The 67,695-nt window shown below is 43.4% G+C and overlaps 1 long non-coding RNA gene across 2 annotated transcripts; it reads right to left on the reverse strand.

Moving 5' to 3' along the window:
• Nucleotides 1-4,641: 4,641 nt before the first annotated feature.
• LOC118372131 (uncharacterized) lies at nt 4,642-34,571 on the reverse strand. 2 transcript variants are annotated; one of them, XR_008087532.1, is made up of 5 exons: nt 34,320-34,571; nt 23,010-23,078; nt 11,375-11,468; nt 7,738-7,854; nt 4,642-5,190 (listed from the first exon to the last, which is right to left on the reverse strand). It is a non-coding gene; the product is annotated as an uncharacterized LOC118372131 (long non-coding RNA). The 2 variants fall into 2 exon arrangements; XR_004823155.2 differs by having other exon boundaries at nt 4,645-5,185.
• Between the last annotated feature and the right edge of the window lie 33,124 nt (nt 34,572-67,695).

Consider the following 67,695-nt stretch of genomic DNA (forward strand, 5'->3'; position numbering starts at 1 on the left):
CGCACATGCTTTTTCAGTTCTGCCCACAAATCTTCTATGGGATTGAGGTCAGGGCTTGTGATGGCCACTCCAATACCTTGACTTTGTTGTCCTTAAGCCATTTTGCCACAACTTTGGAAGTATGCTTGGGGTCATTCTCCATTTGGAAGACCCATTTGCGACCAAGCTTTAACTTCCTGACTGATGTCTTGAGATGTTGCTTCAATATATCCACATAATTTTCCTTTCTCATGACGCCATCTATTTTGTGAAGTGCACCAGTCCCTCCTGCAGCAAAGCACCCCCAAAACATGATGCTGCCACCCTCGTGCTTCACGGTTGGGATGGTGTGTTTTGGCTTGCAAGCATCCCCCTTTTTTCTCCAAACATAACGATGGTCATTATGGCCAAACAGTTGTATTTTTGTTTCATCGGACCAGAGGACATTTCTCCACAAAGTACGATCTTTGTCCCCACGTGCAGTTGCAAACCGTAGTCTGGCTTTTTTATGGCGGTTTTGGAGCAGTGGCTTCTTCCTTTCTGAGTGGCCTTTCAGGTTATGTCGATATAGGACTCGTTTTACTGTGGATATAGATACTTTTGTACCCGTTTCCTCCAGCATCTTCACAAGGTCCTTTGCTGTTGTTCTGGGATTTATTTGCACTTTTCGCACCAAAGAATATTCATCTCAAGGAGACAGAACGTGTCTCCCTCCTGAGCGGTTTGACAGCTGCGTGGTCCCATGGTGTTTATACTTGCATACTATTGTTTGTACAGATGAACGTGGTACCTTCAGGCATTTGGAAATTGCTCCCAAGGAAGAACCAGACTTGTGGAGGTCTACAATTTTTTTCTGATGTCTTGGCTGATTTCTTTTGATTTCTCATGATGTCAAGCAAAGAGGCACAGAGTTTGAAGGTAGGCCTTGAAATACATCCACAGGTACACCTCCAATTGACTCAAATGATGTCAATTAGCCTATCAGAAGCTTCTAAAGCCATGATATTATTTTGGAATTTTCCAAGCTCTTCAAAGGCACCGTGAAATTAGTGCATGTAAACTTCTGACCCACTGGAATCGTGATACAGTGAATTATAAGTTAAATATTCTGTCTGTAAACAATTGTTGGAAAAATTACTTGTGTCATGCACAAAGTAGATGTCCTAACCGACTTGCCAAAGCTATAGCTTGTTAACAAGAAATGTGTGGAGTGGTTGAAAAACAAGTTTTAATGACTCCAACCTAAGTGTGTATGTAAACTTCCGACTTCAACTGTAGGTCTATGCATCACCAGCATATCTGTTGTTTATACAGCCGTGGCCCGGGTCTCCTGCACCAGTAAGCACTAAATATCTGGGTCTCTCCTGCACCAGTAAGCACTAAATATCTGGGTCTCTCCTGCACCAGTAAGTGCTACATTTCCGGGTCTCTCCTTCACTAGTAAGCTCTAAAAATCCAGGTCTGTCTTACACCAGTCAGAGCTAAATATCCGGGTCTCTCCTACACCAGTAAGCTCTAAATATCCGGGTCTCTCCTACACCAGTAAGCTCTAAATATCATATGTCTCTCTTACATGGGCAAGCGCTAAATATCTGGGTCTCTCCTACACCAGTAAGCATTAAATATCCGGGTCTCTCCTACACCAGTAAGCACTAAATATCCGGGTCTCTCCTACACCAGTAAGCACTAAATATCCGGGTCTCTCCTAAACCAGTAAGCACTAAATATCTGGGTCTCTCCTACACCAGTAAGCACTAAATATCTGGGTCTCTCCTACACCAGTAAGCACTAAATATCCGGGTCTCTCCTACACCAGTAAGCGCTAAATATCCGGGTCTCTCCTACACCAGTAAGTGCTAAATATCGAGGTCTCTCCTGCAGCAGTAAGCACTAAATATCCGGGTCTCTTTTACACCAGTAAGTGCTAAATATCCGGGTCTCTCCTACACCAGTAAGTGCTAAATATCCAGGTCTCTCCTGCAGCAGTAAGTGCTAAATATCTGGGTCTCCCCTACACCAGTAGGTGCTAAATATCCGGGTCTCTCCTGCAGCAGTAAGTGCTAAATATCTGGGTCTCTTTTACACCAGTGCACACTAAATACCCTCAATCACAAATGCTTTGAAGAGCCTATGAGGTTGCTTTTAAATGATGGTCTGCACCTACGCCACCCTTTCGCTCTCCACTCGCACAAATCTATTCGCCGGGCACACAATGCATTTCAAATCAAAGCAGCGTCACCATAACATGCCTTAGGAGACATTAAGCTATACTATGTTACTTTAATGTATGATACCATGGCCCCCGTATGCTTTTGATGTGCTAACTGTTTATAATACTTGATTCATTATAACAACCTGGCTGCTTCTACTGTTCCGTTCCTCCTTCCTTCCTTCCATCCCTCCTTCCTTCCATCCCTCCACCCCTCCCTGGGTCTTGTCTCTGGGTTGGACTGTCGGTGTGCTTGTGATTAAAGACAATGATACGGATGAAGAGTGCCAGGAGAACCTATCAGAGAGCACTGGGTGTAAGGTACTACTCTCCTATTGGCTGCTGTTGGAATCAGACACATCTTCATTCTTTTTCTATCCAGCCTGCTTTCACATCCAAGCCCCAGGGAAGTGTCAGAATTGTAGTCCTTGTCTTTTGTGTGTTTGTATGTGCACGTTCATTTCCGTGTGTGCACGTGCTTGTGTGTGTGCACGTGTGTGTGCGTGGGCACTTTAGTGTGAGTGGAGTGTGCAGGTGTGTATGTGTGCGGTAAACATCTTATAGACAGTGCTTAGATACTGAGAACACTAACCCTCCTCCAAGCCTGGCCCAGACACAGTGTTGGGAATGCTGGCAGATTTCAAGGTAATGTCTTCTTCCAGCTACTTCAGCAGGACATCATCTCATTATGAATGAAAGAGACTGGCTACACCACAGTAAGCTTTATGCATGGATTTGTAATGGTGCTCACATTTGTAACAATGATTTCTCACTGGCTTGCTCTAACTCTTATTTATTCCAGTCATGCATTTTATACAACACTCGAGTGAAATTCAGATTTAACACCGCACCAAAATAATACACTCAATGATCACACTTTAAAAAACGTGTTTGTTTTTTCCTCTTATTCATGTAGCGGCTGATGTTGTTATTACACCCCTGACAATGGTGAGGAATTCTGCTCTGTCTGTGTCTCCTGTTTGAATCTGGTTGGGTACCTAACACGGCTGTCAGTCACCACCACTCAGCATTCATTTTTCAGTGTGTTACCTTGCATTACTTTCTGTTATATTCAGCAATCACCCCGTTTAAATTAGAAACGTTTCCAATCAAAGAATCCATGCATCGACACTAGTTAAAAATACATATTTTAGGGCCTCCCGAGTGGCGCAGTGGTCTAAGGCACTGCATCGCAGTGCTAGCTGTGCCACTAGAGATTCTGGGTTCGAGTTCAGGCTTTGTTGTGACTGGGAGACCCATGGGGCATACAATTCGTTGTCCAGGTTATCAGGAGGGTTTGGCCGGAGGGGATGTCCTTGTCCCATCGTGCACTAGCGACTCCTATGGTGAGCAGGGCACAGTGCACGTTGTCACAGTCACCAACACATTGGTGCGGCTGGGTACCGGGTTAAGTGGGCATTGTGTCAAAGAAGCAGTGCGGCTTGGTTGGGTTGTGTTTTGGAGGACGCATGGCTCTCGACCTTCACCTCTCCCGAGTCCGTACTGGATAAACTGGGGTAAAATAATAAAATATAAATATATACATATATATATATATATATTTACCCTATTGCTGCCAATGTAAGGTCTTGATTCAATCCGTTTCGCCGAAGTTCAGCGTTATATTGTACAATGTGATGGTAATTTCCGATTGAGCTGACATATGCAAAGTTTACTGTGAATGCAGTCTCCACAAGCGCGGGAACATTGCATTTAAACTTAAATCACGCTATAGCTCTCAACTTCGGCGATACGGCTTGAATCAAGCCCTTAGTCCATCACCCGGTCAACAATGTTATAGCCGGTCAACAATGTTATAGTCCGTTAACACTGGGGCTCGGGCTAGCGGCGTGACTGGGACCAGTGTGGCCCAGATTCCTCTCCTCAACGTCCAGACTGTGGCAGCTCATTCCAAGCCCCACAAGGGGCACCTGGCTCCCCTCCCTCCCTTGGCTGGATCAATGACTAGGGCCATCCCAGCCCAGAGACCAGGGGTCAGCATCAAAAGCCCCCTGCCCACATCCCTGCCACCTGGTGCTCTCTTTCGGACGAGGGGGTACACTTCCACCCCTCCACCCTCTCTGAACAGGCCAGTCTGTGTGGACATGGAGCCCGAACAGGGCCGTCGTGTGATCTCCCGTGCCCCCCTCCCCAGCCACCCCCCACAGGGAGAGGGTGAGGGGTCAACCCCATCAGACCACCACACGACTCACAGAGCCATTTGATGAGGGGATCTGTTTATGATTTCTTTATGCAAGTTGAATCCTGATCCTGAGCCCTCCTCAACGTGGCAGTGATTGAGTGGTTGTTTGGAATGTGTTTGTGTCATCTGTGGTCAAAACCTTCATGTTGGAAAATGTTTGTTTTCAGGGATTGGTGGATGAGAAGTGGACCTGGTCATTGAAGGTTGGTAGCTGGCTGTTTTCCTCACTTCATTACTGGTTCAAATGAACACATCAACAACATACTGTTATTTATGATACCGTTTATTGGGTCGTCAATAAACGGAAGGGCAGATATGACACCATATTAACAGTTGTGATAATGAATCTGCCATGTTTCTGCCATAACACAATGCATGAGTTGGAATCACAACAGACTTTTGTTTTCACTAACTCATGCAGGATAATGTACGGTGTGCCACTACCACACAGTACCCAGGTACACCACAAGAAAATATTCAGCCATTCTTGAAGGACAATGGAAGTTAAATACATATGGGTCATTGTTATTAAAAGGAACACATTTTTTGACATGGATGCCTTCATTACAGTGTTAGACTTTACTGACTGACTTTACTGACTCTTGGAAGTGTTTTATGGTGATTAAACGTTGATACAACATGAAGACTCAGTTTCTCTGTCACAGATACTGTATATTGTACAGGATGTCAGTACATCAACTCCATGAATACATATTCATTTGTTTATTGAGCTCTTCTTCCATTTCTTCCCTCCATTCTTTCCTCCAGTGCGTTAGCAGATCCCAGTATGTCCCCTAGTCTTGTGAACAAGGGATGAAAAGGAGAGAAAAAAAAGGTCTGATGAGTTTGGCAAAGGGAGGACGGAGGGGGAGACAGATGGCATGAAGTCTGCATGGCTCTGGCCTGGCGCTGAGATCCTCCTCTCTCACATTCCAACAAATCCTAGCAGGAGGCTGGGGAGTCTGCCACGCCACTCAGTGGGTCCACGGGGTTCTCTCTGCATCTCTCTCCTCGCTCCCCTGCACCCCCCCGTAAGTCCCTGACCAAGGGTGTCAGCCCCGCAACACCATATAACCACACCTATAAATATATTAAAAGGCTACTCCAGGATTTTGCCAAAGAGGCCCTTTATCTACTTGCCCAGAGTCAGATGAATTAGTGGACACTATTTGTATGTCTCTGTGTCCAGTATGAAGGACGTTCGAGGTAGTTTTGTGAGCCAATGTTACCTAGCGTTAGCGCAATGACTGGAAATCTATGGTTATCTGCTAGCATAAAGCATCCCTTTAAGATGTGTAGAGTATATAGTATGATGGGATTTGTGTGTTTATTGGCCTGCTAGATAAGAGACACAGGAGGGTGGGAGATGGAGACTGAGGCGCTGATTGTTAGTATGGAATTGGGCAGAATCGGGCCAGGTGTGTGGGATAGAATTGGGAGTGGACCTATCCCTCCACTCTAGTGTCAGATCTCATTGAGTAAACATAGGACCAAAGCATGAAGGCAAAGACTGTAATCCATTTATATGTGAGGAAGAAAACAAAGGATATTTTCAATTAGTCTTGTCATCCCCAGCTCCCGATAAGGAGGAAACGCTAGCAAGTTGAGCCTGTCATAGGCCAGACATGCCCCGCTAAGATTGCCTCGTATCCTCCTCAGTCGGTCCGTCAGCGGGCCTAAGTGTAACTGCATAGTAATCACACACAGACAGTATGCCCTACCGCTGGCCCGCAGTGACCGCATGACATCTCTATGCATTTCCAATATGATAATCATGTTTATAATGTCATTTTTGGACTGTACTCTGTGCACTTTCAAGCTTTCTCTCTCTCTCTCTCTGCACTTTTCCTTCTGCTTGTCCTAATGAGTGGCTCTTATGAGAATAGGGCATACTTTGAAAAGGTCACAGGAGGTTTGAGTATCACATTGCTGTTAATGTTAATAAAAAGAGCAAACCGTGCCAAATCTATCTCTGAGCTTTTGTCCCTCTCCATATGGAATGTGATTTATCTGCAGTTGGTCATATGAATTGCTTTGCATCATTGTTAGGAAGCGTGTATCTCATTACGATACAAAGGCTGTTATTCATTTGTTGTTCTATGGTAATGTGGGATGTGCCTCAGAGGCTACTATGATGAAAGGTACAGTAGTGAACCATCTGGCTCGTACAGAGAACCGTAAAGTGTTTTTTATTCGGCTGTACTCATAGGGGAACCCTTTCATGGACCCTTTTTGGTTCCAGATAGAACCGCTTTGGGGTTCCATGTACAATACCAGTCAAAAGTTTGGACACACCTACTCATTCAAGGGTTTTTCTTTATTTAATGCTTTTCCAACAGTCTTGAAGGAGTTCTCACATATGCTGAGCACTTGTTGGCTGCTATTCCTTCACTCTGAGGTCCAACTCATCCCAAACCACAGAGGGTTCTACATGGAACCCAAAAGGGTTATACCTGGAACCAAAAAGGGTTATCCTATGAGGACAACTAAAGAGAGTTTCAATGCAAAATTGGCCATAAACTTGTCATAAACATTTGGTTTTTCACAAGATTCTTAACTGCCGTATAGCCTACTGATAAAATTCAACCACAAAGCCATAATAGCCATTATTATAGATGAATCTGACATTCACAAGTGGATCTGCACTGACTTTCCCTCCCTACAGCATAGAGACAGAGACAGAGTGGTTGGCTGTCCTTCCTCAGTGGCAGGGCAGAGTGACATTACCATCCCCAGGCCCGCTGGCACAGATATCACCTACAGGATGGGAGAGTGGCAGGGTCGATGGCCCCATGTTGGCTCCTGGCTCTGTCCAATTCTGTCCCCTTTGTCCCCCTTGCCCCCTCCATCCCCGCTCTCAGAAAGAAAAGGCAAGATGGTTTCCGCCAGTCTCGCAGTGCATTGATCAGAGGCCAGACCTCCATTAGCTAAAGGTCAGTTAAGGCCAGCGGATGGGGTCCTGGACGGGTCCTGTGTGCGTGTCCTTTGGGGGGACCCAGACCCACTCTCAGGCCCAGCCAGGGAACATGTCCTTGTCACCGGGTTCACAGTGCTCTGTGCCATGGTAGTGGGAGGATGTCCCCCCTCCCCTCCCTGGGCTTGGTCGATGCATCCAGCAGGCTGCCCCTTTCTACATCTACCTCCATTCTGTTTGATCTCAGCCACATTATACTACACCATTGTCCCTCTCCAAAAATCAAAGACTCATTCGTTCTAATTTTCTCCCTCCAATAGAATGCCACAGTAAATGAGGTGCCTAGTTCCGACTACAGATGATCACAGCGGCACAATTACATCAAATTGCCAGTCCAGACCTGTGGTTTCACATCACTGAATGGCAGTTTACCTTATAAGCCTGTGAATGAATGGGGGATAATTGTGGTGATAAACAGTGTGGAGGCTGAGTCTGCCGTCGGGTGGGATCCATTTCCTGTGTTGTCAGGGGCACCAGTGATGGAGAGGGCTGAGATGCACACACAGAGAAAGGCAGATGAGATTATTTGCATACATACACACACACACACACACCCTCACACAGTCACACACGGACACACACACACGCACACACGCACGCACACACACACACACACAGATGATGATTGTCTATAGCTTCTGTCAGGTTGTGTTTTTTTTCTCCAGCCATGGAGACCTCATCCTGGGAAATCGAGCAATTTCTGATTGAAAACAGTGGCGGTAATTAGAGCACTCACTATTTGTAACCACTTGGCATTACATTAGTATGCAAAGCTGGCAGTCAGCTAATCTGGGGGAAAACGTTTGTTTCCTTAATTGCCCTCTTAGGACAAAGGGAAAGGGAGGGGGGAGAGAATATAGTAGAATGTTAACTTGCTCCTGCTAGAAGGGAGCCTGGTGTGTTCAAGGGACGTGGCTGCCTCAACACAGGGGTCACACACACATAAACACTTGGACACACATGCTTATAGATTGATAACCAGTGGTTTGGAATATGAACTATACAATGTGACAATGGGGTCATCTTCCTATCTTGATCTTTGTATGAAGGCATATGAATCCACCTGTTCTGTGTCAGGCCAGTTGTTCCTGTCTATCCTATCTGCCTCCTCACCTTGGCTTCACTGACATTAGGATGACACTACCTCACTCACTACCTCAACCATAATGCTATCGTCGCAGCCTCCCGGGTGGCACAGTGGTCTAAGGCACAGAGATTCTGGGTTTGAGTCCAGGCTCTGTCGCTGCCGGCCGCGACCGGGAGGCCCATGGGGCACAATTGGCCTAGCGTCGTCCCTGTTAGGGAGGGTTTGTCCGGCAGGGATGTCCTTGTCCCATTGTGCACTAGCGACTCATGTGGCGGGCCTGGGCGCAGTGAACGCTGATCAGGTCGCCAGGTGTATGGTGTTTCCTCCGACACATTGGTGCAGCTGGCTTCCGAGTTGGATGGGCAGTGCGGCTTGGTTGGGTTGTGTTTTGGAGGACGCGTGGCTCTCGACCTTCGCCTCTCCCGAGTCCGTACGGGAGTTGCAGCGATGAGACAAGACTGTAACTACTACCAATTGTGGAGAAAGGGGGGTAATTGTTTTTTAAATGCTATGGTCTGCTCGCTTTCCCTTCTGCTCCAGCCTTTCTCTACTGCAACCAGGGTCCTCCTTCTGCCCAGATTACCTTTAGAGTCTCTCTCTCTCATCTTTAAAAGGTACATGCACCTGTACACTGTATTCTTGTTACATTCCACAGCCTATAAAACCAAAAATGTCACTCAAACAGAAGGAGGAACTAACAAAGAGTCACTGACAACAACCAAAACGAAACAGGTGGGGTTTTAGGAGTAGTTCTGAAAGACACTCATGGGGGTGTCCACTGAAAGTTGACTGGCAACAAGAACTGGGACCTAAAAAACACCCACCATGAGCACCCACTAAGAGGCAAACAAAAGATAAACCCACACCAAACTTAAAGACAGGAAGCATACCAAAAAGTGGAGCAAAACAAAAACAGGGAAGAACAGATAAAGGATTGTCTTTCTAGAAATCAAACAGGGAGAGCCAACTAAAGGTGTTGACCCTCCACATCTCTCAAGACAACTGGAGGATTGGGCCAGCCGCTCTTAAATATCACCTGTGCCAGTACAGATGGAAACCCCATTCCAACTAACGAGATGGACCAACCAGCACAGGTGGAACACATACTGACTAACGAGGTGCCACCAATTGGTGAACCCTATGTGCTAAAGTACTATTCGAGCTACAGTCCAATCTCAAAACATCAATGGAGGAAGAAAAACTGTAACAATTGTCAACAGGGAAGTACACTGTATGCTCTACCATCTCCTCTGTAACAATCTCTCTCACCCATTGGTTGACCTGACATTGGTATTGGTATTCTAAACGATATCATAGCCACCATCGATAAAAGACAATACTGTGCAGGCGTAATCATCGACCTGGCCAAGGCTTTCGACTCTGTCAATCACCACATTCTTATCGGCAGACTCAACAGCCTTGGTTTCTCAAATGACTGCCTCGCCTGGTTCGCCAACTAATTCTCAGATAGAGTTCAGCAGTCTCTATGGGGGTGCCACAAGATTCAATTCTCGGGCATACTATTTTCTCTGTATACATCAATGAAGTTGCTCTTGCTGCTGGTGATTCTCGGATACACCTCTACGCAGACGACACCATTCTGTATACTTCTGGCCCTTCTTTGGACACTGTGTTAACAAACCTCTGGACGAGATTCAATGCCATACAACAGTCCTTCCGTGGCCTCCAACTGCTCTTCAATGCAAGCAAAACTAAGTGCATGCTCTTCAACCGATCGCTGCCCATACCCACCCTTCTAGCATCACTACTCTGGACGGTTCTGACTTACAATATGTGGACAACTACAAATACCTAGGTGTCTGGTTAGACTGTAAACTCTCCTTCTAGACTCACACTAAGCAACTCCGATCCAAAATTAAATCTAGAATCAGCTTCCTATTTCACAACAAAGCATCCTTCACTCATGCTGCCAAACATACCCTCGTAAAACTGACTATCCTGCAGATCCTTGACTTCGGCGATGTCATTTACAAAATAGCCTCCAACACTCTACTCAGAAAATTGGATGTAGTCTATCACAGTGTCATCCGTTTTGTCACCAAAGCCCCATATACTACCCACCACTATGCTCACCAAAGCCCCATATACTACCCACCACTATGCTCTCGTTGGCTGGCCCTCGCTTCATATTCGTCGCCAAACCCACTGGCTCCAGGTCATCTATAAGTCTTTGCTAGGTAAAGCCCCGCCTTATCTCAGCTCACTGGTCACCATAGCAGCACCCACCCGTAGCACGTGTTCCAACAGGTATATTTCACTGGTCATCCCCAAAGCCATTCCTCCTTTGGCCGACTTTCCTTCCAGGTCTCTGCTGCCAATGACCGGAACAAATTGCAAAAATCACTGAAGCTGGAGACTCATATCTCCCTCACTAACTTTACGCATCAGCTGTCAGAGCAGCTTACCGATCATTGCACCTGCACATAGCCCATCTGTAAATAGCCCATCTAACTACCTCATCCCCATTATAATTTTTTTTGCTCCTTTGCACCCCAGTGTCTCTACTTGCACATTCATCTTCTGTACATCTATCACTCCAGTGTTTAATTGCTAAGTTGTAATTATTTTGCCACTATGGTCTATTTATTGCCTTAACTATCTTATCTTACTACGTTTGCACATACTGTATATAGACTTTTCTATTGTGTTATTGACTGTACGTTTCTTTATCCCATGTGTAACTGTGTTGTTGTATGTGTTGCACTGCTTTGCTTTATCTTGGCCAGGTCACAGTTGTAAATGAGACCTTGTTCTCAACTAGCCTACCTGGTTAAATAAAAAATAAAAAGTAAAAATGGATTGATTTTCTCTTCTATTTTATTATGCACTTTTCTTTTGCCCAGTACCACCATGACATATGATGTGCATTTCACAAAAAAAATGTTGACAATCTTTATATACCTTTAATATGGATGGAGAATGACTTTCTGTGGTTGCAGCGCTGGACGATCCACAGCCTGGCAAACTTCATGGTCAGATTTTCCGTTGGCTCTTCCTGCACACAAAGTCAAATACAGCCCAATTAACACCGTCTGCAGCCTGGACTAGACAAAACAATGACAGGATCATACAAGTACATCAGGTCACACTTTCAAAAGGAAAAAATATTGATAGATGTGGCTCTTGGTGCATCTTTTCTGGGTTTTATGGTGTATTTACCTTTTCAAATATGGTAAATTGATATTGGCAGTGAGTTGTATGAGTGAACCCCTAATGATGAACATGAGTCCATCCAGGATCCATTTTTAGACGATTCATTACGATTCACTGCACCATACATCACCGCAAAACATGTGTCTTGTTATTCAAATAGCAGCTCAAATCTACCATTGTCCTTAATTTGAGCAGTTTTGATGGTTTTATGACTGCAGCTGATTTAAATACATTGTTTTCAAGTTCAAGCTATGCCTGCATGGGGTCTGCTGACTGGAAGACTAACAGACACAGAGACAAAATAAAGGAATTACTCATAATAGGCTACTTTGTAAAATATGACGATATGCATCAACATAATTGAATTAACTGAAAATGTTTCATGAATATCAACACTGTGTTATGTTGGTCACCATATCAATGCATTCTGGTTTACGATTATACTATAGATCAATTTATAGATCAATATATTTTTACAAATCAGACCATAACAAAACACACATTCAAGCATAAAGGAGGGGTACCACATTATTTCAGTTGGATTGACAATTGACAGGTAAGAGACAGGTTTACAAAGAAGTACATTTTTCTAGCTACAGGCCTAAATTTGAACATTATATGGCCTTCAAATTGGACAGTCATGATCGGATTCGTTTTGCGCATTGGATTCCTGCATCGAACAACATGGCTGATAAATTACTTGGAAAATGAGCACATGCGTCTCTAGAAATGATTATTTTTGTCAAATCAATTAAAATTCGTTAAATAGATCAACTTTTGCACACCTGAAGTCAAGTTCTCAATACATCACAGGTGCGCAGGAGCGGAAAAAAAACTGATTTAAAGTGTAATTCGTTCCCATAGCCGGCAAAACAAACACCACATTACATTACATTACATTTAAGTCATTTAGCAGACGCTCTTATCCAGAGCTGTCAACTTTCGTCAAGGCAAGACTTTCTTCTGTAAAACTATTCTATTAACTTACAGCAAATTGTTTTCTACCTTTTCTATATTTTAATGTACCTATTCACGCTTCGATAACAATTTCAACCCACTATCCAAATTCAGACGATTTCACAATGAGACCTTTAGGATATTGCCTTTTGACTTTCAAATAGGCTTATTTGGATAAAAGTTACATTTTTTTACAGGGTCGTTTGTATTTTGACTTGACAAAAGGGGTGAACCACGAGTTTGACAAAAGATTGAATGACAGACAATCGTTTACTCCTTTACTTGTTTACTTTTTACATCAATGAGGGGGGAAGTTGGATGCGACAGGTGAAGAAAACGAGCTGTTGAGTTTATCCCTGTTTAAATCACTTGGTCTGCTATTTGTTTACATGGGCAATACCTATACAATGCCGAACAACCTATTTAGAATAGAATCTTCAACACATTAGAATACATATCTCTTTCAAGTAGACATTCTAGCTTATTTTGCCATCATATCATCTTGCTAGCCTATCCACACAAAATCGTGTCACGGTATTCTAAGTTGGTTTCAAATCATCCACGTAAAATGATAAGAAATGAACTAAATGAGTCATTTATTAGACATACTTTCACTAATTGTGATGTCCTATCACAAATGAATTTATCAGAGCCTTGCTGCGTTTCAATCATTTTCTGTCACAATCTTTTCAGACCTCTCTATAGAAGCAACTAGGCAACCGAAACACAGATGTTTCGGGAAAGTATAAAAAATTGTGATGATAAGAATGTGACGTTATATTAGACTACAGAAACATCGGGATTTGAGGATAAAAAGCGGTTATTTTCGCTCCAGATTTGGTCATTTAATACAAGGCGTGTGACAACCTGTGTACATTCATAGCAAACAAAAATGATGCTTTAGGTAAGGTTAGTGTCAGGTGCGAGAAAATGTACAACTAAAAAGCAAACTTTACTTTGTACAAGATCCCAATTTGAGAACACATTTCTGACACACTTACATCATTTATCCAGTCCCTAGTTTAATATTTGACTTGTTTTATTTATGAGTGGTAATTTCATGTCGTCTTTTCAAAAAGAATAAATATTACGCTTTTAACTCAATTTAGGCGCACATATTTTAGAAATGGCCTATAACGAAATAGAATAATCGGGACTCTGAAATTTGTATCGTTCACTTTTAGTGAGCCATCAATCAAACAAATACATGTTCGTCTTTAGGTTTAGGCTATGGCATAAACAAAATAAATAAGTTATTAGGCGTTACAATCTTTTAAAACGTTTCATATCTGACTGCAGACCATTTTTTCAATAATATGTCAACTAAAATAGGAAAACCCACATTTACAGTTTAGTCATTTAGCTGAAGCTCTTAACCAGAGTGACTTACAGGAGCAATTAGGGTTAAGGGCACGTCGATAGACTTTTCACCTAGTCGGCGCGCGCACACACACACACACACACACACACACACACACACACACACACACACACACACACACACACACACACACACACACACACACACACACACACACACACACACACACACACACACACACACACACACACACACACACACACACACACACACACACACACACTTAATCAGAGTCACCTGAGAAAACATTCACACTCATAAACCTCGAACCAATTTCGGGAAACAATTTGCCATCTTTAACTTATGGATTAGATCCTACTAGCCTATGTATTATTCGACCCCCCTTCTATTCAGTATTGACCCTGCTATTGCATTGGACACTAATAATACTTTTTCAACTGTTGTTTCCTTGCTCAATATAATTATACACACTGCTCCTATGCTCTAATACCCTACATAATATTATTGTGAACAATTCAACTAATTGAAATTGAAATGATAGAAAATAAGGTAAAGTCCTTTCCGGGGCCAAACCAGGAAATTACCTTGACATAAGGTAATTTCAATTTCTCGGTACAAAACCAAATGTATGCAGTGTTTCATACCGTTCTACTTTGACGAAGTTTCAAAGGTGAAATCAGAAGTCACGTTTGTATCCACATCACAATCATATTTTTCCAAACACCGAAAACAACTGATATATATTCAACAATGACAGGTAGGCCTACTTTCTGACGACCTATTTCCGGTTGAAATGTTAGTTATTTAAATAGTGAATGGATGTAACACTTCCTTAACTTTGTCAGTGAGAGTTAAGGCCAAATGTCTTTGGAGGAGGCTTGAATCAGTCAGTCCCTGTGTGTACACTGAGGTCCAGTGTTCTGGCAACAAAGGGGGGGCTAATCCACGTAATTTACACAATGCATAGGGCCGTGTTTACATGGGATAGAGGAGGGCCTCATCTTTTTTTTTCACCGGACATAAATGCCAGAGTTGAAAAGGGACCTTTTCTGGACGATATGCGGAGAACATTTCAGGAGCTTTGAATCAATCCCATTGTAACTTTATTTTGGTATATTCTAAAGTGTCCTAAACAGTTTCACCCCCGAAGGACGAGCCATGTCCACCAAAACACACCTGTGAATGCAGTCAGCAAGCAAGGCTAGGCTATGGCCTATTTTACGGTGTCAATTAATAATTTAAGAGAATAACACCATTTTCCAACTTCGAGATAAATAGACAGACTATTTCGTAATATGCTACTATGAAGAAGAGATATTTTGCATATTTTAATTGTGAATAAAATAGGCTTTAAATTGTGTGCAGTACAATCATCAAAACATCAATATCTGATTTCTGAAGTGTGTGACAAATGTTGGCTACTGTAAATTAGCAGCATATTCCAATTTGTCACAGAACACTTTTGTGGGATAAATTGTCGTATCTAATTAAAATCACGCAAACATAACAATCTGAAATATTTGAGGTTTCGTTTAGTCTACAAGTTGCGTTCAGTTGGGGTTTAGCCTAGGCCAACGCCTACATGATTTCCACAGCCCTTACTGGCCTTTGTAATGGGTCAGCAATTATTTCAATCTGGAATTTGGTATGATAAACCATAACCGCAATGCTTTTTTGTTTTGTTTTCATAGTTCAGCTTTTAATTTTCTTGAATTAAGAAAAGGCTGTCCGTCTTAGAAATCATTACACTATATGAAATTAGCCATCGGACTATTGGCTATTAAACATTATGGGTCTGCAAAATTGCCAATATAGGAAATCCAATAACAAAATAAAATAACAAATAGGAGTTAGTCCTTAAATAGCCAATTATAACAAATGTTGAATTGGATGGAAAACAATGGGTCATACGAGGAACATTTGTTCATGTTCTATCAAGACAATATTTAGCTATCTCAAAATATGGCATTATTTTATTAGGCCTATAATGTCTCAACAGGTTAAAAAGGCACAATGTCTGCTCCAATCAAATGCAGAACTTTATGACACCTGCAAGACGTCACTGTATGATTATCTAAATGTAAACACAATTCACCTCAAATGTCTTTCTTCCATAGCCCACTGATGGCAGACATTACAGTATACTCTTAAAAAGGTTCTGGATAGAACCAAAAAGCTTCTATTGGTTGCTTCATGTGGCACCCCTATAGGTTCTATATAGAACCGTTTTGTAGGGTTATTTCATCAGAACCCCGGGGGTTCTTCTTCAATGAACCAACAATGGCTGAGGTTCTATATGGGATCCATTGGGGTTCTGTATGGGAAAAAAATGTATGTTCTATTTAGAACCTTAAGGGGTTCCACAGATGAAGCAAGCTTTTTGCTTCTATCCGGAATCTTTTTTTCTAAGAGGATATAACATGGCCAATCGAAACTGTGACCTTTAACTGAATGTGTTCCTTGAACAGTGTAAATATTGATAGTTGCATATAACCCGCCATGTGAGGGTAGACCCCAATTGGAGCACATCTGGTGCATGGCTCTGTCTTTCTCTAAGTTTACCCTACACATGTGATATCATATCCGTTTTTGTATGACTCACAATTTGGGTTACAAAGGTAAAACCGCTTGCTGTTACATGATATTAAAGCATGTCGTTTCTACAAACGGATTCATTGCTTCATTATTTAACAGAAATATCTCCCTCCCCCTAAAAGGCAACAACAATTTAACAGTTATTTAGCCTAAATGAAAACGTGACAATGTTACATAGCCTGAACTGGCGAAGGACTGACATTGGAAGGAATGTGAAATATATTGCAAACTATTTAACCATTGCAAAAACCCGGCCCTCTCCAGTTTGAAATAATACCACACCAAACAAATATTTCACCTACAATCACGTATGGACAAAACTGTCCGCAATCCTTTATTTAGCCTACAATCAATCATTCGTTTAATTATTTTTTATAAATAAGAGAAATTCCCTAGTTTGACTCACAGCCATTTTTAAATACACTTCCCATTTCAGATGTCAGTCTTTGGGGTTCCCTTAATAACGTATTTCACGAAGGGTGGATGATTATTTTGGCACTGTCAGGTAAATTCATACGGTACATTGGAGAATTCTTCTTTAATTGCCACTAATCCCGAGTGTCACGTGGCGCTCAGGTTGCATCTCAGGTGAACCGGCGCGAGGGACGTGTTCCCGCCTTTACAGGCATAAAACACGATTACCAGATCATTATTAATCAAGCCTTTTCTTCGTGAAATTGTACATTCCAGTTAAGATGCACGTTGTCTAATGAGGGGAGGAGTAAATGGCAAATTGTGACGTTCGTGTAAATGAAATAGTTCAACTACTATCCCATATTTCTTTCAATTTCAATGAATCAATCAACAGTATTATGGATTTTTTTCTCTCTTCATGGATTCTCTAATTATATCCTTGTGACATGGGAACAGATGAGCTTGATTCACTTTCAGAGTTTGGAATAGCATGACCTCTGTTATTTTGAGTTTGACATCTTTGTTTTTATTAGAAGGTGGCACTTTTGGTGCATAACAATTAGTGATTACATCATTAACTATTCATTTATGACAGATTTGAGATTTGCTTGGAAAAATAATTATGTTCGTGTTAATGTTGCTCTCTGAGTTTGGATGTGGTGGATGTTGCCACAGAGCATTGATTAAACAGAATGTTAAGCTTAGACTGTAGCCTAATGATAAACAACCGTTTCTTCAGTAGTTGCAACAGAATATTGCAATGTGCTTGGCACCCCCTGAATTTACTTTCTAAGCATCCTTCATTTGTAGTTGGTAGGAAATGAAAGAGTCAATCTCTGCTCTGGCAGTTCCTGTGTCACTCTCTGCATGAGAGGCCGGGAGAGAACTGTTGAAGCAGATAGCATGCTCAAACCGGATCTCTGGAGACCCTGACATCAAAGAGGACTAAACCTCACATGGAGAGCACTTTAAGCCAGGCACGACTGTGACAACAGAACAACCCAATATGTGAATGTCACTTTTGTCAAAACCGAACACTGACACAAAAGACTAGAACTATTTCATTGCAGAAGGTTGAGGAACAAAAACACAGAGATCTATACTCACAGTCCTACTTCCTTGGGACCTCGGAGATTGATTAAGTTGCTAGAGGAGATGGGTAACTGACAAGTATTTGTCAAAATCATGTTGGTGAGAGTGGCTAGTGTCGAGTTTGTTTCTACTCCAGAAGCATCCAAATTGACATGGCATAGATATAGTCTGAAAGTGTAACGTCTTCTACAGACCCATCAACTGACAAGGACACAGCTTGATCTTGAAACTGATAAATTCTCAAGCCAACGGCAAGATTTTGCTCTGATAGCAACACTTTATTTTGTAAAAACTCTAAATTGTCAAGTTGTTCTTTGCATAGCAAGTCCCCTTTCCCATCTGAATCCTGATGGGTTGAGAGGGGCAACTAAATCTACGCTAAAACATAGTGTTCTATCTAATCCTGGGTTTAAACTCTGAAGTAAGTCTTGACCTTTCCCAATCTTCAGTTGGGAGCAGTCAAGGAAGTGGCTCTAAACTCAAACCTGGTTTCTCTAGTCCTAATATGCCGTTTCAACAGGTCTAATACTTGAGCTTGTATTCTGACACTATTTCCAAGATGAAATCTGATACCCAAAAAGCCCTTTCCTCTTCAAAGTAGTCTCCTGTTGTGCTTTGTGACCACAATAGTATCAGTCTCGTATGTTCAAAGCCCCATCCTTGTGTTAGCTTTCAGTTGCTGTCTACACATCTCTCTTGAAAATACATTTGAGACTTTGAAGGCTGGCCTGAAAACACTAGTGAAAATTACAAGAAATGTACAAACTTTCAATGAATATCACAGTTGATTAACATTCCAGCTGTGTAGGCTACACATCAAAACCAACGTTTAGATTCAAATTTAGAGTAAAACAGTCCAAAAAAAAAACTCATGTCAATTGATTTGGGGGGTGATCTTTGCAAGTTCCCTCAGTATAGTAGTATTGATTAAATACTTTTGAACTATTAATAATTTAAAGCTATAAACCAGAGCGCTTTAAGGCCACAGTAACCAGCATGCACTATAATCTCTGCATCAGAGGAATTATCCATTGAAATGCAGATGTTTTATTGAGCAAAGTGATGGATATACCATCAGATGTTAGGCTTTTACTTTTTTTTTATTTGCATCAATATAATCACGTGATTCATCTTGTTACATAACGACACAACGGATTAATATGAAGTATAAGGCTATTTGGTGTCTGGATAAATGAAAAGCCCACCAAATTCCTGGCAGAGAGATCTGACCTAGACAAAAGCAAGCAGAAAAGCTGCAGATCAACGGATACCAAGTGATTGGGAACGTTCGACTGACAATGATCAGATGAAAAGAGCGGCGATCTCAATAAACTTGTCATTCAGCCTTTCAAGGTTCAATCATATCTGAGGTGTTTTGCATAACTATGAGGTCCACATTTCTAATCCTCAAAGGGTCTCGGTGCTACTTGGCTTTGCACTGTAGTCATTCAAGGTCACAACCCGGCAGGAAATATGGGCTGCCATAGCAACACAAAGATGGCTTCTGAAGGCTTAGCATAATTCTTCCCTAATAGAAAAATAACAGCGCCAAATCCCGTCCTTAGTGAACTGGCTTATTTGATGGAGGCAGACTCCCACCTGTGAAGCACATAGTCACCACACTAATGTGCTAGACCACTAGGAGATGAAAAAAGGTCCATCTTTGAAAAGGGGGTGGGGAATGTGAGTTCTCGGACCAAGCCAAATTCTTTCTCTTCTCTTCTGATGAAAACAACCCACAGTATGTCTCAAACTAGCTTGAGCTCTTTGAGAGCAGAAAATATGAGCTGCCAAATGAATTGTAGTCTCTAAATAATACTCATCTTTGAAGAGCTTATGAGTCTCTCTTTCTGTGAAAACCAGTGGAGAGAAAATACTCTGCTCACATTGGCAGCAAACCTCAAGAGATGTTTTATTTTCATTTGTAGAATGATTGAACACAGCCAAACATCACATGAAACTACATTAAAAGATGAGCAATGTTTGAAAACTTTTCTCACAAATATATTTATGATATTCTGAGAGTTTTAGTTGTATTCTCTAGAAGGAGGATGTACGTGGTCATGGACTACCATGGGTCCCTATAGATTCTTATGTCTTCACTCAGAATCCCGGCGAGCTCATTAAACACACTGAAACAAACAGAATAGACTATAACCTTAAGAAAGCAGGAGACCGACCAACCAGAGCAAGGAATGAGCCTTTGCACTCTAGTTGCGATGAAAGGGAGCTGTGGTGTGCTTAAGGGATGTTTTTTGTATGCATGCTTGTGCACCTGTGTCACAGTGTGTGTGTGTGTGTGGTAGGGAGGAGAGGAAGAGTGTACTGTGGAATAGACTGTCAGGTCATCCAGTCGTGTGATCTCTATCTGCCTTGTAACCCCCCTTGGGAGAGGATAAATTACCGCCACACTTTAGAGTGCGAGGCGTGTATGAGCCACTACAGCAGTGCAGACTGCTTTTAGGATCACCCATGAGTAACAGAGCTCCAGCAATGTTGCAGCCACAGTGATCGAGCCAAAAAAGGCTTTATGAAATCGTTACTGTCAAGAATGGGGTATGATCATCAAATCCTAGCAGCTGAACATGATTTCCTATAAGGGTCCTATAGTATGGTGCTGTTTTCTGTCTGTGTAATACAGATGCTTACAGATAGGGGATGTCGTAGTTGGATACGTGACTCATTCTGCTAGTGCTTGGCTTCCTGAGTCAGCCATTTTTAGTCTCAAAGGATTTCTGTATGTTCGCTGTAATCTCCAGATGGAGCCCTTCTTTTCACTGTCTCTGGCGTAGTCACTCTACTATCTCACTGTCTGTCTGTCTGTGGCGTATGCCTGCTGCTTGTCTTATTACGGGGTGTTTTAAGGATATTTCAGCCTGCCAGGACAAAGAAACCCGCCACCTCATTCCCCGGCTATGGATAATCTTCTTTCATTGTGAGGGATGCTTTTCTATTTGACGGTGCTCAATAGTATCTCAGGTCGACATAGTGACACCACAGAATCTGAGGGAGATAATCATTATATTGTTATGTGCTTTCAGCCTCCTCGCGAGAAATAGCCGGAATGCTTCTGGGCTTGCTGTTGCCTAATGCTTCTATCAATAACAGAATCACTGAATGCTCAAGCACTTTCAAATTGTGATATCTTCATTGCAGACGAAGAGAGTTATCAAATGTTTCTACCCTTTTCTTAATCTAACATCAGCATTTCTGGTTACGATGAGCCTATTAGTAGTCTTTGTTAAGCAAAGGAGCATGCAGCCTTCATTGCTCTTCTATCGATACATCTTTCAGCTGTTGGGCACATATGCAAAATGTACACGTTCATAATCATTTTCTCTAAATCTGTCTTTTATAATTTGTGTTATGGATTCTTTGTGCATCATGGGCATACAGTGCATTACCATTAAAAACAATGTAGATGCTCTTTTCTCTGCTACCAGGGTTTCCACCATTGTTGCCCATAGATCCCTCTTCATGAACCCCTGTCTGCATTCTTGACGCTCACCCCTTATTGTGGGTTGATTTGGCTTGGTGTCTTCACGTTGAATGGGCAGTGACAGTCACAGCGGCCATATATAAGGAGTCCCCCTGGTCTGTACAGTAGGCGTTCAATGACCGTCCGACAGCAGTATAATTAAATCAGCACTGTATGCACGATTGACCAACGAGAGGCCAGACTCCCCCGCTGTTCCCTGAAGGGAATCCCAACGAATCTCTCCCAAAACCTCCCTTTTCAGTCTTACACCGGGCACCTTTCCACTTCAAAGCACTGTACCTCTTAAGGAATCACGTCTCCTGGAAAGAATGGCCTCGGCTGAGATACAGACACCGCTGGTCTAATTTGCCTTGCCTGCACATCCCTCCCCCTGGGACCGGGTCATATCCGAGACTGAAGCGGCTATCTGATGAGATCACACGGAGAGGGTGCAGGAACGTAAAGACGAGGAGTTACTGCATATCCTACCAGGAGCCTCCAATGGGTTCTATTAAAACGCGTTCAATATGCAGGTCAGGGCTTTCAAATTACTGGGCACCCTCTAACCCCGGCAAACTAAAAGGGTATTGGTGCTCAATGATGGGAATCTGGACCCCATTAATATAATGAGTCCAGGGTATTAGTATTCCAAAGCCAACTGTGAAGTCTCTCTCTTTTAAAAAAAATCTCTGGTAGAGATTTTAAGGAGTGATCTGCCAACTTGGGAGTGACAAAGGAGAGCAGGGAGAGAGAGAGGTGCTTGCTTCTAATCTGAGATCAATTTCCAGCTGTCAGTTCTCAAAGGGCAATTTCCAACAGTTAGGAACTCTGTCAGAGCGTAAAACACAGACAAGCAACGCAGAGTGGAACATTTACTGTCATCAGAAGAAAGCTCTCCCTGCTTTTGACCTTTTCTTCAGACCTGTTAATGTTTCCAAAGAGTGATAAAGAGAACAACTAGAAGAATATAGTGGGTGATGGGAGACATATTTGCATAATTTTACCCTGGCTCTGGTTACTGAGCTAGAGTTGTGAGCGTCCACTATTTTGTTTCTCGCTAAACAAAACAAAGCGGGATTATGTTAGGGAGCAACTCGTCTCAGCAACATCGTGTAGCTAAGCAGTCCGCCTTTTGACAGAGTAAAATCTAAGTGAGAGCGGGTTAGACAGCTAAGTCCAGCATGGCTGGTAGGCTGACGTGTGTCTGACAGTCACCTGTAAGACATTAGGGAGACAGTGGAGTGGTGGAGTGTGCCGGGTCCTTCAACCAGGAAGCAGCAGCTGCTGGAGCTAATTAAAGGCATAGTAACACAGCCCTGCTCAGACCCACTTCAAACACTCCTCTGCATGCAAGCCTGGAGAACCATCTCTGGGGTGTCGGGGCCTGTCAGGGCACCTCTGTGACCTGCTGCAGCTGCATGCTGAGCCCCGGGTCTGACCTGAGGACCGGGGGGTGAGCCCGTGAGGGACAGGGGCACTGTGGGGTGCACCTGGGCCAGACTTACCTGTGCCTGGGTGTCTGCACAGCGGAGCGTGGTATGTGGCTGTGTGGGCGTCGGTAAGGGGAGTCCAACCTGCACAACAAAGAGAGAGAGGGGGCTTAGGTGAAAGGTCAGGAGGAGAAGGGAGGCTTAGGAAGAACAGACATCAGGCACATTAACTAAACATGATCAGACGGACACATGTGCTGGAACAGAGGCAGAAACAGATGCCCTTTAGATGTTCTGAAGAAACGTAAACCTAAACATGTCGTCTTTGTAAGGATTTCGCTTAATGTAAGCCTTGCCTTAATTAATCTACATCTACAATGACAACGTTCAGCCTTTATCGGGTGACGCAAGATCATTTTATAAGGATGCCGGATGCCCAAATCAAAGATGGCAGTACAGTATTCCTATCCTTCCAGTCAGAACTACTGACGAATGTTGCCTTGAAAAGTAAGTTGGGATTGAACACAGAAATCTGAAGCCCTGACAGACAAACCCATTGAGGTAAAGTAACCTATAATATTTTTGGAGGCACGTGCTCAATCTGAATCTGTCTATCAATCACTCAATACTGTAGGTTATTATCGAGAGAAGCGCATTGCAGTGAAGATACGTACCAAAGGCAGAATAATTTGGACACCTCACGCAACCTCTTGACTTCAACTCCTAGAGATGTCAAATCAAGTTGTTCTTTTAATCCCTGATTCAGTGTTTCCTTGCAGCACACATCCTTTCTTTTTTGATGTCTCTTGCTACGCATGTGCATAATGAGCTTTAAGAATCATACTGTTACACCTATTACACTCCTATTACACTAGAACCATATTTTGGAATAACAGTGGCTTGATTGTGTTCGCATCAGATTATTATCAGTTATTTTTCAGTTATTTAACTGATTATCAGTTATTTAACATTTTCCAGTTGAGAACCGTTATAACAAACCGATACTTTAGTCAAAACAAAATCTTTCTGAGAAGCTATAACAATGAATACACTTTCTCTGTCAATGCTTTTTTATTATACGTGAACATTACCATATCGCCTAAACTTTGTGGTGTAAGAAGATGTGACTGCCGGATGGAGGTGAAGGTTGACATGGGTTTGTAATAGAAAACTAGGCTAGGCGTAGCATGGCAGAATGGCGTGGGTGGCATCTCTCAGCTTTCTCTCTAGCCTCTGTGAAGTGGACGCCTCTGGGTCCTGTACAAGGCCAGGGCGACCCCCCTGCTGTGTCCTACGGGCAGGTGTCTGCATCATGGAGACACGATGTCTCTCCCTGGGGTTTCCCACACGCCACTGCACAGCCACTCGTGGGCCACCGGAAACAGGCCTCCGCCTTCACCAGCCGCACGGCAACCAAATCAAACCCCCACAGGCAGAGACACGCAGGGAGGACTGTCCATCTATCCACATGTCATTCAGATGCAAGACTGACATTCACCAAGATGCCTCTATCTTGGGAGGGGATCACACAACATGGCTCCTACTGTAGGTACACACACAGACCGTTCCTTTTCACCAGAGTAGAAGAGAAAATGACAACCAGGATAATTAAATCCAACCTATGTGGTGTGGTGGATGTTCTTGTGTGCTGCCACATGCTGGAAGGCCTACACCAACATGGTAGAAAACACTGGGTTTCAGGCCCTAATAGTATTCTGCCACCCTGGGCAGCCAGGTTTCTCTTGGGTAAAATAGAGTGAAGGAAACTTTCCGCTTCACGTCTTTATGGCTTCATGCTCCGAGCGCCTGGCTGTGTGGGATCGTGTGCTGTGCTCTTTCAGCTGGCTGTCGTGTGGTCTCAATCTCTTTACACAATTCACTGCCAGCCTCCTCTCCTTTCTACCAGGCCTCCCAACACCGTGTAATCAGCAGATGTCTTTATAGAGGAGCCCACTGCCATGTGCTGTACACCTGCCTTGCCAATTTCATTTAGGTGACCCCCCTCACACATTTCAGGCCCAGCAGCCATGTTGATTTGGTTGTTAATGTGCCCTGAAGTCACAAAATACTTCTTTCCTCAGCACCGTCGAGCCACAGTATCAAAGGATATAGCTAGTCCTGAGTGAGCCTAGGTGACCACGATGCTATCATCCACTACTGCTTCGATGGACAATACCTCATTCAAGAGTGTCCTTTAACCTTGAAAAGACAAACCAATAAGAATGGAGTTCTTTTTTTCATTACTCATGCTTGTGGTGCTGTGATCTATCTCAGTTCATAATCGATGCCGCAACACAGCTAAATGAAAAGAGAGGTTATCTGATGTTAACAGGACAACACAAATCATTTCTGCTTAGGTAATTGAGACACTTTTACCAAAACAAGGACACTGTGTTATATAAAACACATCAAACGCAGTTCTGATATTTTAAAGGTAAAAAAATCTACCCCGGTATTTTTCGAAATGATAAATTAATAAACACAGACCAATTAAAAAAACATATAATTATGTCCGAAGTGTCTTCATTATCCTCTGCCAAAATAATTTGATGACACCAATTTCAAATGAACTCATTTAGTTGCCTCGTCAAACAAGGCGAAGTCACAACCGGCGACTGCGGAAACACGTACATTGACAGTTTATTACATAGTAAACTCACGTTGTTATTTTCCTTTTAAATGATACGTACACACTATGCGAATCATATACTCTGCTCATGTAATGAAGGATGGTTCTGAAGGATGGTTCTGCTCTTGTCTTGCTTGTCTCTGTGAGGTCTGGCTTTGACCACCTGGGCACCATCAGGGCACCACCTGGGCACCATCAGGGCACCACCTGGGCACCATCAGGGCATCCACATGGCATGTGTTCTGTCTGCCACCGTCATCTGTATATCTGGGTGAAAGTGGGAAAGTGTCAGGCCTGCTGGTGTTGGGTAGTATGAAATGAGCTGTCAAATGATCGATATTCAAAGTCTGTTTGGTAAACTGGGTCATTCAATTTAAGGAAAAGGGATGCCTCAAAGGATACAGTAATCGGGAAAATATTGTAAGTAAAGTTATCATTATGAATTGGAATACTGTTATTCACATGGTTATTCAGTGTCTAATTATACTGAACAAAAATATAAACACAACATGTATAGATAGTGTTGGTCTCATGTTTCATGAGCTGAAATAAAAGATCTCTCAAAATGTTCCATGAGCACAAAAAGCTTATTTCTCTCATTTCTCCTTTGCCAAGATAATCCATCCACCTGACAGGTGTGGCATATCGAGAAGCTGATTAAACAGCATGATCATTACACAGTGCTGGGGACAATAAAAGGCCACTCTAAAATGTGCAGTTTTGTCACACAAAACAATGCCACAGATGTCTCAAGTTTTGAGGCATTGTGCAATTTGCATGCTGACGGCAGGAATGTCCACCATAGCTGTTGCCAGAGAATTACATTTTTATTTCTCTATCATAAGCCGCCTCCAACTCTGTTTTAGAGAATTTGGCAGTGTGTCCAATCGTCCTCACACCTTCAGACCACGCGTGACCATGCCAGCTCAGGATCTCTACACCCGGCTTCTTCACATGCGGGATCGTCTGAGACCAGCCACTCGGACAGCTGACAAAACTGAGGAGTGATTCTGTCTGTTATAAAGCCCTTTTGTCAGGAATAACTAATTCTGATTGGCTGACTTCCAAGTGGGTGTGATTCTCTTACATTTATGTAGACAGTCTCATCCAGAGTGACTTACAGTAGTGAGTGCATACATTTTGATTTGTTTGTTTGTACTATTTGTTTGTACTAGTCCCCCGTGGGAATCTAACCCACAACCTTGGCGTTACAAGTTGCAGAGGCCATGCTCCAACTGAACCACATGGGACCTGTAACTCAGTAAAATCCTTGAAATGTATATTTTTTGTTAGTATAATTATGTTTGACACCAATTATAATATTTCTGCAGCACCTAAACTTTTTGACAATCTTGTTAACTTGAAAATATATATTATTTCAATTCATAGTAATGATCAAAAGCGAGGTGAGTGTGTCTGTGGTTGTGTGAACATGTTCAGGAAGTAAACGTCTCTGGCCCTGTCGACAGATTGAGTTTTAATAACGTTATGTGGGTTCACAATTGTGACTCACGCTCTCGCTCCACATGCGGATTAAGGAAAAATTGGTCACTCCACTTTGTCTCAAGTTATTATATCCCCCTAAGCCTAACCTCGGCTTCACTTAGCCAAACAAGCTTCAAAACCTTGTGTGTTTCTATCGTCAAACCCTCGGGCACTGAATACCCAGAGTTCTTAGTACAAATATAGAGGGAAAAAAACCCGTTAGAATTGAAATGACCTGAAAGAGCATACCAGATTCTGCTCAGGAGACTCTGCACAGATAGTTCCTCGTGGAAATATCAAAACAAACATAAAATACATAAACGCAATCCAAGGATTACAACGACGTTAGGGAAGCAGCCTAAACATTTGCATTGCAAACTGGATATCTGGTTGGTTGCAGCGATCTAAACTCATTCTACTGAAAAGAGATGTAACTAGTCATGCCTGGTGTGTTTTAACTAGCACAACAACACCTTGGTTATCACATGTTGCTTCGTCTTGTGTTGCACAACCTGAATAGCTGTGTGCTTCCTGTCTAGGCTACAGAGCTTCCAAACACACGCCCAGACTGTCATCCAACATTCTGGCTATGACTGGGATGGTGGGTGAAGGTCAAAGCGGATGTTGCGCCAGCTTGTGGGTAAGAGGGGTGCATGGGGTATCTCTTTAATATAGATGCTCCAGGCTCCCAAAAGCTCATCCAATAGTACTGCTGCATTAACTTGCACAACCATATCTAACCATCCCCCCACACTTCCACACCCATCAGCCATGTTTGTTTTTGCTCGTGTTGCGTTATCAAAAGGCTAACTGCTTTACAGCGCCTCCTGCTGCTCCTCGGGAGGAGACTTTCCCGCCTGGAAATAGGAATCCAGCCATCAGATTAAAAGGTAATCACAATAGTCTGTCCCGGCATGTTTCACATTTGACGTTTTCTTACTGAGCAAAATAGGCCGTGGTATGGTGTTCCCATTATGTCGCCAAGGCCGTCTTTTGAAAGTACAGTTGACATGGTTGGTCAGTGTCAGCCAAAATAGCATTTTTATTTTATTTCCTACTCAGCAGTGAAATGAGTGCAAGGTACGAGTTAGAATGCACACACTTCCATTATCCAAGACTGATCAGGGCTGACATTTTAGTAAGTGAGCATGATTTTACATGATTTCAGGGCAGAATAGAGCACTCTGCAATCATTAATTAGTTATGAGAGGAGTATAGTTGTGATAGTGGGCCGACTGAATGCCTGACCAGAATAGGGTCCTTCAGAGCGCTGAGTTTGTGTTCCTCATTCTCCGGGTCAGGCTGTGTCTGCCCCGAGCTGTCTATCAACGTGAACCCCAGAGCTGGGTCTGAGAAGGGGCACAGGGGAGGGGGTAGGGGGACTACTGGGGCAACCGCTGCCGGGCGGTGCCCATGCCAGCCGTGCGTAAAGACTAATAAAGACGGCACACTGGCAGGACCCCGTCACCCCGGCAACGAGATGTCACCATAAACAAGCTGCAGGCCGTTGGCAGGCCACTTCCTGGTTACATAATGGCAACATCTTTTTTTTCGAATGGAAGATTACAGGCCCCTGCTCGGGGACATGGGCAAATTAAAATGGCAGTCGAAAATCGTGACGTTATATAACCCTTCTTTTGTCATCCTATAACGAAGATTGGCAATACCATGCACTCCCTGCGTCTTCCCTCTACACTCGGTCTGACGTCACCTGCCGTCATCACTACTCCCCGCTTCACACAATCGATGGCGCTATTAACCCTGCAGCACAGGTGTAAAGACGGTTTACATTGATCCAAACAGTTCCATGTTCGTTGAAACATAGCCCTTACAGTACTCCAAGGTTATTGAATAGCCTGGCTTTGTCAGCTGTACCTGTACCTGCCCCTTCCCATTCTCCGCTGAGGTGTGGAAGTGGAACCATGTAAACAGGTCACCAGTCACGTGTGGCCCCGACAAATATACACAATGACATGAAACAGACACTAAGACAAATCCTGAAGTATAGTGAAGGCTACTGTCGGGCCATATGCTAATGGTGTTAAAATGGCCGAACAAAGAACACACAGGCGCCTTTTTCACCTATACGTTTACTGTGGGAGAAAAACACACGAACAACAGAATGGGAAGACGCCAGTGCGTGCTGTGCGTTATCAAAATGATAACTACTAATACGTCATGCCACTCCCACAACGCCTATGCTCAGTTAATTAGAAGTCTGTCAAATATTTGTGTTTGAATCAGGCCATATGAACTGTATTGTACAAGACAGTCCGACAGAGGTGTCCTTCTGTTCCCGCCACCATTTTAGCTCCATGTGTCTCCTGTTACATTGAGGCGCACTATGACACAGAGAAAATGACCTCAGTAAGTATGCACTTAATACAGTTATTAATATGTCGATTGGTTAAAACAGGCAAAAGACTGTCGATCATCTTTTCGCTGGGTATATCAAATGTTAAACCCATTTTGCACTAGCGCACATTTAAAACCAAATTGAATACGTAGGAACTGCAAAATACCTCATTGAAACATGTTTTTATTTCATTTTCTTGCCGCTCCTGCTAATTCACCAGAGATGTTGGGTTTTGAAAGAAATACCTTGAATTATTTTTTACTGGCAACCATATTGTATAGCGTAATAAATATTCTGAAAATGATTGCTTTAAGTTTGATTTGTGAAACATACCATATTTGATTACTACCTGCGACCACATTGTTGCGTTTTGTGTTTATTACACGACTTGGATTTTTACAGAGCACCAAAAATAAATATTTGTAAATATGTTGTTTTTGGTTTGTATCACGACATGATTTCCATTGATTGTTGTATTGATGTTTTATCATTGATATACTAATTGTCTAAATAGGTATATTTTAATTTTGATGATTAAATGCATTTAGTCTCTATTTGATTCACCCCATTGTGGAATGTGGAATGTTATCAGATCACTGTACAATCAAGAGGTGTTATTTTCACAAATTGAATCGCACACAAATAACAAACATTCTCACACAAATAATTACCAAGGGGCTTTAAATATATATGCACTGAACTTAATATATCTTACTAATAAAATCTCGCTAAGAAAAATAATTTCCTTGTCTCAACTCAAATTATAATAAAATAAATAAGCATATCGTCTTCAAGTGGGTCGAAGTCTCTGCTGAAAATGATGAACTGTATACAGAGCACATACATATGATACGACCTCTCAGGAAAATGCATAACTAATTCAGATCATTAGTTTATAATTATCAAGTTCACCAAAATGATTCAAAGTAATATTGAAGGCGCATATCATAATTAAATGGATCACTGCGTCCCCCACAAATATTTTTTTACATGAATTTATAGTTCATTGTACTTTAAACTTTTTTTCTATTAAGATTCATTTAATCACTTACATGAATACTAATACAATGGGTATGTATGATACACATGCATACACCAGTTTGGAGTAAATGTATATATATTGATTTATGTGAAATCAATTTAATAATACTATCCTTGAAAATAACAATGTTACGTAAGTTTAGATAAACATGTTGTACACCTGGACACTTCCCCAGCAGACACAATAGCTTCAAGCGTCACTATCGTGGCTGCTGCTTAGGGTTGAAAAGAGAAAAACACGCAGCCGTTGCTCGCCACTCTAACAGTCTGTAAAAGGTCCCCAGTATGAATTGAATTAGTGTGAGCAATGAGCCTGCGTTTAAACTAATTATTGCACAAAATGCTAGAAGCTGAAGAAACAGAACAGAAAGATCCCTAACCAACACGCAGATAAACTCCTGTGACCTTGCTGTCAAAGAGAGCCCTAATGAGTTTTCATGAGACAACCAACACACAGACAGACACACTTTGCAATTTCTTTGCAACTCATTAGCCTTTGGTTAAGGTACACGCAAATATGTTTTTTAAAGGATTGAATGAAACAAAATGGTCCCTAATGAACATGTTTTGTGATAGTAAAGCTGGCTCCACTGTAGAATAGGATCTTTAATACCTATGTATTTGCATGGCAGTTAGGCAGGTGCAGTGAAACACTTGCCTATTGTACATGGTTGAAAAGTAAGCCGACAGTAAAGATATCCTATGAAATAGGCCTATTACTATGAGCATTGGCCGCTATTAGAAAACGTTTGTTATTCTTAACATGCATAGATTCTGGTTGTTGAGAGCTTTCCCCACGTTGCACAACACATGCAGATGCAAAGGCCAACGCTGCCTGGCATTGTTTGAAAGTTTTATAGCCCATGTCAGACAATTTGTTTCTGAAAGACTGAAACGACAATAGAAGCAATTATTACAGACTTTGCGTTTGTTTGTCAGCGTTTTGTTTGGGCATCTGTGAGCTTTCTTTGAATCCTTTCCATTGTTTTCAGTTTGTAAATGTTTAAGCGAGGTATCAAAAGAATGAGAAATTCATTAGCAGTTTCAAGTTGGGATCTAATTGGGAGAAGTTTCTTTTATTTTCCAGTGAGGCGCGTTATTTCTTCAAGGGAAATGGTTATGAATGGAGTCATCATCGAATAATATTTAATGATATGTGAGAATCAACTAAGACAGAGACTTGATCAAAACTGTCAGCCAAGTCAGATGTTTCTCTCTGTGAGATTGGAAATGTGAAACATCCCAGAGTTTTGTGAAATGAAAGCACACCATCTGTCTTTCATATGTTCATCTGTAGAGGGGACATAAAACTCTGTCATCAGACCCCCCCCCCATCACAACCCCTCCAAATAACAATGACACATCTTCATTTCTTTTTCAATCTTTTGTCATTCTCTGTTTAAACTTTTAATAAAGCTCACCCTTACGTTCAACCAGACACTTAACGTACTAAACAATACAAAGGGGTTTTATATAGGCCTGTGCTATTCCAATGATACCGGAACAATATTGTATATTGTATATTGGAATATAATATTGTCAGGAAAATTAGGTGTTGTATGTGTTTAGTCTTATACTCGAACATGGTGATATACACAACATTAATATCCTATGTCTTAAAGTAAAACCTAGCACTTAGCATCCCGTTTTTGGCGGCTCGGATGATGAATGTTGCCTTCTCTTTCAGTATTATATTTTATGCCATTCACATGTTTTCTTAATACTCTTCATAGCCTACTGTACCGTGTGCACACCATAGAGGAAACCACAAATCCTCACTATTGTGAGTTTCCGTCTCCTTAGTAGCTATAGCCTCTCTGAATCTAAAAGGAGTTGGTTTGAAGCTGGTGGGAGAGAAAGTTTGCTAACTTATTCTTTTCATTCTCAATTGCAAAGAAAAACGTCTCTCACATGATTTCCCAAAGTTAACCCATCTCGTGGGGAGAAAAAAGGGTAAAGCATTTGGAAAGCTTTTCTTGTTTCATACTATGAAAGCTTTCAAGTGCAAAGGCTCAAATAGACTTTCATATGAAGCTGTCATATTTTACAAATAAATAGGATTTAATAAAAGGAGAGACTTTTTGGCAGAGTTGTATAGAACCTCCATATTCCTGTTGCCCAAGTAAAGATACTACGCTACATATTCTTGCTAGCATACATTGGCAACTGACTTAGAGATATCAGTATTCATATTAGCATTTGCTGAAGATGTATTCCAGTCAACCTCTAGCAGGCTTTTTCACCATCCACATTTATCGTGAAATGTTGAAATTATTATTCATTTTAAGACTTAAGTGTGAATATAAAAATATTGTTTGAGATCGCAATCAACTGAAATGGGATTCCGGAAATGTTCAGTCTGCCCTTAACAACATAAGTATCACTGTCGCAAAGAGATACTCTAATGGAGATTGTTGCTTGTGAAGAACATTGTTACGTCAGCAAATCATTTTAGTGAGGACTAACTGAGCAAGTTACCTAAACTGTGGGTGGGGAATATGTGAAAAAACAAACGGGCTCAGCTTTTGGTAAAACAATTGTGGAAAACACAAGATCCAAATATCTACAATTGAATACCTTCTCAGACTTGCAGTCCCTAACAGTCTACTATTACACAGAGAATGGGGAAACAACATTCAGTGTATTTCCGCTCCATCTTCTTCCTGCTCTTTTAGCTGCTTACCACCATGGCAGCCATTTTGTAGAAAATGCAACTGTATACGTTCGGCTGTATATGGTCCTCCCTCTCTCCCTTTAAATAATGATCATGTATGTATTTGCTATTACAAATATAGTTGAAGTATTTCTCGTGTAGCGTGTTTTTTAGGCTTTCCTCCCAATGTAAGGTATGAGGAGTGGGTAGTGTATGTGCACAATGGCGTACGTGCCTCCCTGCAACGTTTCCATTTCCTGCTTAGAATGTTCCAGACGGTATTGAGTAATAGTCTGCCACATGTCACACACGGGATGATCTCGTACGGAGTCTGACTCTACCACCCACTTCCCCCACCGCCCCACCCTGACAACATACACACCAAACCACGGGATGTATAGACCAAGCTGTCCAGAGGTGACCTTGGGTTTGTTTACTTCAATGGAGATCAACTGAGCTGTGAAAGACTGGACCGAAGCTCTTCCCTAGCAGCTCATTTTCCAGTAGTGACTAGTTAGTAGTAGTTTTCTAGGTAAGTAGGACAGTTGGTGGTACCCAAATAGTTTTCCCTCAGTCAGCTACTCCAAACAGAGATACTGTAGCTATGGACAGATGTGTTTGAATTAACATAATTCTTTGGTAAATTAAAGGCTCCCAGCCCTTTGAAAATGCGCAATTTACATATACATGATCAATTAGTTATAGGTCTTCCAATTAGCTCCTCTTTTTCAACATACCCAGAATATTTAGCTGGAAATCAATACATTTTTAATACACTTTTTTTCCCCCATGGTAACAGTAGGACCGAGGTATCATAAGATCATATCTGTTATCTATTTCGTGTCTATTTTGTAAAGTCAACTCTGAAATAGAATTCTGCTTCTGGATAAAGTAGGTAAAAAATGAGAATACATTCATGATTAAATATGTCTGCCTTGATAATGAACATGCTAGCTGTCAATGTATTGCGCAATCAGGACACGCCACCAATGCTACAAGCAGGACAGCCAACCGGCAGCTGACGTCTTCACACCCATCTAGCCATCTGAACCATCCAATGAAGCCGGGTTGTCACTAAGTAATATGGATGTTGCGGCCCTACCTCTGTCCATAGCAGCCTAGCCCAGTCCAGTCCTATGGCCCTAGTCAGAATACAACAAGTCCTCAAAGGTTCACTGTCCCCAGACCTGCATAAACACACACCCAGAAATAGTCCCTCACCTTGGTGCTGCTGCCATCCACACTGCGGCTATCGGCGCCAGACCGGGCCGTTGTCGGTAATGTCCAGAGTGTCCGAGTTGTGTGAGACCAGGATAAGGTGGGTGTGCCAGACTAGAGGCCCAGTACTGGGTATTAGGTGCTTAGAGAGAGTCCACCATTGCTCCCCTGACCACCTCCCTAACCACTAAGAAAGCCCAAATCCCTTTCAGGTCGAGAGTCTGACGCCCGACTGCCCCATAAATCTGAGCAGGCACCGGCAGAGAACGCCATGGGAGTGACGGCCGGGGCGGCTCTCTGGTGAGGTTTTTGGGGAAGGATTATGGATTGAGACGTACAGCTGGGAGGCTGAGGTTACACTTTTCATTCCCACTTCGAGGGGGTCTCGGCTGCCTGGAATCCAGTCAGATTTGTGGAGACTTCTTTTTTTCTCCCCGAAAAATGCTCTAAATTCCACATTGGACAAGTCTAAGTTTATCTGATGATAATTGTTTCTGATATAGAACACTTTGGAATATAATTTGGCCAAATGTGATTGGAAGTACCAGCAACTTTTTCCCCCCATTTTTTTTTTTTACTGAAGTATGAGAAGAAAGAATGGGTACTGTGAAAGTCCTTATTCACCAAAAGACCAGAGTCAAGAGAGAGCAGTATGCCCCCTTCTGGCTCTTTTCTTCTCTCTTTTCTTCTCTCTTTTCTTCTCTTTTCCCCGGCGTCTGGAGATGTGAGGAAAGGTCTTTTGATCTGCTCTGACAGAGCCTGGGCCGCGTGAAGAGAAGCTAGCAGGACTATGCCAACCCATGCAAGGGGGAAAAATGTCCCTAATAAGAGAGTAATAAGCTAACGAGTGCTGGGTATCCGTCTGATAAACACTCTGGGCTACTGTTTGTGCCAGCACACTTTGTGCCCTTTGACATGTTTCCCCACTCTGACAGACTTTGGATTCTCTGCCAGGACAGTGGGTTTCACCTGCCAGGACAGTGGGTTTCACCTGCCAGGACAGTGGGTTTCACCTGCCAGGACAGTGGGTTTCACCTGCCAGGACAGTGGGTTTCACCTGCCAGGACAGTGGGTTTCACCTGCCAGGACAGTGGGTTTCACCTGCCAGGGCAGTGGGTTTCACCTGCCAGGGCAGTGGGTTTCACCTGCCAGGACAGTGGGTTTCACCTTCCAGTGGGTTTCACCTGCCAGGACAGTGGGTTTCACCTGCCAGGACAGTGGGTTTCACCTGCCAGGACAGTGGGTTTCACCTGCCAGGACAGTGGGTTTCACCTGGCCCTGTCCAATATGTTCTGCTGCTCACCGTAATGGTGCAGTAGGACCGAATCCAAGGACTTCAGTGACACTGTGCAAATCCTCACTTGATAGAGGACGAGTTCGACGTGTCTTTTGTCCGACTTTTCTCATACTACACATGGATGAGCAGAGGAAGTGGAAGGGTTTTCTGTACAATGTGATTGTGTCCCACCTATAGCCCACACAGACTGACCATTCCCACTACGACTGACTGGTCCCATTGTGAGAGTAGTCTTTAGGCTGGTCAGATATTTCAAAGGACTCCACATGGTGGCTTTAACTGCAGCTCTATAGGTACATGGATGTACCTCTGAGAGCTCCTCAGTGTTGAATCCCATTTCACCCCAAATATACACATCAGCCCAGGATGGGGGGCTGGAGGACAGCAGCAGAGCAGCAGCAACGTTTTGGCTGGCTGGTGTCACCCTCTCTCTTACTCCACGGTTTTCCCCAGGAGCTCTCCCCAAACACAGCCAAGCCCACAGGCCTGAACAGGTGCTCTCCTGGAGGAAGGCGGCTGGGGCTCGGGCCAGGGCTGGGGCTCGGGCCAGGGCTGGGGCTCGGGCCAGGGCTAGGACTGGCAGTGCTGGTGAGGCCTGGGCTTCCGGGCAAGGCAGGCTTGGGCTATGATGCGGTGCGATGATGAGTCCCAGGCTCATGATTGTAATTACGGCGGGTAGAAGCCGATTAGGTAGCGCTGAGCGGCCCAGCAAGGGGGATGGGCCCACGCTCAGCAGGGAGGGGAGTCCTGCCACGGGAGGGACCAATCAAGTGTGAAGCAGAGTGCAGACCCTGGGCCCCGATTCAGTGGGAAAAGGCTTGGCCACTGGTTCAGAGCGCCGCAACTTTCACGGATTAGTAGAGACACTATTCTGGAGTCTGAAAGGGGAACACAGCACGGAGTAGGCATCAATGCACACACACGCACACGCACACGCACACGCACACGCACATACGGCTGGGAGGAGGGCTGCAGCCGTCGCCATTTCACTATGGCAACGGCATATCTCACATTCGAGCCCAAATGAAGATACCTTGGGCTGGAATTGGGATATTTATGCCCCCAGTTTAATAGAACTGTTTTAGTAGCTCCTCTCCCTCTCTGGGAGGAGGTGTTTCCCCTTCATTGAGTAAATTAGTTCCATTTGGAGATGTGAGAGGAGGATCCGACAAGCATCATTGGTGAATTACTGGATACCTACGCTCTGAATTACTCATTTAATTGCGCAGTGCTGGTTATTTCATCAGAATTGAACATTTTGGAAAAGCTTCATTACTTCCTTTGGTGTGTTGTAATGTTCAATTGAGCCGAATGACTCACATCATTTTCACGGGGGAGAATGTTTAGGTAGGAAAAGAATTTTAGGTGTAGTTGACTAAATTAGGCACTGTTCCTAACTGTTCAATGATGCCGACAGTTAGGATCTGTAGACATGCTGTGTCCCAATGAGACAGATACTCTGTTCCTTACTGTTAAATAATTATATTTAGGAGGGCATTTTCCTTTCTCTGTGTGTAACAATTGATGATGGTGAGAGGGAGCGTTCAGACAAATAGCTTTTCACCGAAATACTATAATCATGGACACGCGTCTATCGTTCTAAATCTGAATCGTTTTTATCTCTTTTTGTTTGACAGACAATTCAACATTTTGTTGTTTCATTTAAAGAGCAAGTTAAATGGATATTGGTTTGAAATAGTCCACTTTTAGGGCCTGACATTTTTGTGCTCCATGAAATATACAAAAATAGTATGAAACTACACATCATGGGTTACTAAGTAAATTGTAAATACTGCTTCATAGAGCATGCTACCATGCTCTAAATGCGCATTTATCCTTACCTAGTTTCCCGTAGCGTGCTACTGCGAACATATTTAAATACGATATCATTTACATATGATCACGTGCAGATACTTCATAACCAGACTGTTTTTGATGCTGCTTTTCTTTGTTCAGAGGCACCATCCTCTAAGCTACATATGTTTTGTTTTTTATGAATGTTTAACACTGAGTATAACTCATTTTGGACAGAAAATAAAGAAGTAAACGATGACGTTAGTGTCTTTTCGGGGGGGGGGGCGTGGAGGCTCAGGTTCTATTCAGTTTAATGGCGTCTCCTCGCTTGACAGCCTGGGTGTGTGATTTAGCGTTCTTTGAGATGAGGAGAGTATGTCTGCATCCAGGGGCCTCCCCTCTCTATGGGTCCTATCATCCAGGGGCCTCCCCTCTCTATGGGTCCTATCATCCAGTGGGTCTCTCTCTCTCTCTCTCTCTCTCTCTCTCTCTCTCTCTCTCTCTCTCTCTCTCTCTCTCTCTCTCTCAATCTCTCTCTCTCTCTCTCTCTCTCTCTCTCTCTCTCTCTCTCTCTCTCTCTCTCTCTCTCTCTCTCTCTCTCTCCCCCTCTCTCTCTCTCTCTCTCTCTCTCTCTCTCTCTCTCTCTCTCTCTCTCTCTCTCTCTCTCTCTCTCTCTCTCTCTCTCTCTCTCTCTCTCTCTCTCTCTCTCTCTCTCTCTCTCTCTCTCTCTCTCTCTTCTCTCTCTCTCTCTCTCTCTCTCTCTCTCTCTGCGCATCACTCATCATGTTTGGATTTTGAAGTCACAGTTTTCTCTTTACTTATCTCTGTGGTTCTTTGATGCACTTACGTACTGTGAATAGTTCCTTTAATGCCGGGATCCTGCCTCACTATCCCCTCTCTGGCAGCGTAGGAACAGTGTCTCTCTTGCCTTTGAAACGACGTCCATAAATTACAAGTTGTCTAGTGTCATTTCCCTTGTTTATTGCCATTTTGGGCTCCTTCTCCCCTATGTTGCTCTCTTGTGTTTCACGTTTAATTGCACCAATAATGTTGGCAGGCCTCGCCAGCACGGCACATGCAGTTGCTGGGAAGGGGGTACGGAAACTATTAACATATTTTCCAGGCTTTGCGAGTTTTATGTGTGTAATTTGTGTGGATATATCCCACTGTGTTACCACCACCAACCAGAAGAACAGAATGAGATTGTGCTGTGGCCTGTGACACAGTAGTGATAGAGAGACAGAAAGAGAGAGAGAGAGAGAGAGAGAGAGAGAGAGAGAGAGAGAGAGAGAGAGAGAGAGAGAGAGAGAGAGAGAGAGAGAGAGAGAGAGAGAGAGAGAGAGAGAGAGAGAGAGAGAGAGAGAGAGAGAGAGAGAGAGAGAGAATGCGTGAGGGAGAGTGAATCTGTACAGGAGATCAGCCCTAAGTGTTCCTAAAGAGCCTGTGTTTTTCTCCCTCCTACACAAACAGCTTCATTTATTGCATGTCTGCTGAAGTCAACAGCCTATTATAAACCCACAATCATTTCCTACATGCTTCATATATGACCACAGATGGAGAGACGGGAAAAACGGATCTTCTAGGCTGGTAAAGGGAATGTGCATTAGATCCTTAACACATAAGCATACTAAGTGAGCACATTTGAATACTATCTTTATATCGAACTGCCTCTTTTACCACTTGAATAGATGTATGCATGGGTACAGATGTAGGATCTTCATCTGACCCAGTTTGCTACAGCAGGGAAATAACACTGCAGAAACAGGATGTGTGAATGATTATGTGGGTTATAATTAATGGACATATTTTGTAGGGGAAAATCAAGTCGGACATTTTTTAAATGGAAATTACAAACTTCAGAAGCCTTTTTAAACATCAAATGCATTACAAGTTTTACATTTCCTACATTGTACAAATGTCCTCCTGCAACAGGGTGGTCCAATTAAGATCCTTCATCTGTAAGAAAACGAGGTAAGCAAATTGTAATATCTTTATTTTCAAAGTACACAACCCTGGACAGGACACTAGTCTATCACAGGGCCTTACCCCGAATCTGTCTCCTTAATGCTGAGGGACAAGCTGAGATGTACCAGGTCCCATTTTAAAGTCTCAACCTTCCAATCTCAGGGCGGACACCCTAACCACAAGGCTGAGTGTTTTATGTTTCTACTCTCATTAGGATCGGCTCTGTTAGAAGTCCTTGATAGTACATAGAAAACGTCTATCACCCTGCACTCCCTATAAAGGCTGGGCACGACCTCCAACTCCCTCCACCTCACCTGCAAGACCGGTTTGTTCTCAGCAGAAGCCATGTGCAGTGATGAGCCCGGCCGTGCGCGCTGAGGAGAATCGTGGGAGGTAAGAAATGAGAGGGATTTGAGTCTGAGACTGTCCTCTGCTGAGTCTACTCCCTCTGGGCCACAGAGGTCCAGCTAGAGGGGGAAGAGAGAGGGTGTTGACCTCTACCTGTGACCTCATAGCTACCTATTAGGGGTTGTGGTGTGTATGTATGCCCACCTGTGTTTATGTGTGACATCTTCGGTGGGTCTGATTCGTCGGGCCTTGAGCTTCAGTAGCACCAGGAGGATGTAAAATATGGAGCCCCCCCCGCCGCATCGATTCTGATGTGGAGTGTGTGTGTGGGGGTGGGGGCAGGAGGGGCGCATGGGAAGTGAGGGTCCCAGAGAGCCGATCAATCCCACAGCTGCAGGTGGCCAGGCTGGAGAACAGCCCCTCGGCACTTTTGAACCTGGCCTGACTACCAAACACACAGTAGCATCCACACAGAGAAGCACACAAATCAGCAAACGCACACACACGCACACACACGCACACACACACACATACACGCACACACACACACATACACACACACGGCTCATCACACTGCACACACCACACCACATAGGGAGGGACAACACAGTCCAGCAGTCATCAGATGAGACAGATCTAGTGTGTTGAGCAAATAGTTTGGGATAAGAGGAGTTATTTGACTCAATAGTTCATCATATTTACTACATTTGATTCCAATCGATGGATTTGTCACACACAGTCTATTGAAAATACCCATTCACAAAACAAATGATAGTCTTCCTTCCCAGGGCCCTATATGAATCGTCTTTATTCTGTCACCAGCTAGGAGCCCATCCCGATTATCTTTAAAATGAATGTTATCTGTGGCATACCATGACCATACGAAGACGAGGGATTTTTGTTGAGAACCGCCTAACATGTCATTTGGTTGCATCAGGAAACCGAGTTCCTGCAACTCTTTATTACCTCTCTGGAGACGTTTCCTCGCAGATCATCTCGTCAGTCCTGGCAACATACAGTAGAGCACAGAACATGCATGGCAAACGGCAGTTTGATCAGATGTGTCACATAAATAATACACGGAACGACATCATTACCACAGCTTCCACCCGCCCCCACGTGTTTATCACGGATGAGCTGATGACTTAATGAGTCATCAAGTTGTGCACAGAGAGAGCCACTCAGTCCCTGAGACTCCTTATTCGTAAAGAAATAGGTTAAGCCTCGCTGTTTAAAATGGTCCTAAAATCCTTTCATGCTTGTTAGACAAAAGGATCTTTCTCCGGAAACATGGTTTTTAGTTTGTTGTGGCAGAAACAACATTGAAATGTTTTGGGGTACAAATGTTTTTCTTCTCGTTTTCCCAATGTTTGATTTCGGCTGTGCCAGCCGAGGTTTGGCAGGTACACAGACCTATCAGGTTACCGGAAAATGATAGAATGATTGTTTAGAAGGTCTCGTGGGATTAGAACTGTCTGGACACGCTGCTGTTCAGTCAATAGTGGATCAATACTACTTCCATATCAACTACACCCAGCCTCACTCCCCCCACTACCTCGAGCACCAAACAACAGGACATTTTTAGGACAAATGATTGAAAAGTGCCTCGGGCTTAGAAGAGGATCTGGTGCTGGTAGCATGGGGGAAATGAAATAGGTCACCAGTTGCTTAACGACTTATGATCATGTACTGTACATGCGGTATAATATCATTCAAAAAATGTGTTGCTGGAACTGTGGGGAAAGAAGTGTTTATGGCTGGTGATACTGGTCTTAATTCAGACGTATTGCCATAGGGTCTCTTTGCTATATACAGTATTACTGACTTAATTCAAGGGCTCTATTTCTGGGCCCATGGACTTAAGACCAGGAGTGGAGCTGAGGTCTGGACAACAGCAGGGGGACATTTTGACTGCTGCTCCAAAATGAAACAAGCAGGCTTTATTTGCCCTTTCCCACTGAGACGCTGGGAAATTATTATCCACAAAGTGCAGAAATAAAGAATTGATTTTCCAGCCGTGATGAATTCAGCATGTTACAGCTGAGGCCACCACTCTGACGAGGGACCTGAGCTGGGAGAGGAGAGGAAGGGGAAATTGGATTCTGCCAGAAACCCTGACCACTCACTGGATACTTGATGAAAGCCATATCTTCCAAAATTGATATTAAGGGCTCCCGAAGTGGGTAGGAAGATTGCGGAGCGATATGATAAACTAGCTTGAAATGACTTGGTGCTGCGACTGCATCTGGTCCGATAAGCAGCTTCATGCTACCTTTCCCCTGCTTTAGATGCATTTAAAGCAGCAAACCGAGGAACAACCCAGAGAGTGGGATATCAGGATGTTGATAATGGAGACTCTGTTAAATCTCAAAGACTTGCTGTGTCTTCCATGCTCTGTAAACACGTCCCCTCAGCAAAGCTTTGTCTCAATGAGCTCATGTCAAGAGGCTGTCGCTCTTACCCCACTGCCACGCTATCCAAACAAGTTTGTGTCTGATTACCACATTGTTTCAAAAGGACCTCAGTCAGGACACAACTAGAAAAAGCAGGAGGCAGAGTGTCTTGGACACGCATGCCCCCTTAGACCAAGTTCTTTCACTCTCAAGCTAAACGTTTAGCCACCCCGGCTAATTAACAGCAGTTAAAGAGGTCACATCAAAGGGAGGCTGAGTTTGGACACTCTCTCTCCGCCCCTTCAGGTCCTAGAGGTCACCCCTCTTGCAGGGAGAAGTTAGGGGGTCCCGGCCCCAGACCTCTGGGCCCTAACCTCTACCAGAGCAGTTCAAAGCCCACCAGCAGAGGGATGCGCTGCCCCCCCCCAAAAAAAAATAAAACCCAGGAAGACATCAAAGAGACAGTTGGAAAAAGACAGAAGGAGAAGTAAAAAATAAAGGCCTCTCAATTCAAAAGCAATGCACATTCTAGAAGACAAATAAAATGAATCTGTGTGAGTTGTCATACGTCTAAAGGGCCTTTGATGTGCCGTAGTCTCCTCCGGGCACTTGAGGAGAATTATGTGATTAAACAGACCTGAGCATTCTAGACACAAGCGGAGTGTGGAGAAGAAAGCCCCCTAATGAAGTGGCTGGTGGGTCCTTCAGCCCTGGCTGGGGCCGCCATGCAGCCTGTTCACAATCTGTCTAATGACGAAGCCCTAGGAGCGGCGGTTGGGTGTTCCGGGGCCTGCTATGGGCTGCCGAGCTCAGAGCACCAGCGCTTCCCAATGAAACCACAAAGGGAGATCACAGGAGCTTAGCACTCATCAAGCCCAATAAACCTGTCTGGAGTCAGGATGGAGACACTCCGCCAAGGGGCCCCCGCACACTCCCTCACTATGGCTTCAGGCTGACATGCCCTTATCACCCTCTCAACAACATCTCCTCACCTCTTTCTGTGGTTCTAGCAACATTGTAGGCTAATATCGCAGGCTTTTTCCCTCTCTTGGTGGCTGGTGTTGTGTATTGTGTAGTATGGGCAGTATATGTGTTGATGTGCATACACTGGGTTGTTTACATGCCTCCATTTTAAACGGGGGCTACACCCCCTGTCCTGTGCCGCCGCCCGGAGTCCTCTGCCAAACTTATGCAAATTAGGCCGGCCACAATTGTGCCCACAGCTGCACACAGCCGGCCAAAGACGGAGGGGCGCGGCGACCGCCCCTTTTATCTGTAACCCCTGATCCCCTCTCAGCGACACGTCATGTTCGCCCCCAACACTGGCCCTGAAAGAGAAATGCCCCCCCCCCACCCCCAACTGCTCTGCTCTATACACACACAGACAGATGAGACTGTGGCCTTGGCTGTAGCTTTAGACAGAAGGGGCATAATCTGCTGCTGCTCTGCTTTCTCCAAACAGACTCACTCACGTACCTCCACCCACTCTACGGCCCTTCTGTAGAGGCAAAGAGGAAGAGGAAAGGTGCATGTAATCCTTTAGGTTAATATGAGGGAGAGAGAAATAGAGGGAGGAATGGAGGGAGAGAGAGAGAGAAAGTGAGAGAGAGATAGAGAGAGAGCGAGCGAGAGAGAGAGAAAGAGAGAGAGGAAGAAAGAGAGAGAGCGAGAGAGAAAGAGAGAGAGAGTGAATGAGAGAGAGGGAGAGAGAGAGAGACAGAGAGAGAGAGAGAGAGAAAGAGACAGAGACAGAGACAGAGACAGAGACAGAGACAGAGACAGAGACAGAGACAGAGACAGAGACAGAGACAGAGACAGAGACAGAGACAGAGACAGAGACAGAGAGACAGAGACAGAGACAGAGACAGAGAGACAGAGAGAGCTGAAGAACCTGATTGCTTTAATCAGCTCCCTCTTTCAATAAAGCGGCTCTCCGGCCGTGTGATTATGACTCGCGACCCGGCTCTCCTCGCCCTCTGCATTGTTCTCACATGAAAATCAATTCCCTTGAAGACCCTCCTTAATCCTGTCTTTCGCGTCAACAATGGTCACTTGTGCACAGCTCTGATGGACTAAGAGCCGGGATGATGCGGCTGTCTGCTCTCATTCCAGCCCCATTCAGGTAATGGCGGCCCAGATCACTTTGTAGTGCCAAGTGCAGGAGTCGACAGGAAGACATTTGCGATCATAATTTCCTGTGCAGCGTTGGCCGGGCCAGTCACCCCAACCCAGAATTAGGCCCGACAACCACAGAGGTTACAGATCAAGCTGTAACAATACACTGTCCCTTTGAACGGGTCTCAGCCTCTGTCCCCATTGAGCCCAGATAGACCGAATATACAGGACCATGATCACACTAATAACTATCACCTCACCAACCAACAGTCTCATGGACCCCTGGACCAGGGCTTTCTCTACTGTTATGTCTCATATGTGCCTGCAGGGACAAAGGTCTTTCTCTACTGTTATGTCTCATACAGTACGTCCCTGCAGGCACACAGGGCTTTCTCTACTGTTATGTTTCATATGTGCCTGCAGGGACAAAGGTCTTTCTCTACTATTATTTCTCATACAGTACGTCCCTGCAGGCACACAGGGCTTTCTCTACTGTTATGTCTCATATGTGCCTGCAGGGACACAGGGCTTCCTCTACTGTTATGTCTCATACGTGCCTGCAGGGACAAAGGTCTTTCTCTACTGTTATGTCTCATACAGTACGTTCCTGCAGGCACACAGGGCTTTTTCTACTGTTATGTCTCATACGTGCCTGCAGGGACACAGGACTTTCTCCACAGTTATGTCTCATATGTGCCTGCAGGGACACAGGGCTTTCTCTACTGTTATATCTCATACAGTACGTCCCTGCAGGCACACAGGGCTTTCTCTACTGTTATGTCTCATTCAGTACGTCCCTGCAGGCACACAGGGCTTTTTCTACTGTTATGTCTCATACGTGCCTGCAGGGACACAGGACTTTCTCTACAGTTATGTCTCATATGTGCCTGCAGGGACACAGGGCTTTCTCTACTGTTATGTCTCATATGTGCCTGCAGGGACACAGGGCTTTCTCTACTGTTATATCTCATGCAGTACGTCCCTGCAGGCACACAGGGCTTTCTCTACTGTTATGTCTCATACGTGCCTGCAGGGACAAAGGTCTTTCTCTACTGTTATGTCTCATACAGTACGTCCCTGCAGGCACACAGGGCTTTCTCTACTGTTATGTCTCATACAGTACGTCCCTGCAGGCACACAGGGCTTTCTCTACTGTTATGTCTCATACAGTACGTTCCTGCAGGCACACAGGGCTTTTTCTACTGTTATGTCTCATACGTGCCTGCAGGGACACAGGACTTTCTCCACAGTTATGTCTCATATGTGCCTGCAGGGACACAGGGCTTTCTCTACTGTTATGTCTCATATGTGCCTGCAGGGACACAGGGCTTTCTCTACTGTTATATCTCATACAGTACGTCCCTGCAGGCACACAGGGCTTTCTCTACTGTTATGTCTCATACAGTACGTCCCTGCAGGCACACAGGGCTTTTTCTACTGTTATGTCTCATACGTGCCTGCAGGGACACATGGACTTTCTCTACAGTTATGTCTCATATGTGCCTGCAGGGACACAGGGCTTTCTCTACTGTTATGTCTCATATGTGCCTGCAGGGACACAGGGCTTTCTCTACTGTTATATCTCATGCAGTACGTCCCTGCAGGCACACAGGGCTTTCTCTACTGTTATGTCTCATACGTCCCTGCAGGGATACAGGACTTTCTCTACTGTTATATCTCATGCAGTACGTCCCTGCAGGCACACAGGGCTTTCTCTACTGTTATGTCTCATACGTCCCTGCAGGCACACAGGGTTTTCTCTACTGTTATGTCTCATACGTGCCTGCAGGGACACAGGGCTTTCTCTACTGTTATGTCTCATATGTGCCTGCAGGGACACAGGGCTTCCTCTACTGTTATGTCTCATACGTGCCTGCAGGGACAAAGGTCTTTCTCTACTGTTATGTCTCATACAGTACGTCCCTGCAGGCACACAGGGCTTTCTCTACTGTTATGTCTCATACAGTACGTCCCTGCAGGCACACAGGGCTTTCTCTACTGTTATGTCTCATACGTGCCTGCAGGGACACAGGGCTTTCTCTACTGTTATGTCTCATATGTGCCTGCAGGGACACAGGGCTTCCTCTACTGTTATGTCTCATACGTCCCTGCAGGCACACAGGTCTTTCTCTACTGTTATGTCTCATACAGTACGTCCCTGCAGGCACACAGGTCTTTCTCTACTATTATTTCTCATACAGTACGTCCCTGCAGGCACACAGGGCTTTCTCTACTGTTATGTCTCATACAGTACGTCCCTGCAGGCACACAGGGCTTTCTCTACTGTTATGTCTCATACAGTACGTCCCTGCAGGCACACAGGGCTTTTTCTACTGTTATGTCTCATACGTGCCTGCAGGGACACAGGACTTTCTCTACAGTTATGTCTCATATGTGCCTGCAGGGACACAGGGCTTTCTCTACTGTTATGTTTCATATGTGCCTGCAGGGACACAGGGCTTTCTCTACTGTTATGTCTCATACGTGCCTGCAGGGACACAGTGCTTTCTCTACTGTTATGTCTCATATGTGCCTGCAGGGACACAGGGCTTTCTCTACTGTTATGTCTCATACGTGCCTGCAGGGACAGGGCTTTCTCTACTGTTATGTCTCATACGTGCCTGCAGGGACTTAGGGCTTTCTCTACTGTTATGTCTCATACGTGCCTGCAGGGACTTAGGGCTTTCTCTACTGTTATGTCTCATACGTGCCTGCAGGGACTTAGGGCTTTCTCTACTGTTATGTCTCATACGTGCCTGCAGGGACTTAGGGCTATGTCAACAGGTGGTGGCAACTCCTTTTCTGTACATTGTTTCTGCACAAAAAAATGCAATGTTTTATAGATTGCCCAAAGTGTCAAGAGCATGTTGATCATGTTTGTCAGTAAGATCACCAACGACAATGTCAAGCGATCAAAGCCACAATTTTGTGTGGTGTTTAAAAAAAGAGCCCAAATCTCCCTATAGTCGTCTTTTCATAATCCCGTTTGTGTTTCAGGTAGCGGTTTTGATGTACAGCTTCCTGCCATGCCTTCAGTGGGCTGCGGACTGTGGGGTATTGGTTTCAACAGGGCACAAATGTCTAGTCTGCTGGTCTTTATAATGGATTCATACATCAAACCATGTTTCAGGTTGGTTCTGCGACCTCTGGACACCAGAAAATATGCTTTGATGCCAGCGTTCACCCCCCCTCTAACTCTCAAAAGCCCCACAGGGGAAGGCAACAGAGAGCAACATCACCTCAACAATCCCCCTTAATTACAGTCAGTCTATATATATAAAAAAAGCTGATCAGGAATACAAAGGCTTGAGTCTACAGAGGAGTTTTCATTACCCGTCCTTCTCTCCTTACCTTTTCTCCGTTTGTCAAAGAAAAGGAACAAAGGCGGAACCCTACTGATTGTAAACTAGCAGAACAGTGAAACAACAGGACACAGCTGATCGCTCGTGCACGGCTGGGATTAGGGATAATAGTAGAAAGAGCACGGAGAAGAAAGAGCACAACAAAAGAAACAGGGGACTGACAAACTGTTTTTCATTTTCCTTTTGAGGTGAACGGGACAGAGAAAGAAGAGAGGCTCTGGTCATATACAACGACCTAGAAAGGTACAGAGATGCCAGTCGCTTTTAGCCACTCCCTTTCCTTTTAACCAACCACATGAAAGATGAAGACCAAGGTCTCTTGAGCAACATGAGACGAACACCCCGGATAAATATTAATTGTTTATTACCGTATTACTATTCATTTATTAATTATTTGCTTTAAGGGGAAAGCGTTGCCATGTGAACCATCTTCTATGTGCATTTTTTTACGGCACAAGAATGGAACACTGCGATTCCGGTCGACCAACTGGCTTGTGAAGGTCTTCAATACCACACCAGCTAACAAGACAGTGGCCCTTTCCTTTCACAGCTCTAAGTAGAAATCATACAACAATACTTTGCTTTGGCCTTGGTCCAAATTGCACTCTATTCTTTTTAATCTCCCTTCTAAGAAAAGAAAGGGGAACAGAGGGATTAGAATCTGCATGTCTTTTCCTCATTGGAGTGTGTGGATGTGAATGTAGGGAGGTGATGGGTACGCCTCTACTGGTCCAGGCTCACTGAAGTGGTAACCCTCTCTGCCCCTTTGGTTTTGGTATAGGCTTGACTACTGATAGATAATGCTGAGAGAGGAGGTGGTGGTAGTGACAGAAATAGAGCACCAGGCCAATCGGTGGGGCTCGTTTGTTTTCAGGAAGTCAGGGATAATCCACACAGTGCAGACTAAAAGGTGGGGAATTGTGTCAGTGTTGCAGAGTCTGGGTGAGCACTGTTTTACTAGGCTCTGTGTTGAACGCAGAGAAGGATGTGGAGCTGGCTTCTTCACAACACCTGGAGCCACTGAGGGATTACAATTACACCACATGTAATAGTGGTACCAAGGAGACTTTAAAGGACAACCCATTACACAGGGGGATAGGATCATTCACAGCCATACTTTAGAAACAGCAGCCACAATAGATGAAAAACACACACATTAGTGACTACAGTTGACTTTCCATTAGAAACACTAGAGAGCCCACCAACTGTTCTCAAACTCCGGCTCACTGCTCTCTTGTTTGATTATGCACTAATTTGTTTAAAACAGTTTAAAACAGAGTTTAAAACAACTTTACAAAGTGCTTTTTCTTAAGAGGAAAGACCTTTCAGTAACTTTCCCCAAAAATGGCCCAGATTTTGAGTGTCTGGTGCTGTGGTGTGCCACCCCCGACTCTCTCATGTTGCGTTGCCCAGCCCTCCTAATCGCCATGACTGGCTGACCTTTGGATCGGCCCCCTCTGTGATTTACAGCCTTTCACTGGCTTGACCTCTGCCTCCTCTGTCTCCCTACATACACCCTGTTCACGTGAGTACTGTTGAAGTGCTGATGAGTCGGACAAGCACTGTTTCCCTGATGTATTGCCCTGGCTCGCCTTGTCAAGCTCTCTCTAGGTGGCACAATGCAGCCAGTGGTTCATTAACCCTCTACCCTCTACCCCCACCTCCACTAAGCCAGCTTCCCCTCTGGCCTGGAGCTATAGGTAGGCCAGGTTAAAGCCCCTAATGAAGTGTGCCATGGTGGTGGAGTGTGAATGCCACCACATGTGGGGATGATTGCAGTGCAGGACTGGCAGGGGACCCGGGAAGGTTTTGGGGAACACAGTTGGGGACACCGGCAGTAGCATTCCCAGAGGCCTTTGTGTGGAGTCACTCAGTGGGGCCCGGAGCCCGGCTCAGCAAAGCCCCCAGCGACCAGGACGCAGATTTTTGGGGCCTAATGAAACATAAGCAGCTGGGGGTTAACCTCTCTTAATCTTTAATTAAAGAGCCCCCCCCCGTTCATCACCTCAGCTCCACGCTGACAATAAGACAGATCAGAGAGACGGTGTCGGACTGACTTCTAGATTGGTCTTGAAATGTTGCTGTTCAAGGACCACAAATCTCTTTCTGAACTTAGGGTGTCCATATTGGTAAGTGGATGAGAAGTACAATGTTGTTTTGGTTCTGGGGATTCTTCAAAACTCCCTCAGCTCACTCATAAGGCCAAACCTCTTACTCTACACCCCCCTCCCCCTCCTTTCAGAAAAACCCAGTAGCCAGAGTATTACAGCACTTCCTCTTTGGGGGGCAGTTAATCACCTCTGAGCAAACATGTGTGTGCTGGACCGTGAAGGCACCATCTCTCTCACACTTCATAATGAACCTTGTTTTACACCGGCTCTGCTGACCGACACGTCCTCGTCCGACAGCCCACACAGGCCACTGAAGTGATTGCTTTTCTGCAATTGCCTGCAACTGGGAGAAGAAAGCAGAGTTTCAAGAAGGAAGAACATGTGATACGACGATAGGAATAACAGGTTTTGGACGACTCATTTAGCTGGAAAAGCCCTTTCTCCTCACAGCTAGAGCGAGGCCCACCGCTCTTCTCTTTCCAAGGTTCTGACTCCTGAACTACAAAGGTCCAAACATATTTATTGACTTGTTTGACTATGGCTAATGAAATCCCCAGCACCATCATAATAAGACTAGTCTGTAACCTCCTAACCAATCAAGTGAGCTTTACTCTATTTTCTCACAGACAAACAAAAACAAGTCAACAAAGAGCGAGGGCTCATACAGGAGTTTTTAGCCAGATGGGTCACATGCTGTCCATTGAGAGTCCACCCCATCAAGCCCATTCACTGCACTCTATAACACAGACAGACTGCTTAAATACCTGACATCAGAAAGAAAGCAAAAACAAAGAAAGGAAGAGTGGGAACAACAGATGAAATGAATAAAGCAGCCTCTGTGACTGATGTGTACGCACGGTGTCGGAGAGTCACTGACAATTAAAGAAATGTGTCTCTGCTCACAAAAGGGGTCTGGAAAATACTGAATGTTGCCTCGAGCCCCAAATTCCTGAGCCTTTCTCTCAGGATTGAAGGAGGCTTGCTGGGCACATTTTTTTTTTATGCCCTTCCCGCTTGGACCCCCTTTAGAGTCTTTGTCTGTGCTCTGAGTCCATGAGAAAAGTCAATCACAGACACTTGGCTGTGCACGGCTCCTCATGCGTCAGCTAGTGCTTTTGGATTCCTCCCAGCTTCTCCTCTTGACATCACTACTCATAATTACACAAGGGGATCACCATTTAAATGTAAAAAAATGGAAGGATGTGCTTTTCCTATTGCACACACTGAGTAAGATGTTGCTCACATGTGGGCCAGCCAATATGGTGACATCAAAAGAGGAGAAGAAAGCTAAATACAGTCTGGTGATTAAAATCCACATTTATGCAGCCCAATTTTCCTTGCGAGAGAAAATTCAGCGGCATTGGTTAGCTGGCTCCATTTGATCTGTCCTGAGAGAACTAAGAGATGCCTGAACCTTGGGGGCCTGTGATCCAAGCCTAGTGCTTTGGTAAAAACAGTCAATTATGTTGTAAATTGCAGGGAGAGGAGCATTGAAAGCGAAGGATTTTTACAAATGAATATAGTCAGTCAAACACAAAATTGTGCAAATAAACCAGGTTGCGAGCGGCGATGGGAAAAGTCTATCAACTAAGCCAATTACAACAAGCTAATCATACTGGCTGTGCTATAATGACATGACCTCAAATTACAGCTCACATACACAACAATACTGGCATAGGCACTCTCTATGAGAACCCAAATGTGTATTTATTTTGTATTTTATTTAACCTTTATTTAACTAGGCAAGTCAGTTAAGGAAAAAATCATATTTTACGGCCTGATCAAGTATACACCAATGCCTCCCTACTTTCTCCATGTCCATCTCTCTCTCTCTTCCCCACAGGAAGGCAGAACCAGAACAGTGGAGAGACTGTTTTCTTTATTTCCCTATTCCACTAAAATAATCCCCACAGCGGCCATTTTTTTCCCCTATCGCCCCAGAGAACTTCCCAGTTGCACAATCTCCGAGGAAGAATTTCACAGTCTTTACACGTGAACACTAGCAGCAAAGTTTGCCTATATTTCAATGGAACGCGTCTTTAAGTTGAAGCAGAAAAATAAATGAATAATTTCCCCAAAGTCCCCTTTTATTTAAGTGTGTTATAAATCAATGTTAAGCAGTGTTATAGCTCAGGTGTCAGTTCCAGTGCTGTTCAATCCATGTGTGTAATCTCATTTTTACTCTGCCCCTGCAGACATCAACCCTGTAAATCACACACAGGTAGTCCAACTTTGTTTCCACATTGGCTGTAAACTAGACTACAGGGCCTCAACATGTGCCGCTGTTTGATCTCTCATAGCCTGGACTCCCAATCGGCTAGGAGCCATTCCTACACTGATATCATCCCTGTATAATCACAGAAAACAACTTTATGTTTGTTTCCTTGTGTATACTATACACAAGAAGGGACGATCAGCCAATGAGTATACAGCATAGCTGTTTGCGGTTTATTGACGTGTAGAGATGCTGTACGTGACTGGTCTCCTGTTGCTCACATGAAGACGCTACCTTTATCAGTCCGCTATAGAAATAGATACATACTGAGATTTGCTCTAGTTTGACACCATGCAGCAAGCCTATGACCATGTGTTCATGTTTACCTGATACCACCTTGAAGGCACTGTTTTTCTTGTTGCTTGGCTCAGTTTCTTGGTTGTATTTCTTAATGCATGAGATTGTTTTCCTTGAGTTAAACATGTGTGTGAGTGGGGGGGGGAGTCAATCACAGTTAATTCTCCGCTTGAAATACCGTAAAGACAAGTAATCATGTCTTAATCTGAGAAGTGTTTGCTTCTACTGGAATCCATGTTACTTTGCGTGAGAAAAGATGACCGGCTCTGGCTTTGATCCGGCGCGCTCTCCAGGAAGAACTAGATTAAAAGGTTCACGAAATCTAAATAAATCTCAAATTGGTTTTTAGTGGGAATGCTTAAATCGGAAATTAACTTTATGCAAAGCGTGCAGGATAGGATGCCACGTGGTGGTATTTCCAACAGCTATCTCATATCCATAACCTGTGTATCGGATGCCCTCATTTCAAAAGCTCCACACACACACACACACACACACACACACACACACACACACACACACACACACACACACACACACACACACACACACACACACACACACACACACACACACACACACACACACACACACACACACACACACACACACACACACACACACACACACAGGCTGGAAGCACGCATACACACATACAGGTACACACACACATACACACACACACACACACACACACACACACACACACACACACACACACACACACACACACACACACACACACACACACACACACACACACACACACACACACACACACACACACACACACACACAGGCTGGAAGCACGCATACACACATACAGGTACAAACACACATACACACACACGCTTCACTCTATGAAATAATAAGCATGTCTTTGGTCACGTTCCATGGAGGTCAAAGGAAGGCTGACAGACCCTTTTAATGCAGTCACAGGTCCGAGGGCTCACCATTTGAAGTATGCAGAGAGAGTGGAATTTGATTGGATTAGACTAGGTTCAGATAGTTGTGAGAAGAGCTAGCTGGCTAGCTGGTTGCAGGAGCTGAAATAGCTTTTTTTCTGTGGCATTTTCCCCCAAATAAGAATAATTTAAAAAAAGGATTGGCACAGAAGATAGGCTGGAACGTGATCTTAGCCCAAGACCAGATCAGAGACTCCCATTAAGGTTTGGGGTGATAAACCACATCTGTTTCAAATGGGGGTAAGACCAGAGGAGGACTCTCTCTCTCTTCTCTCTTCTCTCCTCTCTCTCTCTTCTCTCTCACTCTCGTTGTATACTCCTCTCAATTCAATTAAATTCAAAGGGCTTTATTAGCATTGGAAACATATGTTCACATTGCCAAAGCAAGTGAAATAGATAATAAACAAAAGTGAAATAAACAAAAAATGAACAGTAAACATTACACTCACAAAAATTCCAAAGGAATAGAGAAATGTCAAGTGTCGTATTATGTCTATATACAGTGTTGTAACGATGTGTAAATAGTTAAACTACAAAAGGGAAAATAAATAAACATAAATATGGGTTGTATTTACAATGGTGTTTGTTCTTCACTGGTTTCCCTTTTCTTGTGGCAATGGGTCACAAATATTGTTGCTGTAATGATACAACGTGGTATTTCAGCCAATAGATATGGGAGTTTCTCAAAATTGGATTTGTTTTCTGATTCTCTGTGGGTCTGTGTAATCTGAGGGAGGAGGTTAGGAAGTGCATTTCAGTTTCCACCTCATTTTGTGGGCCGTGTGCACATAGCCTGTCTTCTCTTGAGAGCCAGGTCTGCCTACGGCGGCCTTTCTTAACAGCAAGGATATGCTCAGTGAGTCTGTACATAGTCAAAGCTTTCCTCAATTTTTGGTCAGTCACAGTGGTCAGGTATTCTGTCACTGTGCACTCCCTGTTCCCTGTCTAGTTTGCTCAGTTGTGTCAAGTAATAATCATTTTGTTTTCTCATAATTTTTTCATAATAATGTTGCTGTCCTGGTGGTCTGTGGGATCTGTTTGTGTTTGTGAACAGAGCCCCAGTACCAGCTTGCTTTGGGGGCTCTTATCCAGGTTCATCTCTCTGTAGGTGATGTTATTTATTATTATTATTTATATAACTTTGTTTAACTAGGCAAGTCAGTTAAGAACAAATTCTTACTTACAAAGACGGCCTACCAAAAGGCAAAAGGCCTCCTTGCGGAGATGGGGGCTGGGATTAAAAATACAAATAAATCAAATATAAATATAGGACAAAACACACATCACGACAAGAGAGACAACACAACACTACATAAAGAGAGCCAACACAACACTACATAAAGAGAGACCTAAGACGACAACATAGCATGGCAAACAAAACATGACAACACAGCATGGTAGCAACACAGCATGACAACAACACGGGAGCAACACAACATGACAGCAGCACAACATGGTAGCAGCACAAAACAGGGTACAAACATTGTTGGGCACAGACAACAGCACAAAGGGAAAGAAGGTAGAGACAATAATACATCACACAAAGCCGTCACAACTGTCAATAAGAAGGTTGTGGAAGGTTTGGGAATCGCTTCCTTTTAGTTGGTTACGAATTTAATTTAAATTTATTTTCTAGTTTTGGATAATTAATGAGTATAGGCCTAATTATGCTCTGCATGCATTATTTGGTGTTTTATGTTGTACACTGAGAATATTTTTTGCAGAATTCTGCATGCAGTCTCCATTTGGTGTTTGTCACATTTTGTGAATTTTTGGTTGGGGAGCGGACCCCAGACCTCACAACCATAAAGGGCAATGGGTTCTATGACTGATTCAAGTATTTTTTGCCAGATCCTAATTGGTATGTCACATTTTATGTTCCTTTTGATGGCGTAGAAGGCCCTTCTTGCCCCACAGATCGTTCATAGCTTTGTGGAAGTTACCTGTTGCACTGATGTTAAGGCCGAGGTATGTATCACTTTTTGTGTGATCTAGGGCAATGGGGTCTAGATGGAATTTGTATTTGTGGTCCTGGCGACTGGACCTTTTTTGGAATACCATTATTTTTGACTTACTGAGATTTAAGGTCAGGGCCCAAGTCTGACAGAATCTGTGCAGAAGATGATGTGATGTTGCTGTAGGCCTTCCTTGGTTGGGGACAGAAGCACCAGATCATCAGCAAACAGTAGACATTTGACTTCAGATTCTAGTAGGGTGCTGCAGAACGTTCTAGTGATCCTCATCAAGATCAATACCCAGATCTTTCTCCCATCTAAGTCGGGGTTTATCTAGCCCAGGCAGTGTTAGTCCTGACATAAGAGCATTGTAAACACGGGAAATGTGTTTGGTCTGTTTGTTTGGTCTGTTGGTCTGCGTGGCAGAGTTGTTCAATAGGTGACATCTTAGGTAGGTTCCATTTTCCCTTGAGAGTCACCCAAATAAAGTTTCGTAGTTGTAGGTAGCTAAAGAAGTCCCTGTTAGGCAAGTGGTATTTCTGTTTCAGCTTATCAAAAGACATAAGAACTCCCTTCACGTAACAATGTTCCAGAAGAGTGATCCCCTTATCAGACCATGGTCTAAAGTTACTATTCTGGAAGACAATAGGGATCAATCTATTGTTCCATAAGGGGTTTTTAGGGGAAAGGAATCCCCCTCGTCCGAACAGCTCATGCAGTTTGCACCATGCCAGGACAGAATGTATGATTAAAGGGTTGTCTCTGATAGATCATCGCTTGATTGGGAAGTGTAGAGGTCTTCATAGTATTTCTTAAAAGTATTATTAATTTCAGTAGGGTCGAAAGATATCTCTTTAGTGAGAGTTTCTATGGCATTAATTGTCCTCTTATTTTCCTCTGCTTTCAGTTGCCATGCCAATACTTTGTGAGCTTTCTCTCCAAGCTCATAATAACGCTGTTTTGATTTAGTGATGGCCCTCTCAGCTTGATATGTGTTCAGAATATTATATTTAAGTTTTTTATTTACCAAAAGCCTGTATAGATCTTTAGTCGGGCCTCTTTGGTAGGTTTTCTCTAGCTCAGAGATTTCAGATTCGAGGGCACTCAGTTCCGCACCGTGTTTTTTCTTCAGCCCTTTAGTATAGGAAATAATCTGTCCCCTCAGATAGGCCTTCAATGTGTCCCAAAGAATGAAGCTGTCAGGAGCAGAGGGTTTGTTTGTCAAAGTAAAAATATTGATCTGCTCTTTGATGAATGCACAACATTCAGGTTGCTTTAGAAGTGTAGAATTTAGTCTCCATCTATATGCTCCATTTACCTTGGTAGGAATGGAGATTGATAATACCAGAGGAGAATGGTCACTAAGCATTCTGGGGAGATACTCGACATCTAACACTCTATGAAACAGTTGTGTCGAAAGTAAAAAGTTATCTATGCGTGTGTGTGTCTTGTGTGGGTGTGAATAAAAAGAGTAGTCCCTATCCTGTGGGTGCAACTGTCTCCAGATGTCTAGTAAATTGAGATCTTTCATGAATGACATGGTGAGCTTGCTGGCTTTGGTAAGAAGTGAGGGTTTATCAGAAGACCTATCAAGAACTGTATCTAAGCAAAAATTTTAATCTCCTCCAACCAGTAGCCATCCTGGTGGTGCTTGTGCAACCTGAAGGAAGACATTCTGAATAAACATATGGTCATCGAAGTTAGGAGCATAAATATTCAATAGGGTCCAAGACTCTGAAAACATATGCCCCTGCACCAAAACAAACCTACCAGAGGGATCAGAGATGGTGTTGTTGACGCAGAAGGGGATGTGTCTACTTATCAAAATTGCAGTTCCTCTTGCTTTGGAGTTAAAAGAGGATGCAAAAACTTGTCCTACCCATTCCCTCTTCAATTTCTTGTGTTCACTGGCTGTAAGATGTGTTTCTTGTAAAAACACAATGTCAGCCTTTAATTTCTTAAGGTATGTATAGACTCTTTTCCTTTTAATCGGGCTGTTAAGACCTTTTACGTTGAATGTGACATATTTTAGTGGATTAAGCATAGGTTGGGTTTCAAATATGTAACTGAATAGAAATCTATCATATGCAGATAATTAGGAAATGTTTCAACTTTGGTTTGAGCACAAAAGTGACCTGTGTGTCTCTTTAGGAGGGAAACAATAAACATAGAAAAAAGGAAGAAAAAATAAATAAAAATCCCACCCACCCGGATTGTCAGACTAGACAGTCCCAACAATCAAACATGAATACACTTGTAGAGATACGTTGCTGCTCGCTTTCCATCTTGCTCTTACTAGCTAAACCTTGGTGTAAACTAAAACCTGCGAGCTCTCTAAATTGAAAACAAACGTTATGAATAGATATTTATGGCTGAATATTTACTGCCCACGGTAAGGGCTGCTTGAGTCTCTTTACGAAAGATTAACATAAATGAGGGGGAAAGCAGTGGGCCTAAACCCACTTATTGCTTCGCCCAGTAGATATGGACTAAACCAAAATATACTCTCCTGTAAATGTAATAGAACTCACCCCGGGAAGATACGGTTAGTTGAAAATGTGCAAATCAATACCAGCAGTTCAATCCGGATGAGAGAAAACAAACAAAGTGCATTTTATCCCCCAGAGAGACCGTCCTGGCTCAGGCTCAGACGTTGCTCAGTTCTTTGAGAAAAGTGTGCACTTCTCCCGGTGTGTTGAAGAGATGGCTTCGGCCCTTGTACTGAACTTTCATCCGCGCAGGGTGGATGAGGTAGCCGGTGATGTTCTTCTCCTTCAGTGCTTTGGCGGCAGGTCTGAACTGCTTGCGGCGTCTGGCGAGGTCCGCGCTCATACCCGGGAAAAGGCTGACCCTCTTCCCATCGATGGCGATGTCCCCTTTGGCTCTTGCGAGTTGCAGTATCTTCTCTCTGTCTTGGAAACGGCGGAACCTGATCAGGACGGCTCATGGGGGCTCATCTGGCCGGGGTTTCGGCGCTGATGTTCCATGGGCGCGTTCGATTTCCAGCGGCTTGGTGAAGTTGGTTATGCCTAGGACCTCCGGGATCCATTGAGTGAAGAAACGAACCGGGTCACGGCCCTCGCTGTCCTCTTTCAATCACACCACACGGATATTACTACGTCTCCTCGGGTTCTCCATCTGATCTACTTTGTTTTTGAGGTAGGCATTGTCCTTTTGCAGTTGTGTCAAGACCTGGTCATGTCTAGCGATGGTATCTTCAACTGTGCTAATGCGCAGCTCTGCCTCAGTCGTTCTCAAAAGGAGATCATTCATGGAGGATTTCAGGTCGTCAATGGAAGAATGGAGTTCAGCCGATTTCTTATCGATTTCCAGAGAAAGACCTCTGTTACCATCCTGAATTTCCCGGAGGAGAGTAGCCAGCATGTCGGCAGGCTCGCAAGAGGCTGCTGAGAGCAACAGTCTGGAACTGTCGTCTGAGTTATGAGGGCTAATGCTAATCTTGCTAGCTGTAGCGTTATCGTTATCTTGGGAATCAACAACGTTTTGGTCGTCCTTCTTGCCTCTCGGTCGGAGGTCCATGGCTCTTTGGGAAGGTAAGTACTTGACAATTTATCAGCCGATGTTAGAATATTGTTTCAACGTTGTTATTTAGGTAAAAATAAAATAACTTTGAAGAGCTCGGTTTGTCAACGTCTGCTCAGCTCCGCGGCATCACGTGTCTCCCTAAGTTTGTTTTATTCACTGTTTCACCACACTCTGTCAACCCGGATGTTCTAGCCATGTCGGAATCCTGGTTTAGGAAGACCACCAAAAATTCTGACATTTTCATCCCTAACTACAACATTTTCAGACAAGATAGAACGGCCAAAGGGGGCGGTGTTGCAATCTACTGCAAAGATAGCGTGCAGAGTTCTGTCCTCCTATCCAGGTCTGTACCCAAACAATTTGAACTTCTACTTTTAAAAATCCACCTCTCTAAAAACAAGTCTCTCACTGCTATAGACCACCCTCTGCCCCCATCTGTGCTCTGGACACCATATGTGAACTGATTGCCCCCCATCTATCTTCAGAGCTCGTGCTGCTAGGCGACCTAAACTGGAACATGCTTAACACCCCAGCCATCCTACAATCTAAGCTTGATGCCCTCAATCTCACACAAATGATCAATGAACCTACCAGGTACCACCCCAAAGCCGTAAACATGGGCACCCTCATAGATATCATCCTAACCAATTTGCCCTCTAAATACACCTCTGCTGTTTTCAACCAAGATCTCAGCGATCACTGCCTCATTGCCTGCATCCGTAAGGGGTCAGCTGTCAAACGACCTCCACTCATCACTGTCAAACGCTCCCTGAAACACTTCAGCGAGCAGGCCTTTCTAATCAACCTGGCCGGGGTATCCTGGAAGGATATTGATCTCATCCCGTCAGTAGAGGATGCCTGGTTATTTTTAAAAAATGCCTTCCTCACCATCTTAAATAAGCATGCCCCATTCAAGAAATTTAGAACCAGGAACAGATATAGCCCTTGGTTCTCTCCAGACCTGACTGCCCTTAACCAACACAAAAAACATTCTGTGGCGTTCTCCATTAGCATCGAACAGCCCCCGTGATATGCAACTTTTGAGGGAAGCTAGCAACCAATATACACAGGCAGTTAGAAAAGCCAAGGCTAGCTTTTTCAAGCAGAAATTTGCTTCCTGCAACACAAACTTTAAAAGGTTCTGGGACACTGTGAAGTCCATGGAGAATAAGAACACCTCCTCCCAGCTGCCCACTGCACTGAAGATAGGAAACACTGTCACCACCGATAAATTCACTGTAATTGAGAATTTCAATAAGCATTTTTCTATGGCTGGCCATGCTTTCCACCTGTCTACCCCTACCCCGGTCAACAGCAGTGCACCTCCCACAGCAACTCGCCCAAGCCCTCCTCATGTCTCCTTCTCCCAAATCCAGTCAGCTGATGTTCTGAAAGAGCTGCAAAATTTGGACCCCTACAAATCAGCCGGGCTAGACAATCTGGACCCTCTCTTTCTAAAATTATCTGCCGAAATTGTTGCCACCCCTATTACTAGCCTGTTAAACCTCTCTTTTGTGTCGTCTGAGATTCCCAAAGATTGGACAGCAGCTGCGGTCATCCCCCTCTTCAAAGGGGGATACACATTTGACCCAAACTGCTACAGACCTATATCTATCCTACCCTGCCTTTCTAAGGTCTTCGAAAGCCAAGTCAACAAACAGATTACCGACCATTTCGAATCCCACCATACCTTCTCCGCTATGCAATCTGGTTTCAGAGCTGGTCATGGGTGCACCTCAGCCACGCTCAAGGTCCTAAACGATATCTTGACCGCCATCAATAAGAAACAATACTGTGCAGCCGTATTCATGGACCTGGCCAAGGCTTTTGACTCTGTCAATCACCAAATCCTCATCGGCAGACTCAACAGCCTTGGTTTCTCAAATGATTGCCTCGCCTGGTTCACCAACTACTTCTCTGATAGAGTTCAGTGTGTCAAATCGGAGGGTTTGATGTCTGGGCCTCTGGAAGTCTCTATGGGGGTGCCACAGGGTTCAATTCTTGGACCGACTCTCTTCTCTGTATACATCAATGATGTCGCTCTTGCTGCTGGTGAGTCTCTGATCCACCTCTACTCAGACGACACCATTCTGTATACTTCTGGCCCTTCTTTGGACACTGTGTTAACAACCCTCCAGGCGAGCTTCAATGCCATACAACTCTCCTCCCGTGGCCTCAAATTGCTCTTAAATACAAGTAAAACGAAATGCATGCTCTTCAACTGATCGCTGCCTGCACCTGCCCGCCTGTCCAACATCACTACTCTGGACGGCTCTGACTTAGAATACGTGGACAACTACAAATACCTAGGTGTCTGGTTAGACTGTTTACTCTCCTTCCAGACTCACATCAAACATATCCAATCCAAAGTTAAATCTAGAATTGGCTTCCTATTTCGCAACAAAGCATCCTTCACTCATGCTGCCAAACATACCCTTGTAAAACTGCCCATCCTACCAATCCTCGACTTCGGCGATGTCATTTACAAAATATACCCTACTCCAATACCCTACTCAATAAATTGGATGCAGTCTATCACAGTGCCATCCATTTTGTCACCAAAGCCCAATATACTACCCACCACTGCGACATGTATGCTCTCGTTGGCTGGCCCTCGCTTCATACTCGTCGCCAAACCCACTGGCTCCAGGTCATCTACAAGACCCCGCTAGGTAAAGTCCCCCCTTATCTCAGCTTGCTGGTCACCATAGCAGCACCCACCTGTAGCACTCGCTCCAGCAGGTATATCTCTCTGGTCACCCCCAAAACCAATTCTTCCTTTGGCCGCCTCTCCTTCCAGTTCTCTGCTGCCAATGACTAGAACGAACTACAAAAATCTCTGAAACTGGAAACACGTATCTCCCTCACTAGCTTTAAGCACCAGATGTCAGAGCAGCTCACGGATTACTGCACCTGTACATAGCCCATCTATAATTTAGCCCACACAACTACCTCTTTCCCTACTTTATTTATTTATTTATTTTGCTCCTTTGCAACCCATTATTTCTCTCTACTTTGCACATTCTTCCACTGCAAATCAACCATTCCAGTGTTTTACTTGCTATATTGTATTTACTTTGCCACCATGGCCTTTTTTGCCTTTACCTCCCTTATCTCACCTCATTTGCTCACATCCTATATAGACTTGTTTATACTGTATTATTGACTGTATGTTTGTTTTATTCCACGTGTAACTCTGTGTTGTTGTATGTGTCGAACTGCTTTGCTTTATCTTGGCCAGGTCGCAATTGTAAATGAGAACTTGTTCTCAACTTGCCTATCTGGTTAAATAATGGTGAAATAAAATAAAATAAAATGTATGGTTTGTATATTTTATCATTGTATTGAGGATACTGTCAACACCACAGGCCTTTTTGGGTTGGAGGGTTTTTATTTAGTCCTGTAATTTAGTCAATGTAATTGGAGAATCCAGTGGGTTCTGGTACTCTTTAATAGTTGATTATAAGATTTTTATTTGATCATGTATATGTTTTTGCTCTTTGTTCTTTGTTATAGGTCCAAAAAGATTGAAGAAGTGGTTTATCCATACATCTCTGTTTTAGATAGATAACTCTTTGTGTTGTTGTTTGTTTCGTGTTTTCCAATTTTCCAGGAAGTGGTTAGATTCTATGGATTCTTCAATTATATTGAGCCGATTTCTGATGTGCTGTTCCTTCTTTTTCCATAATATATTTCTGAATTGTTTTAGTGATTCTCTCTCTCTCTCTCTCTCTCTCTCTCTCTCTCTCTCTCTCTCTCTCTCTCTCTCTCTCTCTCTCTCTCTCTCTCTCTCTCTCTCTCTCTATTTTTGCATTCTTCATCAAACCATTTGTCATTGTTGTTCATTTTCTTCGATTTTCTATTTGAGATTTTTAGATTTGATAGGGAAGCTGAGAGGTCAAATATACTGTTAAGATTTTATACTGCCAAGTTTACACCTTCACTATTACAGTGGAACGTTTTACCCAGGAAATTGTCTAAAAGGGATTGAATTTGTTGTTGCCTAATTGTTTTTTGGTAGGTTTCCAAACTGCATTCCTTCCATCTATAGCATTTCTCAATGTTACTCAGTTCCTTTGGCTTTGATGCCTCATGATTGAGTATTGCTCTGTTTAAGTAGACTGTGATTTTGCTGTGGTCTGATTGGGGTGTCAGTGGGCTGACTATGAACACCATGAGAGACTCTGGGTTGAGGTCAGTGATAAAGTAGTCTACAGTACTACTGCCAAGAGATGAGCTATAGGTGTACCTACCACAGGAGTCCACTCGAAGCCTACCATTGACTATGTACATACCCAGCGTGCGACAGAGCTACAGGAGTTGTGACCCGTTTTTGTTGGTTATGTTGTCATAGTTATGCCTAGGGGGGCATATGTCGGAGGGAATGCTGTCACCTCCAGGCAGGTGTTTGTCCCCCTGTGTGCTGAGGGTGTCAGGTTCTTGTCCGGTTCTGGCATTTAGGTCGCCACAGACTAGTACATGTCCCAGGGCCTGGAAATGATTGATTTCCCCCTCCAGGATGGAGGGGGGATATAGGTAGCACACAGGAGGACATTTTTCTCTGTTAGGATAATTTCCTTTTGAATTTCTAGCCAAATGTAGAATGTTCCTGTTTTGATTAATTTAATGGAGTGAGTTAGGTCTGCTCTATACCAAATTAGCATACCCCCTGAGTCCCTTCCCTGTTTCACACCTGGTATTTTGGTGGATGGGACTACCAGCTCTCTGTAACCTAGAGGGCAACCAGTGGGTCCGTCTCCTCTATACCAGGTTTCTTGCAGGATGACAATGTCTGTATTTACAATTTCTTTGGTGAAGTCCGGGTTCCTGCTCTTTAGGCCAAAGGCAGATGACCTCAGGCCTTGGATATTCCAGGATGATATAGTGAAGGCTTTCTGTCTTTAGTTTTATACCCATCTCTCTCTCTCTGTGTCTTTAGTTTTATACCCATCTCTCTCTCTCTGTGTCTTTAGTTTTATACCCATCTCTCTCTCTCTGTTTCTTTAGTTTTATACCCATCTCTGTCTCTCTCTGTGTCTTTAGTTTTATACCCATCTCTCTCTCTCTGTGTCTTTAGTTTTATACCCATCTCTCTCTCTCTGTTTCTTTAGTTTTATACCCATCTCTCTCTCTCTGTGTCTTTAGTTTTATACCCATCTCTCTCTCTCTGTTTCTTTAGTTTTATACCCATCTCTCTCTCTCTGTTTCTTTAGTTTTATACCCATCTCTCTCTCTCTGTGTCTTTAGTTTTATACCCATCTCTCTCTCTCTCTGTGTCTTTAGTTTTATACCCATCTCTCTCTCTCTCTGTGTCTTTAGTTTTATACCCATCTCTATCTCTCTGTTTCTTTAGTTTTATACCCATCTCTCTCTCTCTGTGTCTTTAGTTTTATACCCATCTCTCTCTCTCTGTGTCTTTAGTTTTATACCCATCTCTCTCTCTCTGTGTCTTTAGTTTTATACCCATCTCTCTCTCTCTCTGTTTCTTTAGTTTTATACCCATCTCTCTCTCTGTTTCTTTAGTTTTATACCCATCTCTCTCTCTCTGTTTCTTTAGTTTTATACCCATCTCTCTCTCTCTGTTTCTTTAGTTTTATACCCATCTCTCTCTCTCTGTTTCTTTAGTTTTATACCCATCTCTCTCTCTCTGTTTCTTTAGTTTTATACCCATCTCTCTCTCTCTGTTTCTTTAGTTTTATACCCATCTCTCTCTCTCTTTCTTTAGTTTTATACCCATCTCTCTCTCTCTGTGTCTTTAGTTTTATACCCATCTCTCTCTCTCTCTGTGTCTTTAGTTTTATACCCATCTCTCTCTCTCTCTCTGTGTCTTTAGTTTTATACCCATCTCTCTCTCTCTCTGTGTCTTTAGTTTTATACCCATCTCTCTCTCTCTCTGTGTCTTTAGTTTTATACCCATCTCTCTCTCTCTCTGTGTCTTTAGTTTTATACCCATCTCTCTCTCTCTGTTCCTTTAGTTTCATACCCATCTCTCTCTCTCTGTTTCTTTAGTTTTATACCCATCTCTCTCTCTCTGTTTCTTTAGTTTTATACCCATCTCTCTCTCTCTGTTTCTTTAGTTTTATACCCATCTCTCTCTCTCTGTGTCTTTAGTTTTATACCCATCTCTCTCTCTCTCTGTGTCTTTAGTTTTATACCCTCTCTCTCTGTTTCTTTAGTTTTATACCCATCTCTCTCTCTCTCTGTGTCTTTAGTTTTATACCCATCTCTCTCTCTCTGTGTCTTTAGTTTTATACCCATCTCTCTCTCTCTCTGTTTCTTTAGTTTTATACCCATCTCTCTCTCTGTTTCTTTAGTTTTATACCCATCTCTCTCTCTCTGTTTCTTTAGTTTTATACCCATCTCTCTCTCTCTGTTTCTTTAGTTTTATACCCATCTCTCTCTCTCTGTTTCTTTAGTTTTATACCCATCTCTCTCTCTCTGTTTCTTTAGTTTTATACCCATCTCTCTCTCTCTGTTTCTTTAGTTTTATACCCATCTCTCTCTCTCTGTTTCTTTAGTTTTATACCCATCTCTCTCTCTCTGTGTCTTTAGTTTTATACCCATCTCTCATCTCTCTCTTTAGTTTTATACCCATCTCTCTCTGTTTCTTTAGTTTTATACCCATCTCTCTCTCTCTGTGTCTTTAGTTTTATACCCATCTCTCTCTCTCTGTGTCTAGTTTTATACCCATCTTTCTCTCTCTGTTTCTTTAGTTTTATACCCATCTCTCTCTCTCTGTGTCTTTAGTTTTATACCCATCTCTCTCTCTCTCTGTTTCTTTAGTTTTATACCCATCTCTCTCTCTCTGTTTCTTTAGTTTTATACCCATCTCTCTCTCTCTGTTTCTTTAGTTTTATACCCTCTCTCTCTCTCTCTGTTTCTTTAGTTTTATACCCATCTCTCTCTCTCTGTTTCTTTAGTTTTATACCCATCTCTCTCTCTCTGTTTCTTTAGTTTTATACCCATCTCTCTCTCTCTGTTTCTTTAGTTTTATACCCATCTCTCTCTCTCTCTGTTTCTTTAGTTTTATACCCATCTCTCTCTCTCTCTGTGTCTTTAGTTTTATACCCATCTCTCTCTCTCTGTTTCTTTAGTTTTATACCCATCTCTCTCTCTCTCTGTGTCTTTAGTTTTATACCCATCTCTCTCTCTCTGTTTCTTTAGTTTTATACCCATCTCTCTCTCTCTGTTTCTTTAGTTTTATACCCATCTCTCTCTCTCTGTTTCTTTAGTTTTATACCCATCTCTCTCTCTCTGTTTCTTTAGTTTTATACCATCATCTCTCTCTCTCTACCTCTCTCTCTTTAGTTTTATACCCATCTCTCTCTCTCTGTCTTTAGTTTTATACTCTCTCTCTCTCTCTCTCTGTGTCTTTAGTTTTATACCCATCTCTCTCTCTCTGTTTCTTTAGTTTTATACCCATCTCTCTCTCTCTGTTTCTTTAGTTTTATACCCATCTCTCTCTCTCTGTTTCTTTAGTTTTATACCCATCTCTCTCTCTCTGTTTCTTTAGTTTTATACCCATCTCTCTCTCTCTGTTTCTTTAGTTTTATACCCATCTCTCTCTCTCTCTGTTTCTTTAGTTTTATACCCATCTCTCTCTCTCTGTTTCTTTAGTTTTATACCCATCTCTCTCTCTCTCTGTGTCTTTAGTTTTATACCCATCTCTCTCTCTCTCTGTGTCTTTAGTTTTATACCCATCTCTCTCTCTCTGTTTCTTTAGTTTTATACCCATCTCTCTCTCTCTGTTTCTTTAGTTTTATACCCATCTCTCTCTCTCTGTTTCTTTAGTTTATACCCATCTCTCTCTCTCTCTGTTTCTTTAGTTTTATACCCATCTCTCTCTCTCTGTGTCTTTAGTTTTATACCCATCTCTCTCTCTCTGTGTCTAGTTTTATACCCATCTCTCTCTCTCTGTTTCTTTAGTTTATACCCATCTCTCTCTCTCTCTGTTTCTTTCTTTTATCTCTCTCTCTCTCTCTGTTTCTTTAGTTTTATACCCATCTCTCTCTCTCTGTTTCTTTAGTTTTATACCCATCTCTCTCTCTCTGTGTCTTTAGTTTTATACCCATCTCTCTCTCTCTGTTTCTTTAGTTTTTATACCCATCTCTCTCTCTCTGTTTCTTTAGTTTTATACCCTCTCTCTCTCTCTCTCTGTTTCTTTAGTTTTATCTCTCTCTCTCTCTCTCTGTTTCTTTAGTTTTATATCTCTCTGTCTCTTTTTTATCTCTCTCTCTCTGTTTCTTTAGTTTTATACCCATCTCTCTCTCTCTGTGTCTTTAGTTTTATACCCATCTCTCTCTCTCTGTTTCTTTAGTTTTATACCCATCTCTCTCTCTCTGTTTCTTTAGTTTTATACCCATCTCTCTCTCTCTGTTTCTTTAGTTTTATACCTCTCTCTCTCTCTGTTTCTTTAGTTTTATACCCATCTCTCTCTCTCTCTGTTTCTTTAGTTTTATTCTCTCTCTCTCTGTTTCTTTAGTTTTATCTCTCTCTCTCTCTGTTTCTTTAGTTTTATACCATCTCTCTCTCTCTCTGTTTCTTTAGTTTTCTCTCTCTCTCTGTCTTCTTTAGTTTTTATACCCTCTCTCTCTCTCTCTGTTTCTTTAGTTTTATACCCATCTCTCTCTCTCTCTGTTTCTTTAGTTTTATACCCATCTCTCTCTCTCTGTTTCTTTAGTTTTCTCTCTGTTTCTTTAGTTCTCTCTCTCTCTCTTTCTTTAGTTTTATACCCATCTCTCTCTCTCTCTCTGTTTCTTTAGTTTTATACCCATCTCTCTCTCTCTGTTTCTTTAGTTTTATACCCATCTCTCTCTCTCTGTTTCTTTAGTTTTATACCCATCTCTCTCTCTCTCTGTGTCTTTAGTTTTATACCCATCTCTCTCTCTCTGTTTCTTTAGTTTTATACCCATCTCTCTCTCTCTGTTTCTTTAGTTTTATACCCATCTCTCTCTCT

The sequence above is a fragment of the Oncorhynchus keta genome, chromosome 30 (genome assembly GCF_023373465.1).
Source record: "Oncorhynchus keta strain PuntledgeMale-10-30-2019 chromosome 30, Oket_V2, whole genome shotgun sequence".
In the NCBI taxonomy this organism is placed as follows: Eukaryota; Metazoa; Chordata; class Actinopteri; order Salmoniformes; family Salmonidae; genus Oncorhynchus; species Oncorhynchus keta.